The sequence below is a fragment of the Eptesicus fuscus genome, chromosome 3 (genome assembly GCF_027574615.1).
Source record: "Eptesicus fuscus isolate TK198812 chromosome 3, DD_ASM_mEF_20220401, whole genome shotgun sequence".
Taxonomy (NCBI): Eukaryota; Metazoa; Chordata; class Mammalia; order Chiroptera; family Vespertilionidae; genus Eptesicus; species Eptesicus fuscus.
The window spans coordinates 97000999-97073087 of record NC_072475.1 but is presented as its reverse complement, the minus strand read 5'-3'; the positions used below and the strand labels follow the sequence as shown (position 1 = coordinate 97073087).

At 39.5% G+C, this 72089-nt stretch overlaps 1 pseudogene; it reads left to right on the top strand.

The window, feature by feature from the left end:
- The first annotated feature begins 36866 nt into the window (after positions 1 to 36866).
- Positions 36867 to 37453, top strand: LOC103295814 (NEDD8-conjugating enzyme UBE2F-like; annotated as a pseudogene).
- Positions 37454 to 72089: the final 34636 nt, after the last annotated feature.

Below are 72089 nucleotides of genomic sequence, written 5' to 3'. Positions count from 1 at the left end.
ATCCCTACATCAGTGGTTCTCAACCTTTCTAATGCTGTGACCCTTCAATACAGTTCCTCATGTTGTGGTGACCCCCAACCATTATTTTTGTTGCTACTTCATAACTGTAATTTTGCTTCTGTTATGAATCTTAATGTAAATATCTGTGTTTTCTGATGGTCTTAGGCGACCCTGCTAGTGGTTCTTAACCTGTGTGTTGTTACCATCGGAAAACACAGATATTTACATTATGATTCATAACAGTAGCAAAATTACAGTTATGAAGTAGCAACGAAAATAATTTTATGGTTGGGGGTCACCACAACATGAGGAACTGTATTAAAGGGTCACGGCATTAGAAAGGTTGAGAACCACTGCTCTACAGCCTTGACTACCAGCAGGCAGAACCAGTCTTCCCACTTAGTCTGACTGCCACTTTCAATCTTAACATCTTAAGTTGCTATTTCTGACAGGGCTACAGTTGGGGAGGTTGCTGTATGGATTTCTGGGTCTGAACAGCCTCTCTTCACGCCACTCCCTGCAGGCTCTCAGGGACTATTCAGATATTTGTTTCCTTTATAGCACTCAGGGTGCAGTCTTGGTGTGGTTGTATTGGTTACCTACAGATGTCTTGATATCTATCAAATGAAAATAGATATCTGTATTAGAGACTGCAGGGAGGGGCTATCTCTTCAGGGAAAAATGGCTGCTTAGGTCCAGCATGTCAGGTATGTCTAAGTGCCAGACTCCTGGTTACCTCTTCCGACCTGCTCTTCTCCCCAGGCTCTCCCCAGACTCCACAAGTCTGCACCTCAGCCATGGGTGAGTGTTTGTATTTGAAAGTTCCTATGAACTGGGTTTAGCAGATAAAAGCAAAGACCAAAGAAGGGAAAGAGCAGTGCCATTGTGAACCCCTCTTTCCCTGGCATGGCTTGGCCAGTTGTTCAGGCTGCCCACTTTGGGCTCAGTCTCTCATGGCTGTGGGCTTAGGTCTAGAATCCCTGTCGGCAGCAACCCTGTGGACTTCCTTTCCACAGTCAGATGTTACGCCTATCCCATGGAACACAATCTTGATGCCATGTGGGTTCCTTCTGACCCTCTGGGCTTGCAGGTCTCCTAATTCTCTCCAGCTCAGATCCCTGATTTTACTATTCTCCAGGCGTCCTCTGCCCTTCCTGGCTGCAAATTGTCTCACCAGCTGTGTCTACTTTGCCAATTCAGGGTGGATGCTATTTGACTTAGTTGTTCCTTCTATCTGCTCCAGGATAAGGCTCAGGACATGTCTGCCTATTCTGCCACCATTTTGTCTCTCCCTAGTAACTTTACATTTAAATTTTTAGAAATCACTATAGCATTTGCCAATGTGGTAATACCATTTTACACTCTTACCAACTAGGCCCAGGACTCCATTTTCTCCACAGTCTCACGCCAACACTTGTTATTTTCTGTTTCTGATTTTGTTACTTTATAAAATAGCCATATTAATAGGTGTTAAGTGTTATTTTCATTTGATAGATATCAAGACATCTGTATTATATAATATTTTACTCTGAAATTGGAATAAGAAGTAATTATAGCCTACTTTAATTTCTGAGTTTAAGAATATTTGTGATAGCCACTCTTTTTAAAGTTTATTGTAAGTACTGTACTGATTACTTATGAATGATAAATGATGCTTGTTTTATATGTTATAAATTATAAGCTTAAAAATGTCCAATTATAATCTGCTTTTAAATTGCAGATCAGAAAATAATGGAATACATTTTTTTCTTAGTGTTTTATATCATAATCAAGAGCTATTAACTTGCTGATAGGATGAACAATTGATAATTATTGATGATTAACTATAATCTGTGTCTATATTTAATTGATCTTTGGGCAAAATACATGTTCATGGAAATTAAACATGTATTCAATAATTATTGTGTGGGATCCCTTGTCACGTCCTGCGTGATTCAGGGTTCCGTTCAGGTCCGGTTTCTGGAGAAGGCCGCAATCAAAATGAAAAGAAGCTAGAAAAGAATCAATTTGGGAAAATGGGGCCCAGGCAGGAGTCCACCTCTAGGGGGAGGACTGCTCACTGGTCTGGCCTTTGCCATCCCTTTTATTGGGGTTCTGAGATACACCCATATCCTTTAGGCAGGAAATTCCAATAATAGACAATCAGCAAAAATTTACATATGTTTAACAGGTGAGAGTTGATTTAACTACCAATGTCTCAACTAAACAATGAGTGACTAGCTCTGACCATTCAGAGCGATTAAGGTTAACCAAAGCATTCCGGATTCCCTTTTCACATTTAACTTCCAATGTCTCAACTAAACTATGAGTGAATGGCTCTGACCATTCAGAGCTATTAAGGTTGACCAGCCTTCTGGATTCCCTTTTCACATTTAACTACAAAGTGTCAATGTTCGGTTTCCGGCATTATTGGTAAAGTATTCATAGTTTTAATTTGACATTTCATAATACTTCGCTTAAAGCATGGAAGAAGATACCACAAATATTGGTATTTAAATCTACCAATTCTGTTTTCTTTAAAGATGTTATATACTTTAAGATCAAGAAACTTGATGAAAAAAATTAATTTCTTAAGGGCATAAAGAAGAGCCTTATTTTTAAAATAATAACATTTAGTTTTACTTAATAGCTAATACCTAAAAATATAAATCTGCTTTGGTTTACTCTTAATAAAAATATAATATATTAAAAATAATTAATGTCAATTTACATTTCAATGAAATATTTTCCTTTGCTAATTCAATTATTTCCTAAAGAATGTGATAACAGCCCACAGTTTCTAGTAGAGTGAATTAGAATTTATTTCTCTGCCTCTTATTAAAATTGGTAAATTCTATCTACTCCTGGTAATTTTCAGTGGATTGATTATCATAACTTGTATATCTGCATCCCAATAACAATTATTTTCAAGTGTATGACCAATTTTCCTAGTTTCATTACCTTATCTGTTTTTACTTCCCTAATATTCAACTTTGCTTTCCCATACCCTCAGTTCACCAAACATTCTAAATTATTAATACTAGAAAATATCAATTTTTTCTTGTTTTCTTCCGCCTCTGATCAGCAAATTTTAAAAGAGCATCCCCTTATCTATTTCAACTTCTGACATATTTAAATGCTTTACTAATTTGAGGGTAATTTGCATTGCTTTAGAAAATTTTAATTAAAATCCTCTTTTTAAGAGAAACTTTACTTTTATATTTACTTTTATTCTATGTCCAGTGTGCTTTTAGAGACAGAGTTCCTCTGGGAGAAGACAAATGAAATTAAAGTGATTAAGATTGTGTTCAGGCTGGTGATATATTAGGAATGTAGTAGCGATGTTATTTTGAAATATGGTTGGTACTGTAAAGCTTCACTTTTACCTGAAATGACTATTAGAAAAGCCATTGTATTGCAGTGCAGAACAGTTTTGGCTCTACCACTTTTATATCTGTGATTTCTACAAGTCCTTTAACATATGTAGCCTTCAATTTCTTTTCAGTTTTTAAAAAAGATTATGTAAAGGATTTTTAAAAATCAGTAAGGAAAAAATAGTTAATTGTGAAAAATAGGGAAAATTCTTGAATAGGCACTTCTTATATGAGCATATCCAAAAGCTCAATAAGTATATGAAAATGTATTTAACCTTTTGCACTCAGATGTCAAGATTAAAATTACTCTTTGAATGTATCAATAATTTGAAATTATAAAAAAATCCAAATAAATAAGTTTGTATGAAAAGAAACTTCAGTTTTTTATTCTACTGCTGCGCTTTGTAAAATCTGGGGTATTTAAAAAATTAAGTCCTGAGTAGAATAAAGGAATCAAGAAAAAAGCAAGCGAGTGCAAAGGGTTAATGTTATTGTAATCAGAAAATAAAAATGAAAAATTAATCAAATGAGATACGAAAACAATTGTGACCCAGGAGAGGGACAAGCCGCCTGCCCCACGGTCCCGGGTGCCTGTGGCTGTGGCCCCGGTGAAGCTGCCCACCCACAGTTCCCTGCAGTTGCTTCTGGCCCGGACGAAGCCAGCCTGGGTCCTGGGTGCCTGCAGCTGACCAGAGGGAGGGAAGCCTGGGTCCTGGATGCCTGCGACCAGCTGAAGGAATGAATCCTGGGTCCTGGGTGTGGGGCAAGGCAGAGTCATTTAGGGGTGATCAGGCCAGTAGGGGAGCAGATAGGGGTGATCAGACAGGCAGGCAGAGGTGGTTAGGGATGATCAGGTAGGCAGGCAGAGGGGTTAGGGATGATCAGGCAGGCAGGCAAGTGAGTGGCTAGGAGGCAGCAGTCCCAGATTGCGAGAGGCAGTTGGACACCCCCCAAAGGGTCCCACATTGCAGAGGGTGCTGGCCAGGCTGAAGAACATCCCCCCATGCACAAATTTCATGCACTGGGCCTCTAGTTCAATGATAAAAGGAACAAAGTCAGCATCATAAAGCACCATGATAAACCTCAAAGATATTAGTGAATAAAGCAAAATTATAAAATTTGAAAACTGGTTAATTAATATAAGGTGATAATATTCAGAACAGGGGTTACATTTAGGGAAAGTTAGTAACTAATGGGGAACAGAAAGGATTTTGGTATGTTTGTGATGTTCATATTTTGATCCTAGTGACACAATTACACAGTTGTATCTACACTAATAAAAGAGAAAGATGCAAATTGACCATACCTCCACTATGCCCACCAGCCAGTCAGAAGTGAGTATGCAAATTAACCTGAAAAGATGGCGGCAGCCCCTCCCCCAGCCACTCCAAGCCTGTGGGAGTCTGAGAAGTCAGGCGTCAGTGCCTGAGGCTGGCTGCAGCCAGGGAGACCAAGAAGCCACCTGCCCCATGATCCAGGCCGCAGAAGCTGCCCGCCCCATGTCCGCCCACCCCATGTCCTAGGGGAGACAGAGAAACTGGGCCCCAGTGCCTGAGGCTGGGTGCAGCCCAGGAGGAGAAGAAGCTGCCTGCCCTGTGATCCCAGGCTACAGCCAGCTGTAGAAGCCGCCCACCCCATGTCCGCCCACCCAATGTCCTGGGGGAGATGGAGAAACTGGGCCACAGCACTTAAGGCTGGCTGCAGCCTGGGAGACTAAGAAGCCACCTGCCCTGTGATCCCAGGCTGCAGCCAGCTGGAGAAGCTGCCCGCCCCACGTCCGCCCACCTCACATCCTGTGGGAGACGGAGAAACCTGGTGCCAACGCCTGAGGCTGGCTGCAGCCCAGGAGATGAAGAAGCCTCCTGCCCTGTGATCCCAGGCCACAACCAGCTGGAGAAGTCGCCCACACTGCATCCTAGGGAAGACGGAGAACCTGCCCACCTGTGGTCCAGGCGCCAGCACCTGCAGCTGTCTACAGCCTGGTAGACAGAGAAGCCACCCACCCCGCAGTCCTGGGCACCAGCACTTGCAGCTGTAGCCCAGGCGAAGCCACCTGCCCACCATCCCCTGTGGCTGCAGCCAGTCTGGGCACCTATGGCTGACCAGAGGGAGGGAAGCCCAGATCCCGGGTGCCTGTGGTCGGCTGGAGGAGGGAACCCTGGATCCTGGGTGCAGGGCTGAGGCAGAGGTGGTTGGGGCAATCAAGCCAGCAGGGGAGCAGTTAGGGACAATCAGGCTGGCAGGCAGAAGCAGTTAGGGGCAATCAGGCAGGCAGGCGAGTGGTTAGGAGCCAGCAGTTCTGGATTGTGAGAGGGATGTCTGACTGCCGGTTATCCTCCAAGGGGTCCCAGATTGGAGAGGGTGCAGGCCGGGCTTTTTTTTTAATAAATTATGCACGAATTTTGTGCACTGGGCCTCTAGTATATTTATAAAAGTTTATCAAATTGTATCCTGAAGATATGTTACTTTTAGTAGATTATATGTCAATTAATGGGTTAATAATAATAGTAATACAAAAAAATTTTCTATGAGCTCTCTCAGATCTAAAATCATTTGCTTCTTTGAAATGCCTAATCAGTCTCCTTTTAAATTTCCTTGTCTGTGTCTACATTCTGTCCTTTCTTTATCTCCTTCTCTCGGTCAATATAAATTATTCTCATAACTGGCAATTTCTTAAAAACTCAAATGAATAATTTAGCTCACAGTTATGGCTTTAAAAGTTCCACTGCCCCATTTTCAACTTTATCTTAACTATCTCTTTTTCTCCCAATTAACCTTTATATTTTGTATTAAACAAACCAAGGTAGCAATGTCATGCATCAATTGTAAGTTGCCTTTCTACATTGGATTGGGATAAAGCTTTAGAAGATAGTGATATGTTAACAGGCAAACTTTTATTTTTAAAAAAATATTTTTATTGATTTCAGAGAGGAAGGGATAGGGAGAGAGAGATAGAAACATCAATGATGAAAGAGAATCATTAATTGGCTGCCTCCTGCATGCCCCCACTGGGGATCCTCCTGCAACCCAGGGGAATTGAACCATGACTTCCTGGTTCATAGGTTGATACTCAACCACTGAGCACACTGGTGGGGCAGTAGGTACACTTTTAAATGACTGTCACATTTATTGACTCCAACCCAATTTTTATAATGTTCTATTATTGAAGTTTCAACATTAACATCTGTCAAAACTATTATTGGAGAATCGTTTTTTTTCTCTAAATTGCAATTCATTAAAATAAAAAGAATTAAATTCATATATTTTATTTATTAATAAATCAATATTCTTTACATATTTTACTTTCACATTGTATTATTTAAATAATGTTCTTAGAAATCATTCATTTGTTATTGGTAAATAATAAAATTAGAATGAAATAGAAGCCTTACAATATAGAAAATTCTACATCTCTCATGGTAAAATAGAACAGCAATTTTCCTTTTTTTTTTTAGGAGTTTGTCATAATACTCATCTCAGATCAATCCTCACACACAAATGTGTGTTTTGAATCCCCTGTTATTTGAAGAGAGCAACTTCCCCATAACAATGTGATAGCACATCTAAATTCTAAGGGATTTTATACCTCAGTAAACATCAATACAATGCAAATGATGATTTACTGGTTTTCTTTTATCTATGATCTTTTATTCATTGCCTCATGTAGAGAAAATGTGAAATGTAGTCTTTGTTCTTCAAATGCAGAGAATGCAGAATCTTTGGATCAGCAGCTATCTTTTTCTTTCTTTTTTTCTTTTTTTTTAATGACAAGGCAAGCACTCAACACTTTTGCATTTTATTTTTGGGTGAGTTTTTTTCTAGCATTTAAGAAAGTTCTAATGGCAATTATTTGTCCTTAAGAAAATGAATTTGGTTTTGGTATTTAAGTATTATATTGACATGTTTTCTTACTCAAAAAATATTTTGACTAAATAAAAATTAAAAGTTCAATTTTATGACCTTCATATATGCAGTGTTGACTTTCACATACCTGCTTTAAATTCTCTTCACTTGAGCTCCGATTGCATAATGAGTCGTGGAGTAGCAGAGTATAAATACAAGAAAATAAGCACTAGTGGTTTATATTAAATCATATGACCCTTAAAGAGTAATCCTGTTCAATTTTTAAGTCCCAAATATGAAAAGTGATAGGTCCGACATAAGCACAGAGTTAAAGAGCACATTGATTATCATCAAAACAAAAAGTTTTCTAATGAACCAAACTCCTTTATAAGTTTCTTCAAGCAACCCTCAGATATCTAAGTGTTTGGCAACAGCTGCCCATTCTACTACTGCATAGCCCTTTGTTATTTTGCTCTTTCTGGTTGTTATTGATTTTTGTTTGTTTGTTTTCATGTTAAGACATACTGCCTACCTGCTACTTCGGCTCATTAATAAGTCCTGCCTTCTGAGTATACAGAATGGACATGTAATTATGTGACAGCACAGGAATGAATACACATACTTCTCATGACCTTTTACAATTGGTTCTTCCAGGCTAATCATCTTCATCCTTACAACTTTAACTATTTTTCTCTTTCAACACTCCTCCTCTCTCTTTCTCACTGTCCTTTCATTTATTCTTCATTCCCTCTTTTCATATTTTCACTAAGCAATTAATTAGGATCTACTATATACCAAACATTGTACTTGCTACTGTTGTTATAAAGGCACATATAATAAATTGTCTTCAAAGAACTTTAGCAAACTTTCTAATCTCAACTAAACAAATTAGTGTAATCTTGTAAAACAACTAACATAATGAAAAATAAACATGTGGATTCTTACTATACTCAATCATTATAATAATACTCTATAGATAAGTATCATGATATTTATTTTATAAATTATAGGGGTAATATATGCCCATTTAAAAATACACACATGTAATGATAATAAAAATAAATAGTATTATTAGTATGCTGAATGTTTATTACTCATTTGCTTTATGTCAAGACAATGTACTAAGCAGTTTGCATTTATTACCTAATTTAAATTCCACAATAAAACTTTGCTGTATGTGCTATTATTATCATAATTTTCACGTGTGAAAAGGTGAGGCAAAGACACATTAGATGACTTGCCTGTTTTACACTTAGAAATTGGTAATTCTTTGTTAGAGCTAACATCATTTGATTTCTAAGCCTGCACTTTCACAGTGTTTGAAATGACATGAATATCACCCAAATTGCATTTTGACATGTTCTACTTTTGGCCTCCCCACATTCATTTTCCCTTTTCTTTGGCCACAGCACCTTGGCTTTTCATTCAGGTATTCACCCTGAGAGGTGGGACTGGTTTCATTACTCACAGCTCTGGTTATGGGCCTAAAAGCAATCAGCAGCACCATTTTGCTATGCATGTGTGAGTGGCTTATAGATTACCTTGACACCAAAAGCAGCCAAGGAGATATTGAATGAAGACTTCTGAGTAAGAAAAAATTCCTTATGCTTCTGCAAAAGTTACCTAAAATTATCCTAAAAATAAATGAGAAAGAATACAGCCTTTTGATGCTATTTTGAAGTTATTTTGATGTTATTTTGTTTCTTGTATAAATTTTGAAGCTGTTGGAAGCCACCTTGTCATCATGGAGAGAATCTAGGTTATGTATCTTAGAAGCAAAATATAAACACTTTTTGGTAAACTGAACTACAGAATTATTCCTTACTTGAGCTATTCAGAAATCTATGCCAAAACCTTTTACTACTTCAACCTATTTGGATTGGGTTTCTATTGTTTGGTTTGGGTTCCTATTGTTGGAAAGCAAAAATTTCCAATCTGATACAGTTCAATAAACAAAATATGCTTTATTAACCTCGCATTACAGGCAACTACAGATTATAGATAAAACTACTTTTCTTATTGATCCCTCCAAATCTTCTCCACCACTGTCTTATTTACTCATTTAACCTTGACATATAACTCTGCCATTTCTCTCCCACAAGTAATATTGATATTTAATCTTGTGTTATTAAAATATAACAGCAAAGGAATATTCCTTAAAAGACTCATGTTATGAACCATGCAGGAAAGTTTAAAGATTAGGATGAGATTGGTTATACCATTTACATATCCTCTCTCTATATAAAACCCTAATATGCAAATGGACCGGACAGCGGAACAACCAAACAACCGAACAACGGGTCACTATGACATGCGCTGACTACCAGGAGGTGCGCCTAGAACATGGTGGGCATTGACAGTAGGTGGCAGAGTGTGGAACATGGTGGGCTACAGCCGCAGCAGGATGGTGGAGCAGGTGAGCAGGGGCGCCAGACCAAGCCAGGGTGCTGGTGCGAGCCTCTGGTGGTTACTGAAAATTCTTTGCTTCTGCATGCCACAGTCCCACCGGGCACTCGCAGCTAATGCTGGAGCCAGCCCCACTCGCACCCGCTGCTGGCGCCCGGTGCCAGCCCTGATCGCTTGGCGCCATCAGTGGGTGCAAGTGGCAGCTGCCAGCCCTGATCATCACTGAGGACTTCTCCACCTCCCCCTGCTCTTAAGGGGCTATCAGGGCAGCAGCCACTGCTCACACCTGCTGATGGCACTGGCCACAATTGCTCCACGCTGTCAGCGGGTGCAAGTGAAGCCAGCACTGTAAATGTGTGGAAGCAGTGGCGGCGGGAGTGGGGCTGCCGGCACACAGGGGACCAGGGGCTGCAGCGGGAGGGGCTGGGCAGAGGCAGGGAGGATGGGCCAAGACCTACCCCTGTGCCCACTGCAGCCTCACGGCCCACAGTTTCTTTCAAGGTGCACGAATTCATGCACTGGGCCCCTAGTCTATACATATAAAGAAGTGATATGCTAATTTGTCCGTTATGGTGTCCCAGTCACGACCAGTCTATGGGCAGGGACGGGGGTGGGTACTTACACCCCCAGGGCTAATGTCACACTGCCTGTGTGCGTTCCTGCCCAGAGCTGAGGTGAAGCTTCCTGCCTGCATCCCTAGCTAGGAACGTGACACTGCCTGTGTGCATCCCCATTCAGTGCTGAATGCGGGGGGGGGAGGGCTGGGCTTGATGGGGGAACTCAGGCTGCACCCCATGCCCCAGCACCAGGCTGAGGGACCTCAGGCTGTGTCCCCTGCCTGGCAGGGATTGAAAAGGGAACCTTAGGCCACATCCCCTGCCCCAGTGCCAGGCTGGTGGACCTGAGGCTGCACCCCCTGTCCAGCGGGGCTTGATGGGGGACCTGAGACTGCCCACCCAAAGCTGGGCCAGGGGACCTGAGGCTGTGCGCCCTGCCCAGCGCAGGGCTAGGGCACCTGAGGCTGTGCCCCCGCCTGGAGGGACTTGACAGGGGTGGGGACAGCCAGGTCTGGGTCTCACCCAATAGCGGTATGGCCAGTCGGGTCTGGGTATCCTGCATTTTCAAAGTACATGCGGGTGATGGGTGGGGACTTAACTCTAGGTCCCGTGGTGCGCTGCAGACTCTGACAGGAGGGAGATTTTATATACATTTTACTAATTTTCTTTCATCTCTGACACTTCTATTATAGAGAAAGGGCAAATAGCAATATTAAAATATTTCTTCTAATTAATTCCCTTTTAATGTGCACGAATTTCGTGCACTGGGCCACTAGTATATAATAAAAGGCTAATAGACAAATCGACCAAATGGTAGAATGACCAGTTGCTATTATGCCCACTGACCACCAGATGGCAGACACTCAATGCAGTAGCTGCCCCCTGGTGGTCAGTGTGCTCCCACAGGACGCTCAGCTAGAACCTGGGCTCATGGCTGGCGAGCACAGGTGCCACAGTGGGAGACTCTCCAGACTCCCTGGCAGCAGGTGCAGTGCCCACCCCGATTTGGGCTCCTCCCTAGACACCTGCCACTTGGTGGACTGCTACATCCCCCAAAGGGTCCCAGACTGCAAGAGGCATGTCCTATTGCTGGCTCCGGACATCCCCTGAGGGGTCCTGGATTGAGAGAAGGTGCAGGCCGGGCCGAGGGACCCCCCCCCCCAGTGCATGAATTTCATGCACCAGGCCTCTAGTTTATTTAATAATATTCACTGAGCATCTACTGTGTGTCTGCCCATGGGATGAAAATATGAACACATAAACAAACCCCCTGTGTTCACTGAGTTTAAAGAGTCTAATTTTCTTCCAACATATACATAGTCTTTAATGACACTAAATGCAGATAGAATAATAAAGTAATTTAGAAATTAGTAGGAAATAAATGTAAAAACATATAATATTCATTTTTCTAGTAGCACAGTCAAATTAGAATCGCAAAAATGAATTGAATGTTCATATTTAACAAGTGCCCTTCAACTACATAGACATGAAATGATTGATAATTAGAAAAATGTCACAATGGTTCCATGTTGTTCCTATAGGAACCTTTGCTACACAGAAGAGGTGACATACATTCCACTGTTTTGACATGATTAAGTGTTAAGGGAGTGACATTTATGAGGTAATGCAGGTTGAATTATACTGGCTAAAAATACAGGTTCCTATTACCTGAGCTTGAAGGAGTATTGTATAGCATTTGTAGTTGCAAATCTTACCTTATAATAGACAAATATGCAAATTGACCGCACCTTCGCTACGCCCAAGCCACGCCCACCAACCAAGCCACGCCCATCAACCACGCCCACCAGGAAACCGTTGCAGGGAAGCACCTGCTCCCATCACAGGAGCCAGCCTAACCGGCTCCTGCGATCGGGTCGCAGGGACGCTGGGGTGCGGGCGGAGCCCAAGGCCCGGGAAGCCGCCTGGGGCTTTCCGGGCCTGGGCCCCAGCTGGGTGCGTGCTCCGATTGCAGGAGCGAGCCGACCTGGGGGGTCGGCTCGCTCCTGCGATCGGGTCACAGGGACGCTAGGGTGCAGTTTTCACCTGCACCAGTTTTCTGCAGGCACCGGGACCCTGAAAGAAGGTAGAAGGCGGTGGCCACAGCCAAGGCCTGGGTCCCCGGTGCCGGCAGAAAACTGGTGCAGGCAGCCAGGTGAATGAAGGTCTATTGCACGAATCTTCGTGCAAACGGGCTACTAGTGATTAATAATTTAACAGAATTTGATAATTTTAATAGGAAGAGAAATGACTACTAAATTAGAAAACAAAGTCCATTTCAAAGAGCTGTAATATTGTGTTGGAAATATATTATAATCCATTTTCATTTTAGTATTATTATGTATGTATTTCGCTAAAAATAAATGTTGTTTTTTTTTTATACTGAATCAATGCTAAATAGATAATCATGAGTCAGGCATTTCCAATTAGCTTTGCCTTAGTCAATATTTTTGGTTAACTATTATTGGTTAAACATGATTGGCTATCTATTCTGTTTGTTTAAATTTTAGATATATTTCAAAATAAAATAATCAAAATATTTCTTTCTATTAAAATTATTTAGGAGAAAAATATTTTATAAACTTTACTCTGTAGAAAGCATGATTTATAAAGAATGCATTTCCCCATTATCATAATTTAATAGAACAGATTATTGTAGGGTTGAAAATCTACAATTTACAAAAGAACAATTATCTGAATTTTTTAGCTTATATTTATATTAAGAAATGAGATCCTTTCTCATTTTTTCCCCCATAGAATATTGTGAAGTTATTTATTTAGGCAAGAAGTTATTTATTTGCCATTGATTGATTTTTTAAAAGCTATTTTGATTTTTTAAAAAATATCATCTAGAATAATAAAAGCATGATATGCTAATTAGACCAGACAGCCAAACGACTTTCTGGACATCCTTCCATATGAAGCCACAGTGGCGGGGGCTGAGGCAGAGGTGGTTAGGGGCTATCAGGCAGGTAGGCAAGCAGTTAGGGGCAATCAGGCAGGCAGGCGAGGAGTTAAGAACCTGTGGTCCCAGATTGTGAGAGGGTGCAGGCCTGGCTGAGGGACCTCCCCTCTCATGCACGAATTTCATGCACTGGACCTCTAGTGTTTAATATAATACTTCTCAATTGTTGTTTGGAAGGAAATTCCTTAAATTACTAAGAATGATAATATGGGGTAAATAATTCTTTGATAGGAGGTGCATTAGTTGGTTGTATCAAAATCATGGGTATTTGCAGCCTAAGGAAAAACATTGAAAGGTGCTATGGACTGAATTGTGTTCTCCCCATCTCCGAATTCATAATTTGAATCCCTTCCCCCAAAGTGACTGCATTTGGAGATTGGGTCTATAAGAAAGTAATTACAGATACTAGAATTCTCCTCTCTCCCCATGTGAGAACACAGCCAGAAATAACCATACTGGGATTCTGATCTCAGATCTCCAACCTCCAGAACTATGAGAAAATAAAGTTTTGGTGTTTAAGCCACTCAGTTTATGGTAATTTGTTATGACTGTCTGAGCTGACAAACAAAAAAATGAGATTTAAAATGAACAACTAAGACCGCAGAAGACAAAATTAATACTACTCCAACTACTACTAATAATAATGAGGGTAGCTACAAAAGTCATTAATCTTTATTCATGAATTCCTTTATTAATCAAATATTGATTCCATTTCTACTATGTGCCAGATAGTGAAATAAAAGCATAAATAAGACTATTCCTGGCTCAGCAGAGTGTGTTTTTTAGTGTATTATTATTTTTTAATATGTTTTTATTGATTTCAGAGAGAGGGAAAGGAAGAGGGAGAGAGAGTTAGAAATATCAATGAGAGAGCAACATCGATTGACTGTCCCTGGGGGATGGAGCCTGCAACCCAGGCATGTGCCCTGACCAGAATCAAACCAGTGACCTCCTGGTGCACGGGTCAACACTCAACCACTGAGCCACACCAGCTGGGCTTAATGTATTCTTTAATAGAAGCAGTGTATGGCATTGAGTATAACAAGACTGCTCTTTTAGACATAATGGAATAGCAGTCACAGAAACCTTAAAGAAATGGGAGTGAATGTTGTAAGAGAAGCATACAAATTGAAGAAAAGCATTCTGGAAAAATGCAAAAAGCAAATGCAAAAGTCTTGAGACAAAAAAAAAAAAAAAAGCATACCTGGTGTATCTGTGTAGCCATCAAGGGGTTGTTATGGATAAGTGTGTATGTAGTGTAGGTGTAGTGGGAGGGTAAATAAGGATTGGAAAGCAGGGACATCATGTTGGCCCATGATAAAGACTTGGGAATTCATTCCAAAAGGTGTGGTATATTAGTTTAATTTGAACATACACTTTAATTCAAAACACTAGAGAATTGGCAAAGAAAACTAGAGAACCTGAAATTGATTAAAAGATCCTGATTTTTATTAACAATGAAGAAATTCAGAGAGACAAAGAAAAAAATCGTCCACAAAATTTTCTCCTTGGGATGTAACCATACATTTGCATGTGCTAAATGAGGCTTCTTATTATCTGATCTAAAACAGCCTCTCCCACATAACCTGCTTAACTTTTCTTCGTTGCATTTACTGTTACCCAACAAAAGGGCATCTTGGAATCCATACATTTATTTCTTCATTATTTAGTTTATCTGTTTTATCATTATAATGTAAGCTTCATAAGAAAAGGAATTTTCTCTTTCTTCCTCTACATTGTATTCTAAATGGCTAGACTAGTGCTCATTAAATGTTGAATGGCTGAATTAATAAAATTCATCAGTTGAAATCAGATTTGATATGATGATGAGAGGAATGTTATAGTAAAAAGGAGGCTCTAGTTTAGTAGACTATTTGTTCATTTTTACAATAAGATTACAAATTCTGAAGGATGGACTGGTTTATGTCTATCTGATTTATGTAAAATTACCTAGTACAGCACTTCAAAAACAAAGTCACCTGCTACAGATAATCTAAAGAAAAATTAGTACAAAAATGCCACAAATCAATTTGAAATAGTTTTAATTCGTTTCAAAAATAATACTGCTTTAAGGAAAAACAAAATTGAAAAAAAAATAGGCTGAAAAAATAAGTTGAAGTATACACATTGGAAAATTAAATGATAGATGTCAAAAAAGCAATAAGAATATCAAATACAGAGTCAAAGAAATTGGATAATTGGGAAAATTTACTTTAACTTGGCATTATAAAAAGAGCGTATCAAATTAACTTTGAAGTTATTTTTACTAATATATTTATCAATAATAAATTAAACTGAATATGACTTCTCTTACGCTCAAGTCTACTTTGAAAGAATACTGACAAAATAAATTTATAGTAACATTTCCTTAATTACGGTCATAACTATCACTATAATTTAATATTTTTCAACTATTTTGCATATTTATTATAGTAGGTCCCCTAGCACATTTTAATATTGTTTGATTTTGAGGAAGTTAAAAGTAAATATTTAAAATGTATCTAAATATTAGCAGCATATAAATTTCAACCAGAGTAAAATCTCTATTATTAATTTCAAGAATAACATTTTTCCTTGTGATTATTTTAGCCAGACAAGGTTTCAGTATCGCTGGGGAATTAATGCAGGGATGATCTTGGGATTTGCATAGTAATCAGTTTGACACATATGCCATACTGTACAGGACTATGGACACAGATGGTAATGAATAAACTAGCCATGGTCCCTAAGATCAGTATAAAAATGTGATGAAAATTTTTTTTTTAATTTTTTGAGGCTTATAAGTAACCATGGTGGCTAATGAGCTAATTTAGATAAGCTTCAAACAAGAGTTTAATCACATTAATGATAATTAGTAGAAAGCAGTATAAAATGAAGCTTTTTAGTTCCCATTCCAAGTTTTAATTAGCAATTAAAAGAAAGTTACTTGATCTAAGATTAAGTTTCATTGTGTTCTTATAACCGATATATATATACATATATATGTACATATATATATACATATATATATACATATATATATATACATATATATGTATATATATATGTATATATATATATATGTATATATATATATGTATATATATATGTATATATATATGTATATATATATATGTATACATATATATATACATATATATATACATATATATATACATATATATGTATATATATATGTATATATATATGTATATATATATGTATATATATATGTATATATATACATATATATATATATGTATATATATATATATATATACATACACACACACACACACATACTAGAGGCCCGTTACACAAAATTCGTACACTTGGGGGGGGGTGTCCCTCAGCCCATCCTGCACACTCTCAAACTGGGACCCCTAGGGAGATGTTCCTGTGGATAGGGCCTAAACCAGCAGTTGGACATCCCTCTCACAATCTGGGACTGCTGGCTCCCAACTGCTCACCTGCCTGCCTGCCTGCCTGATTGCTCTTAACCACTTCTGCCTGCCAGCCTGATCACCCTCTAACCACTCCCCTGCTGGTCCGATCTCCCCCAACTGCCCTCCCCTGCAGGCCTGGTACCCCCCAACTTCCCTCTCCTGCAGGCCTGGTTGCCCCCAACCTCCCTCCCTTGCAGGCCTGGTCACTCCCAACTGCCCTCCCCTACCAGCCTGGTCACCCCTAACTGCCCTCTCCTGCTGGCCTGTTTGCCCCTAACTGGCCTTCCTTGCCGGCCATCTTGTGGCAGCCATCTTGTGACCACATGGGAGTGGCCATCTTATGACCACAGGGGGGTGGCCATCTTGTGCAAGGGTGTGATGTTCAATTTGCATATTACCTCTTTATTATCCTACCTAATAATAGACAAATATGCAAATTGACCGTACCTTCGCTATGCCCACGATTGGCCAGGAGGCGTGTGGGGGCAGGACTCGGGGTGGACAGGGTGGCCGATTGGGTGGCAGGATGCTGAGCTCGTGTCGCCAGCGGCGGCTGGAGCTCAGCGTCTGCGCCATGGCTGTGCTGCGGCACAGAAGGGGCCTCTGGGGCAGTGAGCTCACGTCCCACCGCGGACCATCAAAAGCGGGGGAGCTGGGTGCCTGTCCACTCAGGCACCAGGCCTTTCAGAAGCCTCCGCCATGCTGGAGGCTTCTGAAAGGCCTGGTACACCAGTGGACAGGCACCCAACTCCCCTGTGATCGAAAGCAAAAGCGTGTAGGGGACCCTACACGTGCATGATTGAATCATTGAATGGGCCTCTAGTATAGGATAAAAGTCTAATATGATAAGTATCCCTCTGCCCATCCAACCAGTCACTATGACATGCACTGACCACCAGAGAGCAGATGCTAAAAGCAGAAGCTGCTGAGATGCCGTGACTTGGAAGCGATGGTTCTCAGGTGACACACCCCGAAACCAGAGAAGAGGGAGCCCAATTCCTCTCAGGGCTGTGTGATACCACCTTCAGCTGTGGGTTATGTTGTTGCTGGGGCACTGTTGGCCCTGCATCTGGTTTACTGCATACTTGTATTTGCATTCCACACCCTCTCACACTCTGGGACCCCTCTGGAATGTCAGAGAGCCAGTTTTGACCCAATCTCCACAGGCTAGGCCAAGGGACCCCACCTGCCGGAGGAACCCCGCTCACTCCATAGACTCCTTTTGAGCCACGGCACCACCCCAGGTGTGCCAGCCAGGGAGGGACCATAGGAGGTTTGCTCTTGCCCAGTCCCGCCCCGCCAGCCACCTTCTAATTAATTTCCTTTCAATGTGCACAAATCTGTATACTGGATCACTAGTTTTTATATAAATACTAGAGTCCTGGTTCATGAAATTCATGCACTTGTTGTGGGGGGGATCCCTCAGCTGGCCTATGCCCTCTCACAATCCGGGAACTCCGTGATTGAATCAATCACCCCAAAGAGGTAGGCCCTGCCCACCCGGACAAAGCTCTGCAATGAATTGCCCCCACAGAGAGACGCCCTGCCCACCTGCTGTAGCCCACCAGTCAGTGGCCTGGGCCCTCCCTCTTTGGAACGATCATGGAGCCCCCTGATTGATCTGTTGCCCCACCTGCTGGTAGCCTGGGCCTCCCTCTGCAGGGCAATCATGTGATTGATCATTCCCCACAGAGGGAGGTCCCGCCCACCTGCCGCAGCCTCCTGGTTGGTGGCCTGGGTCTTCCTCTTTGGGGCGATTATGGAGTCCCCCCATTGATCAATCTCCCTGCTGGCCAGTGGCCTGGGCCTCCCTCTACAGGGTGATCATGGGGCGATGGCCAGTCCCCTGACCAATTGTATCACACCCATCTTGGCTGGCCTGGAGCCAGTGGGTGTCATAGCATAGTTATCCAGAAGGTCGTCCAGACGGTCGTTCTGCTGTTCAGTTGTTCGGTCGATTTGCATATTATGCTTTTATTATTATAGATGTAGTTGTAAAATAGTTTTAGAGATGCTATTTCACATAAAAATATCTTGCAAGAAAATACTACCACATATCCTTTTAGTAATGAGTATTACTGAAAATGTATATATTTAAGCTAAATAGTGGATGTGGTACAGTTATGACTATTTTTATATATAAATTAAACTCTAATAAATGGAAACAGAAAAAGTTCTATGAAAACATCAGCTAAATTAGTGCTGATTCTTAAAGTTTTATATTATTTCTGAATCACATATTTTGCTTTTACAATTGGGAAACATCTATTTTGTGTCATATTTATTGTCATCTGTTAATATGTAAAATTTTTAGTATAGATAAAATAAATTAACAAATGCAAAATATTAAAATACTTTCTTTAAACAACCTTGTTATTTGGCATTTCAACCATAAAATTTACATAATATTTAAATTCAAATAATATTTGAACATTCATATCATTATTCATATAATAATGAGGTAATATGCAAATTGACCATCACTCCAACATACAAGATGGCCATCCCCATGTGGACACAAGATGGCCACCACAAGATGGCCGGCAGGGGAGGACAGTTGGGAGGGACCAGGCCTGCAAGGGAGGGCAGTTGGGAGGGACCAGGCCTGCTGGGGAGGGCAGTTGGGGGGACCAGGCCTACAGGGGAGGAGAGCTGGGGGGAACCAGGCCTGCAGGGGAGGGCAGTTAGGGGCAATCGGGCTAGCGGGGGAGTAGTTAGGCATTGATCAGGTTGGCAGGGGAGTGGTTAGGGGGTGATCAGGCTGGCAGGCAGAAGCAGTTAGGGGCAATCAGGCAGGCAGACAGGCAAGTAGTTGGGAGCCAACAGTCCTGTATTGTGAGAGGGACGTCCGACTGCCTGTTTAGGTCCAATCCCGGTGGGATGGGGCCTAAAAGGGCAGTCAGACATCTGTCAAGGGGTCACAGATTAGAGAGGGTGCAGGCTGGGCTAAGGGACAACCTCCCCGCCCCCCGCTTGCACGAATTTCATGCACAGGGCCTCTAGTACAAAATATTTAAAAAGAACATGCAATATTTCAGCTTTATGGGTATATAGTAGATTTTAATGTTATTTTTGGTAACTCTCAATAGGACAGTATGGCAAAATCCACAAGAGGAAAAGAATAGTCAATTGAGAAATGTAGAAGCACTTACTACTCTAAAGATGATCTAATATCTGTTCAATAAGTTAATTCATCATCAAAACATTTTTATGTAGCATGGCAGCATAATAATTTACTTTTCTTTTTTGCCTATGGATTATTTGAATCCTTTCTGCAATTTATTTTATTATATTGTTGCCTTTTAAAAGTAAGTGCATTTCTTTTGTTTACTATTTAAATATAGTGCATATTATGTGCCAGTTTAAAGGCTTTACAAATGAAAACTCATTAAATCCTCATTTTTATTTTAAATATGTGTTTCCTTGTTTGCACCTTTCCTACCACAACTCCAGGGATTCAAGATTTATTCGGGTAAGACAAAATTTGTGATTTATTAATCTTTAAAATGTATTCTTTTTAGTCCCTGGACCAAATGTTTGCTAAATGCAAGAGCAAATCCAGCTCTATCTGCTGTTATCTATAAAGGGAACCTTTTAAGATAATAACTAGGGGTATTAATATTTTTAAAAAGTCTGATATGTTAGTAATTCCTCTAGTAATTTTCCAAATTACACAGACATTGCAAATATCCTTCAAAATACCATTTACCACAAAATTTCACCAAATACTCTTTCAAGTGTTTTTAAACATGGAGGCTTAATAATATATAATCTTAACTTTACATAATACTAGAAAATATTTATATCTCATGGCATCAGGTTAAGCAATAAAACACTAGCTTTAGGAAAAATAGTACAACTTGCACTCAATGCTCTCTTGTTTTATTAACAGAGAAAACAATATAATTTAAAGCTTTCTTTATGACTTGGAATCATTATTATGTACCTTAATTATGTTAAATTCTATACTATTACAGATATAATGTGACCACAGATAATGATGTTGTGAATCCTGTTATCACATTTTAATAGTCTCATGTAATTAAGTGCCAGATACATCACAAATCAGCAATAATTTTTCCCCATGTTTTAGTCACTTTCTTTAATTGTTGTTATGATTTGCTAAGTCTCTGCAAATAGCTAAGGAAAAAGCTTAAGGTGAGAGCTTGAGTAATTTGATTGAAACACAAGATATTTGGAGGTGTGAGAGAAGGAGGTAAGAAAATAAGACATGCAGTGAGCTATATTATATATATATATATATATATATATATATATATATATATATATATATATATACCTCCTATGTAAAAATTCTCCATAAGCATGGTTGCTTGGTTTAATATTTTCCCTCATACTTACAATGACTTCTAAAACAGTAGAAATTTCCCAAAACATTAGCACTTGCACATGGTGCCAGATGTTTTATTTAACAGTTTTGAAACTAAAAATCTGTTTAGTTGTCATTCATTGCTCTTTTTAGGATTTAACAATAAAATGAGTCAATGAAATGGAGAAGAGGGATACAGAAAATAATCTCTATTTTACATTATATGCAATAAATTTTTTTGGTAACATCAATTCATAATTATAATAGGATTATTTTATATTGATAAATAGTCAATTGGTAGACATACATATTCACAAGCTCAAAGCAAGTCTACTTATTCATGGATATATATATATATATATATATATATATATATATATATACACTAGAGGCCCGGTGCATGAAATTCATGCACGGAGAGGGGGTGTCCCTCAGCCCAGCCTGAACCCTCTCCAATCTGGGACCCCTCGAGGGATGTCCGACTACCCGGGCAGTCGGACATCCCTCTCACAATCCAGTACTGCTGGCTCCCAACTGCTCACCTGCCTGCCTTCCTGATTGCCCCTAACCACTTCTGCTTGCCAGCCTGATCACTCCCTAAACACTCTGCTGCCAGCCTGATTGATGCCTAACTGCTCCCCTGCCAGCCTGTTTGCTCCCAACTTCCCTCCTCTGCCGACCTGGTCACCCCTAACTGTCCTCCCATGCAGGGTTGATCGCCTCCAACTGCCCTCCCTTGCAGGCCTGGTCCCTCTCAACTGCCCTTCCTTGCAGGCCTGGTGCCTCTCAACTGTCCTCCCCTGCTGGCCATCTTGTGGTGGCCATCTTGTGTCCACATGGGGGCAGGATCTTTGACCACAAGGGGGCAGCCATATTGTGTGTTGGAGTGATGGTCAATCTGCATATTACTCTTTTATTAGATAGGATAGAGGCCTGGTGCATGGGTGGGGGCCAGCTGGTTTGTCCTGAAGGGTGTCCTGGATCAGGGTGGAGGTTCCCTTGGGCCATGGGGCGGCCTGAGCGAAGGGCCTGTGGGGGTTTGCAGGCCAGCCACGACCCCTGGTGACCCAAGCAGAGGCCTTGGTATCTGGAATTTATTTTCCTTCTACAATTGAAACTTTGTAGCCTTGAGCAGAGCCAAGCCTTCTGCTCGCTCAGCGGATGCAGCCATTTCTGTTGGGACTTATGTATCTAATATAATTGAAACTTTGTAGCCTTAAGAGGCCTGGGCTGACCAGGGCTGCAGAAGCTTAGCTTCCTCCATTACCAGGGGCAACCCTTGCCTCCCGCTCTTTCCAGCTCAGTGGCTGCCGCCATTTCTGTTTGGATTTGTTTCCCTTCTATAGTTGAAACTTTCTAGCCTTGAGTGAAGGCCTAGGCCTGCAAGGCAGGCGGAAAGCTTGTCTTCCTCTGTTGCCGTGGAAACCCAAGCCTCCCTCCTGCTCTCTGTGGCTGCAGCCATCTTGGTTGGGTTTATTTGCATATTTTCTCCTGATTGGCTGGTGGGCGTGGCTGGTGGGCGTGGCTTATGGGTGTAGCAAAGGTACTGTCAACTTGCACATTACTCTTTATTAGGTAGGATTATATAGGATATATATATACATATATATATTACTATAAAATTCTGTATAATAAAAATGATATATTCATATGTTCCTTAAAAGGGCTATCAAATGTGTGTTTAATGTAGTTAATGTGCATCTTTGGAGTTATTTAGTTTATTTCTTTTAAATTTAAATTTTGGAGATGGCACAACATTTACAAATTGGGGAGAATACCTCATGTTTTGCAGCAACTTTTCTTATTTTCATATTAGTCATGGTCAAGCATAAATTGTTTAAGGTAACCAAGGTATCTAACTTTGCAGGTTGCCTATTATTTTTTCCCATCACTAATGGAGAGAACTGATCTAATTATTTTATAGGATTACTTGTTGTTGCATTTATATCAATACCATATTATTCCTTCTATATCATTCTCATGTAGTAAATAACTCCATGTGGCTTTTTACTCACATCCTGCTTCCTTATGAAAGTGCATCCTGGAACCTTTCAGTACAACAAAGGGCCAGGAAGGTTAAGATGTACTGTCATATATGCAGAATGTCATGGTTAGAGGGTTCCCCAAGGAGAATACTAATCCTCCTTCTTGCTGTGGTGCTGTGGTCATGCATCTCAGTGATATCTTACTCTGCTCTTAGGTTTTGTCAAATGAGAGGAAATATGATGTTTGATAAGTGAGAGAGAAATATTTATAAACTATTTTTTTATTTTTAAAGTCTTTCTTCAAAAACATATACCTTCAGTTCTTAATTACTCATTTATTATTTATTTCTTCATCTGAGTTTTATTTCTTTTTCTTTTCTTTTTTTTCATGTTGGAATCCAGAATTCAGTGCACTTTACTGATAAGGTTATGGCTTATATGGGTGCTTGGAAAGAAGCCCTGGGCTTCTGCAAGCTATTTTTATTATCTATTAAAGCTTTCTAGCATATTTTTTTTCTCAACATCATAGTTAATAAATTATTTTAATTATTTTTCTCATAGTTTGTTGTGACAAAGATAAAACACCACCCCCACCCCAACCCCCCCAAAAAAAGAAAAATTAACCAGCAATCTAGTATATAGGTATGCTGGCCTGCCCTGCCACTGACTTGAGTAGACCACCTAAAGTCTTGGACTTTCAATTTAATCTGCCAAGTTCCAAGTGTAGGAATTTTTAATTCCTAGGAGAGACCATGAAATGCTATATCTGCTTTTCTCAAACATACATTGTGTTTTTTTAGCTTCAGGTGTTTACTCATGTTCTTTATTTTTGAAATTTATTTACTTCACATTTTTTGGGGGGAGCCTACAACTACTCTTCCTTTGAGACTTAAGAAGGAAGTACTTTTATAATCCTGTAATTAATCCATTTCTCCTGCTCCACCAGCTCCATCACCAAACCATACTACATATGGCTGTTCTCTTGGTTTATTTGTCATGATGGCAGGATTTCATCCACCGACTGCATTGCTGTGTCCTGCATTGCTCATTATTCATTCTTTAATCATTGTGTATATTCTATGTTTTTAACTTTCTTCCCAAATATAATATACTAAATATATATGCATCTTACTTTATTCTTCAAATATTACATAAATGTATCTTTAACTGAGTTTATTCTATCACTTGATTTTTCAGTTACATTAAAGATTTCAAGACCTTGCAACAGGAACATAAAACTGTACAATTTCAGAGAAGCCCTAGTGTTTTTCCTAGTCTTTAGCTCCTATAATCAATTATATTTAAGCTGAAAATTGTTCCTGACAGAGGTAAATTGTTAAACATAAACACAGTGAAATAAGATTTTTATAAGCTAAATCCATTCTAACAAGAATAATTAATATTATTTTCTCCTTGAATTTATATATTAGTACTAAAGGCCTGGTGCATGAAATTCATGCACTGGGGGGGTGTCCATCAGCCCTGCCTGCACCGTCTCCAATCTGGGACCCCTTGAGGGATGTCTGACTGCTGGTTTGGACCCGATCCCTGTGGTACTGCTGGCTCCTAACCACTCACCTGCCTGCCTGCCCGATTGCCCCTAACCACTCTGCCTGCCAGCCTGATAGCTCCCTAACCACTCCACTGCCAGCCTGATTGACACCTAACCGCTCCCCTGCTGGCATGATTGACACCTAACTGCTCCCCTGATGGCCCAATCACCCCCAACTGCCCTTCCCTGCCGGCCATCTTGTGACAACATGGGGGCAGCCATCTTGTGATGATGTGGGGGCGGCCATCTTGTGACAGCCATCTTGTGATGACATGGGGGTGGCCATCTTGTGATGACGTGGGGGTGGCCATCTTGTGACGTGAGGGCGTGAGGATCAATTTGCATATTACCTCTTTATTATATAGGATTGTTCTTTCTTTCTTTTATTTTTTGAGAAAAAGTAATTAATGGAGGAAAAAGATGATAGTTTACCAATGCTGTTTATTTGGAAAAATAAAATAAAATTGATAAATAAGATAGCCGTCATCTTTGGGTGCTTCCCATTTCTGGTGCTGTTGCTATTGAAATACCACTGGCCTCTGAGATTTGTCCTCTGAAAAAAGCTTTTCTAGAACAGGTACTAAATATTATTCCTGGAGATGAATCTCTGTGGATTCAATCACAGACAATATATTTAAAATGTGTATTCAGTTACTACTTGCAGTGATAAATACTTGGCAGTGACTAGGGAATAATGCTTTTCAAGTAGTTTTGGGCTGTTTAGACTTGTAATATGAATCTTGTTTTTAAAGAAAAGAGCAGTATCTTTTTAGTTCTGTATGAGTAATTCATGGCCTTGAGCCTCATGTGAGGTAAGCTCGTATTCCAGCACTGCTCACTGAGGTCTCAGATGTCTACCAGGAGCCTTCATAACATTTGCTTTAAACATGCTTATGCCTCGCAGCCACTCAAGAGCTCAGTGAAAGAAATGACGCATTGCTTATATGTTGGAGGAATAATGAAGTCATGTAAAGGAAGGAAAAATTCTGCATAGATCATAATAGCAAATGAAAATAAAACCCCTTTACAATATTAGCAAATTCAAGCCCTATAGCACTAGCAGTCAGGTTGTACCACTAACCATTTGCAATTAAATATTTTTATTCTTACTGATTCAAGATTTCTTTAATTATTATTCAATACAAAGAATTCCTCTATTTTATATGTACAAGAGGACAATATGTTGATTTAAATAGTTTGAAATAAAGTTGTAGCATATTTTTGAACCAACCATACTATGTTTGAAAATTTATATATTCATTTTAAATCATTGTGTATCTTTTAAGCTTTTATATTTTCTTCTCAAATATAATGTACTGAGTAATATAACAAATGCATCTGAATTATATTCTTCAAACATTATAAAATAGTTATATTTTATATAGTATATTGTTATATATAGTGAATTATTTCAATTGACTTAAAAGATACCTCATACATATGAAATCACTGCTATCACTTTAATGGTTTAAGTTGAAGAGGTAAAACTTGGAAGAAAATTATTATAAATTAATATATAGTAAAATTTTTAAAGCATTCTGAAGCCAAAGGATAGTTAAGGCAATGCATTTAATGTATATAAACTAGAGTTACAGGTTTAAGTCAACTGCTTTTCTTAATCAGGTATTAAACAATGCTCAAAATGTTTTGTTTTATTTTATTTTAAAATGTATCTTTATTGTTGAAAGTATTACAGATGTCCCCTTTGTTTGGTTGTTTTTTTTCCTATTGACCCCCTCCATCATGCACGTGCCCCTCCCAAGCCTTCACCACTCTATTGTCTGTGTTCGTTGGTTATGCATATATGCATATAAATTCCCAGATTAATCACTCCTCAACCCCAACCCCTGCCTTCCCTCTGAAATTTGTCAATCTAAAAAATGTATGTTTCATACCCCTAAAAATAAATATTGGTTAACAGATCATGAAATGATCCTAAAAGCCTGAAATATCATTACTTAGTACCATTGTCATTATACATAATATCATAACCAACTTGATTCAAATCTTGATTTTATTTATAACTTCAATAAGTAATCCTGGGACATACTCTTTACTCTGGCAGTGGGCATTTATTCAAGTCTCCCTAAGCTTGAGTGCTCACAGTCCTACTATTTTGTGCTTTCATCACCCCCAATCAAAGAGATTATTATAGCATTGCTTCTTCAATTTCCTGTTTCTGAGCTTCCTGCTACCACTTTCTTTTGGCCAAAAGCGAAGTGGAGAACAGAAAAAGCACTTGAGATAGATTTCCATCCTATGAGAATAATTTTCTCTTATCAAAAACAGGTCCCTTTTCCTAGTTTCTACCTCTGTCTAAGAATCTTAATTCCACTGGCAGCAAGTTATTTAACAAAATTAGTTTTTTCTCCAATTTCTTTGGGCTCACCAGGGCAACCCACAATTTATTTCAAGATTATTTTAAGTTAACTCTGCCTGGTGCTTTGCTAGATATAAAGTCCTTTGTCAGTCTCCTCAAGGAGCTAACAGTCTAGGAAAAGTAGAATATAAACATGAATTTTAGTAAAAGACATTCAAACATAATTTCATAAGGATAGAAAAGTAAAAAGTAATTAAGCACAGACTTAATTTTTTTAAATTAAAGTTAATTAAGGAGATTTTGTCCACAGACACTAAATAATGTATTTCATTCCTAATGTTGTAAGATATTTTTGATCTAGTGTACTTTTTTCCGTTTTAATGAAACATTATTCTGATGAAAGTGTTCTTTAATCAGAGTTGATGTTTCATGTTATACAAGGGGTATCAGTAGCAATGCAATCTAGGAATGGAATAGAGAAGCCTCAGTATGGTGCCCTTGCACAGACCTTAATTTGAGTCTTGACTGGGATATTTATTACAAACAGTCAATGCAAATTAATTCCAAAATTGGTTAGTCCCTCTTTTCTTACAGAGGTGTGGTCTTGGTTTAATAACTAAGGTAGGGCAAAGGAAAATGTAAATTAAAAAAGAGAGAGAACTCATGGACATGGACAGTGTGGTGATTGTGGAGTGAAGGGGAGTGGGTGGAGGTGGTAGAAGGCATAGAAGGATAAACGGTGATGGAAAAAATTAAATTAAATTTTCAAAAAGGCAATTAATGGTTTCCCCTAGATGTTGAAAGGCAGATATTTGTTTAAACAAAACAAAACCTATAAGAATGCAAACTTAAAGTTTTAGTGAACATGAATAATCAGCAAACTCTTTTTTATATTCTGTTAACCCTAAAAACCAGATCTTTTGTTTGTATTTTTTAAATATTTTTCCTTGGAAAAATTAACTTTTAGTCACTCTATCCATTGAATCACTCATTCTATCACTCATTCAACAAAATACTTGAGCCATATTGGTACCTAGCCTGAAGTAGCTTTACATCATAGTTAGGGAAACTAGACTTACATGTAGATGCATTAACGATAAACTCAAAATGCGTGGCTGGCATGGGTAAGTGGTTGAGTGCTGACCAATGAACCAAGAGGTCATGGTTGGATTCCCAATCAGGGCACATGCCTGGGTTTTGGGTTCCATCCCAGTTTGGGGCATGCAGGAGGCAGCCAATTAATGATTCTCTCTCATTATTGATGTTTCTATCTCTCTCTTCCACTCCCTCCCTCTCTGAAATCAATAAAAATATAGTTTAAAAAAAGAACAAACTCAAAATGGATAAATGACTTAAATGTAAGTCATGAAACCATAAAATCTTAGACCAAACCATAGGCAGCAAAATTTCAGACATCTCTCGTAGCAGTATGTTTATAGATACATCTTCTAAGGCAAAGGAAACTAAGGAGAAAATAAACAAATGGGACTACATCAAAATAAAAAGGTTTTGCACAGCAAAAGAAACAATCAACAAGATGAAAAGGGAGCTCACTGTATGGGGGAACATATTTGGCAATGATATATTTGATAAAGGGTTAATATCCAAAATATATAAGGAACTCATACAACTTTACAAAAGGAAGACAAACAATCCAATTAAAAAATGGGCAAAGCCCATCAGCAGATGAATGGATTAAAAAACTGTGGTCCATCTATATTCTGGAATACTAAGCTGCTGTATAAAAGAAAGAACTCTTACCATTTGCAACAGCACGGATGGACCTGGAGAGCATTATGCTAAGTGAAATAAGCCAGTCAGAGAAAGATAAATATCACATGATCTCACTCATTTGTGGAATATAATGAACAAAATGAACTGATGAACAAAAATAGATCCAGAGACATAGAAGCATGGAACATACCATCAAACCCCAGAGGGAAGGCAGGAGAGTGTGCGTGTGTGTGTGTGTGTGGGGGGGGGATGGAGGTGGGGGGGGGTAAGAGATCAACCAAAGGACTTGTATGCATGAATATAAGCATAACTAATGGGCACAGACAGTAGTGGGGTGAGGGCATGTGCTGGGGGTGGGAGTGGCCAGGGAGAGGTGAATGGGAGAAAAAGGAGACATATGTAGTACTTTAAACAATAAAGATTTTTTTTAAATGGGCAAATGACCTAAATAGACACTTGTCCAAAGTGAACATACAGAAGGCCAAGAGACATTTGAAAAAATGCTCAAAGTCACTACTGATCCGAGAGATGCAAATTAAAACAATGAGATATTACCTCACACCTGTCAGGATGGCTATCATCAACAAATTAACAAATGACAAATGCTGGCTGCTGGTGGGGATGTGGAGAAAAGGGAACCCTAGTACACTGCTGGTGGGAATGCAGACTGGTGCAGCCACTGTGGGAAAAGGTATGGAGCTCCCCCAAAAAATTAAAAATGGAATTCCCATTGGACCCAGTGATCCCACTTCTAAGAATATATCCTAAAAAACCTGAAACACCAATTAGAAAGAATATATGCACCCCTGTGTTCATAGCAGCACAATTTACAATAGCTAAGATCTGGAAACAACCTAATTGCCCATCAGCAGATGAGTAGATAAAAAAGCTGTGGTACATTTACACAATGGAATACTACGTGGCTGTAAAAAAGAAGGGAGCCTTACCATTCGCAATAGCATGGATGGACCTGAAGAGTCTTATGCTAAGTGAAATAAGCCAGTCAGAGAAAGACAAGTATCACATGATCTCACTCATATGTGGGATTTAAAGAACTAAATAAATTGATGAACAAAGTAGATCCATAGATATAGAAGCATGGGACAGACTGTGGAATCTCAGAGTGAAAACAGGGGAGGGTGGGTGGGTGGGAAGATATCAACCAAAAAACTTGTATGCATATATGTATAACCCATGGACACAAACAATAGGGTAGTGAAGGCCTGGGCTGGGGACAGGCTAGAAGAGGTCAATAGAGGAAAAAACAGGACAGATGTAATACTTTCATCAATAAAGATTTTTAAAAAAGAGTGTTTTAGGAATTATATGCTAATAAAATGCTTGTTATAGGAATACCACTTACTTATTAAAATAATTCTTAGAACTCCTCACAAACTCATTAAAACAGATATTAATGGAATTACTTTTGTTAAAGCTTAGGTGAGGACCCTGGAATCACATCCCTCTCCCTTTATATTTTCACTAGAGGCCCAGTGCACAAAATTCATGCACATAGGGAGGGGTGTTTCCCTCAGCCCAACATGCACCCTTTCCAATTGGGGAGTCCTTGGGGGATGTCCCACTGCCAGTGGGATCGGGCCTAAACTGGCAGCCAGACATCCCTCTCACAATCTGGGACCGCTGGCTCTTAACTGCTCACCTGCCTGCCTGCCTGAAAGCCCCTAACTGCCTCTGCCTCCCTGCCTGATTGCCCCCAACTGCCCTTCCCTCCCATCCTGATCTCACCCCCAACTGCCCTCCCCTGCCAGCCTAATCTCACCCCCAACTGCCCTCCCCTGCAGGTCTGATCTCGTCCCCAACTGCCCTCCTCTGCTGGCCCATTTGGTTCTGTTTGGTCAGTTTCTATGCCAGTCAGCATCAAAAACTCCACCTCCTAAGCATCCATTGGCTCCCCATGGCACAGAGATTTGGTTCTGATTGGTCATTGTCTATGCCAGTCATCGTCAGAAGCTCCACCTCCTAGGCAGCCATTGGTTCTTCATAGCACACAGATTTGGTTCTTATTGGCCAGTTGCTATGCCAATTAATGTCAAAAGCTCCTCCTCCTAGGAAGCCATTGGTTCCTCACACTTCACCCACATTTGGTTCTGATTGGTCGGTTCCTGTGCCAGTCAGCATCTCTGGTTCTATCAACAGGGCCTGATCAGAAAGGTGGAGGCCTAGAGAGAAATGGAGGCGTGACTGCTGGCCAGACTGGGAGAGAAAGAGAGAGGCAAGTGCTGATCAAAAGCTGCCACAGAGGCAACGGATCAGTCCCTGCTTCTTTCTTCAGGCCTCTCTCTGGCCCTGATTCACAGCCCCCTAAGCAGTCAGTGCTGGGGCACCATGACTGCAGGACTGACTTCCAGTTGGTCGAGCCTCTGTCATTACTGGTCGTTACGACCCAGGGTTTTTATATATTAGGATTTAGCTTCTGGCACAGCCTTTGGGTCATTTGAGGAAAATTTGTTAAAAAGAACTGTTTACAAAAGGATGGGCATGTGGTAGGGAAAACAGAAAAATAAGAAATTGTCCTGTGGCTGTCCCATTCCAGGCGGGATGTTGTCATGGAGGAAGCACCTACTATCTATTGGATCCCAAAATGGGCAGATATGGATAGGGCCTTGGGTGGAGGGTTATAGAAGCCCCAAATGATGCTGTGTTAGGGATGCTTGGGAATAGATACGACATTTATTGTTTTATTCTTAAAGGCAAATAATGGGTTTCTGGATCTCTAGAATATTTGGCATTGTGGTTGCTGAGACTCATTCTTGCCTTCTTTATTTTCTTTTTATCCTTAAAATAACACCTTTTTTTAGCCTGCACACTTGTTCATTCTTTGAGAGTGGAAAAAGTTGACAACTATGGTTTTTAAGGAGTCTAACTTTTCTGACAAATAATAAACCTAGTCATAAAGAAAGATGAGGTGAGAATGTGAATACCAAGGGGGAAGGAGCAGTGTTTCATAGCCAGTAAACATTTGGGACGTTGATTAATAACTTACATGGTCTGGGGTTCTTCACTGGTCTGCTTGTCATGCATTCTCTTTCTCCCCTCCTCAGACTAAGTATACAGAAAGAGAACCCAAGTAGCTGCATTAACTCTTCCTACACTCTGCCCTAAATCGCAGTATTCAGACTCCGGCCGGAAGTCAGTTCTTGATGGTCCTCAGTATCTATCTTGCTGCCTCAGGCAGAGGAAGCCTTACAGTGGTTCACTTGATCTGTAGCCTCTAGCTTCTTTGTGTTTTCCTTTTATTGCTTAGTGTTATCTTCCTACATCTTTGTTTTTCATTTTTTCTTTGTTTTATTTTAATACTACTTTACCTACTTATCCTCATGTCAGAGTTATAATTCAAATACTTCAACCTCAACATATTTATTGCTTAAAAACTATCAAAAAATGTTTCAGCATTCTGTATTTCCATGTGTGTTAAATTGTAAGCATCCCCCAGTGAACTGTGAGGGGGTGAGAGGAGGAAGGAGGATGAGATTAATCAGTAAACTTGTATGCATATATGCATAGCCTATGGCAACAGATAATAGAGTGGTGAAGGCTTGGGAGGAGTGAGTGCAGGTTGGAAGGGGTCAAAAAAGAGGGGGCATCTGTAATACTTTCAAAAATAAAGATAAGTTTAAAAAATATTTCCTTATTTTATAAAAGTGAGGGAAATATAGTCTAGCGATCAGGAAAAATTCATTCAGTGGAGCAAATATTTAAGCTGCCACTTGTAAGATCTTCCATGAGTCACATGTTATTAGCTATAACAGTAAAATAACTAGACTTATGATTACACAGGCCTGATCTTCATATCTATCAAACCCTAAAGTTAATCCTATGGCATCAGTGTGGTGTCAGTTTAGTTAACTACTAAGCAGCAAAATTTGTTCAAGGCAAAAACCATGAAATAGAGAATTTCAGAATGCTGCCATCTTTCTCCTTCTTTTCTCCCTGAGTTTGTTCTTCCCTGAGTAAACTCTGAAGACCCCATTTTCTTTTCCATATCAAAGATGCATTGTTAGCTCTGAGCTATGGAATCTCTCTGTTAAGTGAGATTAAGTGAAACTGACTGTTTTGTTTGTGTCCATGTATAAAGCAGGAAAAAGAAATCTTTCCACTTGCTCCATCTCCATTATATTCATAGATATGCTATACCTATCTACCTGTGTGTCTGCCTATCTATCTATCTATCTATCTATCTATCTATCTATCTACCTATCATCTGTCTGTCATCTACCAACTCATCTCTACTTATTTACTAGTACCTAGCTACCTATTGAGGGGGTGAGTAGAGTAGTGCAAAGGTGGTAGATGGACTCAATAAGAAAGGAAGGTGATAAGACAAGTCAATGGGCCATGTATTGCTGAAATGTGGAGCCTTGCCTCTCTTGTTTCTCACAGATATGCAGATATATCTGGTCTTTTTACCATACTATCTTATTATATGTGTTTTTTTCTAAGATTACATAATATATTTTTTATTGTCTACTATATTGCTTACCAAGGCAAGGCAGTGTTAGAGTTTGGATAAGACTCTAAATAAATGTAAATGATTGACCTTTTGATTCATTTCATTTTGATTCTCAGAAAACAGACCCCTATATATTCAACAATTTTATAAATAATCTATGTTAATCAATAACTCAATCCTCTTTTTGAATGAAATGAAGTGGCAGTGTTGGTAGAACTAACACTATCTATGGAATCAATGTTAAAAGATCATGCTAAGGTAAGCTAGGTGAAGGTAAACCAGGTTTAAGATAGGAGACATGATTGCAGCACTGTCCCACATACCAAACCATTCAGCCTTGTAAGCTCTTGGCTGTTTCAAACACATTGTTTCAGACAGACATAAGATTTTTGTCATTTGAAAATACCAATAATATTCTTCAGTAAAACTGTGTTCATTTTTGTATGATCAGCAGTATTCATCACTAATCCATATATCCTGTGGCTCAATAAATTATTGATTTTATTATTATAGCAGTCATTTTGTACTAATCTTTGCCATCACTATTATTTCTTTGTATTTTAGGTGGTTGACAGTTTTGTTGGTACCTCTTCAGCAATAGGGAATTTTTATCGCAAGCACTTTATACATTGATAAAACTTCCTAAAAATAGTTGTTATCCATCATACGAGCAAAACCCTTAGGAAGTAGAGAAGATGGACTTTCTATAGTGCAGTAGTCATTTGAAATGTAGTAAGATAATAAATACTTTTTCTTAAACACTTACACCATTTTACCACAAGAATTTAAATTTTATATAATAAGATAAAAAATTATCCTCTAAATCATTTATAAAAGATATCCTATGTAAATACAGCCTTTGAATGTATATGTGCTATGGAAAGTAATGTATTATCCATTCTTCTTGCAATTCTCCTATATAGAAACAAAGATTATGTTAGAGAAGATAAAAAAGAACAAATATGAAGAAAGGAGTAAAAACAAACTAAGTTTGACAATGCTGCTATATGAGCTTTGGATTCATGCATTTCTTTCATTTTATATCATCAATATTATGTGGACTCAACAGATAAACTTTAGCTCATCTTTACTGTGAGTGATGTTAAATTTAATTAACTTATCAAGAAATAACTGCTGTTATTTCTTGTTTTATAATTTGTGTTTATATTGAGCTTGGTTAGAGGAAAAGACAGATGGATTACATAAAGAGAGTGGTGTTAAAAAATAAGTGGAAAGAACAAAAAAGGAGAGAAAGAAAGAGAGAGATAAAAGGAAGAATTACAGAAAGAAAGAAATACAGAAAGCAAGAAAGAAATTGGAAGGAAGGAAGGAAGGAAGAAAGGAAGGAAGGAAGGAAGGGAGGTAGGGAGGGAGGGAGGGAGGAAGGAAGCCATCTGAACCATACTCTCAGATATTTAAAATATTGTCAATTACTCTAAGGATGGACTAGGCAAGTGTTGAGCCATACAATTAAATGGGTGTTGAAGCTCTACAATGCTCTACAGTCTTGACCAAAGTGAGTGATTAACAGCCCAGCTGAGAAAGTACCTAGGGACCCAGAGCTAGGCCCTCTTCTATGGGGGTAGAGTTACACCAGAAGTTAAGAGTTTACCTACCAGGATATTAACATGTTAGGCAATTATCTGATGAATAAAATTTATATATCTGATGTTCTAGTCTTGATGAGTCATCCAGGATACTAGAAAAAAAATTAAAAGTTGATATTTATCAAATTTTAGAACATATGTATGGATGATATTGCTTTGGGAATCCAGAAAAAAAAAGTTATTTCTATTTTCTTTTTGTAGTATCATGGAGTATTGGGTTATAAATTAGTTGTTATTAGAAATTTAATGTTTGGATTAGTAGACACATTAACAAAAATATTTGAATACTATTTTAAAAGCCTTTTCAAATGCCTTCAGAATGAATAGTAGGAAAAAACTAAAATTTGAAGAGATACAAATATAGATTCAAATATTAAATGTCACCTAATTTGGGGATTCATTAATTAGATTAATCTCTTTAATCTTTATTTTTTCTCATCAGCAAAATTTAAGTCATATTTTCTTCTTAGGATTGCTTTGTGAATTGAATAGGTAGTGTTTATACCACTTGTGAAAAACAGTGCAGGGCTTGAAGCATAGTAGGTAGTAAAGAATGGTGATTGATTGTTGCTGCTGCTGCTGATGATGATCAATGACAATGAAGAAGAAAAAGATAAAAATAAAAATGAAAAAAAAAACTGGCACTGAAGATATTGAATAAATACTAGTGTGCTTTCTTTAGAAAATATCATATTTGACTTAATGCAAGGTTATAAAGTGTTACGAGTAGGACTATGCAGAAGTGGTCCATTCAGAAGTGTATAAAGTAGATTTTAAATTCACACAATTAAATAATATTGTGGGAGAGAAATTATATAGTAATCTTTCAATTTTATTGGAAATAAATTCCATCCAAGTTGTGGTGTCATGGATAGGGAAGAAAGAAGAGACTCAGATGGGTAAATGGGAAAAATAATGTAAATAAAATAGGCAACAATATAAAGAACAGTTGATAAGTTGACTTAACTAATTCTCCTAGACAATGTTTTACTTTTCACCTAGTATCTTTCTAATGAACCAGAAATTTGTCCTGTGGAACCTTAAAATCTCAATAATCACATGATTATATAGAATAGAAAATACAGAAATTTATAATGATAATTTGGTAATATATAATTAAACTGTCTTTGAACAATCTTGGTGACATTTAATGATTTTCAAGATATACTAAAACCACTTGACATAAATACTCAATAATACCTTCAAAAGAAGATCTTCATTTTCTCTCATCTTTTAATCTTTATAAGTCTTTGAAGAAATGTTAGCTCTAATGCATAAAGTTATCCACAAGCCAGGTTTGTTGTACTGTAAGAATAAGCTTCCCTGAGGAAACACTACAGATCATATGCCTTGATATTGAATAGCTTACTTTCCGAAAGGCTGACAAGAATGTAAAAGAAATTAGTGCCTCCCTTTTAAGTAACTTAGAAGGCATTTTTTCCTAATGTATAATGTAGGAAATAAGTCAGATCTTTTTCAGACTTTGAAAATAAGACAGAAAGGCTACTTTCATTATTTTCATTTTGTTATTTTTAGTAGATTTTTTTTGTAAATATGTAGGATTCTTACATTACTGAAACATCTCAAATATCCTGAACTCAAGGGACTTCAGAAGGTGGGAGGTTTGTAAAAGTACCCCGTAGTACTATGTTATAGTTGCAATTATAAAGAAAAGACATTCTTCACTTTACATTTTAGTAATGTGAAAACTAGTTATATGGCATCTACACCCTTTTTTCCCCTCATAAACACACATCAATCATCTGTGTACATATGATACTACACTATATTGGTATAAATATTATACAACTACATTAACTTATATGTGTGCACGGGTTTGTATTTTTTCTTCTCTCTGGAATAATCAATTAAATTGCATTTCTTTCTTTTGATAAGATTATTCAATAGTTCTGTTACAAAAATAATAAATTATTATAAAATCATTTATATGGTATCCAAAGGATATTGTTTTAGATTTGAGATAATAAAACTTAATCTTGATGATATTTTTAAAATGTTATTGAATTCCTTCTAAAAAACTTTTGGATAATAATTTGATACTACAGATTGGAAAATAACATCTTTTATTATTAAGATAATTACCAAAAGGACTCAAAAGTTATTTATATTTGAAAACCTGAAAAATAACCTAAGGTCAAATGTACAGATTTTTTCAAGATGCATTTTCTTGCCTTCCCGTCCCGCCGCACGGAGACCGTATGGCTGTGAGGGGCCACTTCTGGCCGCCCCTGGCCGGCCGGCATGGCGCTGGGCGCGGCCGCCTCGCCTGCCTCAAGGCGCCCGGGGTAAAGGTGGCAGCAATGCTGATGTTGGCGAGCAAACTAAAGCGGGATGAGGGTCTCAAAGGGTCCTGGACGTCAGCCACCTCTCTGACTCCGCTCTGAGGGTGTCTGTGAGGCACAGACTGCTCCTTAAAGAGGTTGCAGAACTTGAAGCTAACGTACCTTGTGCATGCAAAGTGCGTTTTCCTAACCCCAACAAGCTTCATTGCTTTCAGCTAACTGCAACCCCAGATGCGGATTACTACCAAGGGGCGGGGGGAGGGGGGCAATTTCCGTTTGAAACGGAAGTTCCTGATGCATACAACCTGGTGCCGCCCAAAGTGAGAAGACCAGGATCTGGCACCCCAGCATCACAGAGACTGGCGGGCTATGTCTGAGTGTTCTGAGAGAGCATGCCATCGATGGCACTGGCTGGCCTCCCACAAGGTTGGGGATTAAACTCTTGGTTTACTGATCTTCTGAACTTCAATGACCCACTGAATATCGAGGCCGCAGAGCATCACCTGAGGGACAAGGAGGACTTCTGGGACAAAGTGGAAGGCTACAATAAGTGGTACCCGGATGATGGGAGGGGCGCCTGCAGCGCGGACTGTGCTAGAGGGTAGTCTCCAGCTCTCGGGAGGCTTCCACCCCAGTCCTCGCTTCCCGCAGACCCACTGGCTCTGCTGGGTCCTGTGACATGTCCTGCGGAGGAACCTCGTCACGACTGCCCATTGCAGACAGAGTTCCACATACTAGTAAATACAGCAAGAAGATGCGTTTGGGCTCAAAAGAATTGTCTGCTTACCTTAACATGTTTACGTTGTGAACCTGTACTCTCTAGGCTGAGGAAATGCTTGAGAAGTTGTAATGACCTCAGAATAGCAGCTTGCTTCTTACCTTCCCCCAAATCAGTTCCCTGCACAGCAATGCCAATGACATACCCTGCCCGGCAGGTGGGCGTCCCGAGCCCCCTGCAAACTGTGATTGGACGCGCAGTCTCTTATTTCCTCCCAGGAATGCAGGCTGTGCCTCAGTGCCTGAGGTTTCCCAGGATGCAGTCATTCACTGTAGATCTCTTACTGAAATATGTATTTTATTTAATGTAAGTATATTTTGGAACACATTTGTAATTTGTACAATTTAATGCTTTAATTATTTTTTTCTATTCTCAAAAAAAGATACATTTTCTTCAATAAACATTTGGTATACCATATTTTCCGGTGTATAAGATGACTGGGCGTATAAGACGACCCCCAACTTTTCCAGTTAAAATATAGAGTTTGGGATATACTCGCCGTATAAGACTACCCCTCTTCCAACGCACACCAAATAAAAATTAAAAAAAAACATCAGATTTGATTTCAATATGGTAATTTTAATTCAAATGCTTATGACATGCAGGTACTTAGCAGGAAAACTGTCACTTATAAACATAAGGCTGTTTGTCATCAAACATGTAAACATAAAACAGTGCAAGTGGATTAAACTTTTCCTAATTCACTCTAAAGCTGAAAGGAAGGATAAGACAATAAACCCATGGGAGCTGCCATGCTGTTTGTTTTCTAAGCTGTCAACCAAACTGGAACTGATGATGATAGGAGGAAGATAACAAACAATAGCGAGAGAGCAAGTGCCAGGCAAGTCCCTGGCGAGTTAGCAATGCCGCTTCACTGCAGTCCTCAGGCGCGAGATCTGAGAGGTAGAGAAGGAGGTACGGTAATAAGATACAAGGGCGGGCCAGACGGGTGAAAGAGGCGTGTTTTTCTGGGCACAGATCTATCTCTTTTCTCCATACCCCGGGGAGTCCCGGACCCTGCAGCTTGCTCCGCCCTTCACTTACACCTTCCCGGTGAGGCGCCCCCTCACCTTGTCATTGGGACCACGTTAAGTCACTTCTTTCCACGAATCCTGGTGAGTGGATTTTCTTCTACTGTACTTGTACAGCGCCGCCCTTGCTGCTTTCATACGGTCACTGCATACGGTGGGGGTGGGGAGCTAAAAAATGGCCGCATCCCCGCCGTATGCGGCGAGCACCCGGCCGCACTCCATTCATTTCAATGGAGCTGGACGGAGACCATATGTGGTACAACAAAGAGCCGACCAGAGACACTTGCGGTCTCCGTCTGGCTCCATTGAAATGAATGGAGTGCAGCTGTTTTTGAGCTCCCCCCACCGTATGCGGTGACTGCAGATTCTCCAGTCCAGCTCGGAAGTTTCAGCACCTGCCCTATAAGACGACACCTGGCATATAAGACAACCCCTGACTTTTGAGAAGATTTTCCTGGGTTAAAAAGTCATCTTATATGCCGGAAAATACAGTACTTAACACATTTGAAAATTATTTATGAATATTGAATGATGCAACTTGTTGGAGTGAACTTACTCTTTAGTTTTTACCTTTATTAAATTTATTGGTATGACAATGGTTAATAAAATTATATAGTTTCAGATGCATAATTCTATAAGACATCATCTGTATATTGCATTGTGTGTTCACCATCCAAAGTTAAGTCTCCTTTCATCACCATCTTTGACCCTCTTTACCCCTCTCCCCTACATCCTTTCCATATGGTAACCACTATACATTATCTGTGTCTATAAGCTTTTGTTTGTTGCTTTCAGTTTTATATTCTGCATGTGGTCCATGTGGCTTATTTAGCTTAGCATATCTTCAAGATCCATCTATGTTGTCACAAATGGTAATATTTAATCTTGTCTTATGGCTGAATAGTTTTATATATACTGTATGTACCACATCTTCTTTATTCAATCATCTATAGGAGAACACATTGATTGTTTCCATGTCTTGGTCACCATGCACAATGTGAGGCCAGTGATTGTACATAGGAGTGCATATATCTTTACAAATAAACATTTAAATATTTTTGGGGTAGATTCCAAGAAGAAGGGTTGCTTGGTCATATGGCAACTCTATTATTAATTTTTTGAGGAATGTCAATACTATTTTCCATAGTGGCTATGCCAATTTATATTTCCAACAGCATATATTTAGGTCTTGATCCATTTGGAGTTACTTATTGTATATGATGACAAATAGCAGTCTAGTTTCATTCTTTTGCATGTGGCTTTCTAATTTTCCCAGCACCATTTATTGAAAAGGCTTTCTTTTCACAATTGTATTTCTTGGCTCCTTTGTCAAAAACTATTTGCCCCTGTAAATGTAGGTTTAATTCTGGGCTTCCAATTCTGTTCTATTGCTCTGTGTGTCTGTTTTTATGCCAATACCATGATGTTTTGTCTTTCACTTTGTAGTATAATTTGATACTTCTGACTTTGTTCTCTTTTCTCAGAATTGTTTTGTCTATTAGTATATTTTGTGATTCCATACAAATCTGATTATTTTTTGTTCTAGTTATTTAAAAATTATTTAGGTTTTTAATGTCTGAGTTTCATCTTATGAATATATTTTTGCTGCAATTCAATTTAGTTTCTTTATTATTTTTTTGATATAATGCTACTATCAGAATATATATGTAGAATTTTTATTAATGTTATTAATACTATTTGAGGGTCCATTGTGTACAAGGTATTTTCCTAGAAATAAAAAGAATGAAACAAATACAAGGTTTTAGATATTAAAAGGTGTATGGATAAAAGACATATTTAAATGGATAAATTTCAATAGAACATTGTAAGATGTAATAAACTAAATGTTGTCCTATGGGAATTCAGAAACTGTAATTAATATTTTCTCAACATTTTGTTATATATTCTCCTTTATAATCTGAGACCATTTTGCTTTTCACTATTTCTATAATATTCAATACTAATTTCACAAAGAATCTCACTTTTTGATGGCTCTTTATAATGTTAGTAGTGAGTGTTGGATTAATATAAAAGCAATTAAAGAACTTGCAGCAATATATAACACTTGCACAGCATATACTTATATTAAGGGAAATATTTTTATGAATGTGTTTGTATCAATTTATTTTAAAATTACAGAATTAAATCTTTCAACAAAAATGTTGCTATTTTGATAACAATGGAATTCATTTTAAGTGAGAACATTACAACAATGGGTGGAAATTAAAACACTGTATAATCTAGGGAATAAATTATTATTTCAAAAATTTTATTTAACAATATAAATGTCAATGTCTGACACAATGTTTTAATTCTACTTTTAGTGTCTTTTTGGCATTTCTATAAAGTATATACAAGTTTTATTCAGCAAGCACAAATTTATTGCTTGCAATTATGCAAAGTATCATGTTAGCCGTCGCGTAATATGATGATAAATAAAAACTTGTCATTAAGGAATTCAAAAGATAGTCTGAGAGCCTAGCAAGCATGGCTCTGTGGTTGAGCATGGACCTATGAACTAATAGGTCATAGTTAGATTCCTAGTCAGGGCACATGCCCGGATTGTGGGCTTGATCCCCCGTGGTATGAGGCATGTAGGAGGCAGCCAATCAATGATTCTCTGTCATCATTGTTTCTATCTCTCTCTCCTTCTCCCTTCCTCTTTGAAATCAATAAAAATATATTTTAAAAAAAGATAGTATGAAAGACTGTCAACCAGCAGGCTATAATACTAAATTATGCAATATAAAACATACAATGGAGGAATTTTGGAAGAGACAAATCCATCCTCAGTAGAGGTCTGAGAAAGAGAACATTTTTCAAGTGAAGGAGGAATCTAAGATGAGTACTTCATGGGGATATATAAGGTGAAAGAACAGTGTTGGGAAGAAGAGACAAGGTGATGAGGGAAGTAACATGCTTGCAGATCCAGAGTAAAGAGAAAGGGATCATTGAAAGAACACCGGAATTGGAATTATGTTAAAAGTAAGTGAATATTGGGATCACTTGAGATCTTGCTCCCTGGTATATGTCATCAGTTTAGCTCAAGTAAATTTTGAGAATTTTGTTAAAATTCTCAAAAAAAGTGAATGTTAAGTAAGGGTCATTTAATAACATCCTTGGAAGTCTGTCTTGAAAACAATGTAGAACCTCTGAAAGATTGCAAGAAGAAAGTAAGGACCAGATTTCTGTCTTGGAAAAGTCACTGGTATTAAACAGTGAGCATTCATATACGTCATGACTGTTAACAGTATTTAGATTCATTGTTGGAAGTACATGTTGCATGTTGGATGTTTTGGAAAAAAATATATTGCCTTGAATTGTAGTGTTTTCTATACCCTAGTAAAATATATAAACTTACTGAGGATAGAGGCCATAATTTGATTCCACACAGAGTATTTTACATAATAAGATAGGAAGGACCAGACTTTGATTCCACACGGAGTATTTTACATAATAAGATATGAAGGACCAGACTTTGAACTGAGAGCTTCAACCTTGTTTGGGGATGTTAGGATGCCTGCCAGATTATGTGGAATGCAATCTTAATAGGAAATTATCTCCATGTGCACGTTGCTGCTCTTTCCCTTCAACAACACTCAGTTTCACTGACTTCTGTTTTAACCTTTAAAAAAAAACTAGACTAAACAAATATTAATTATAGTCATCTCAGTAAGATAAGAAGATGAATTTAGTTTTTTGCTTCTACAAAACAGTATCTCAGTGGTAAGGTATTTTTCTCCTGGTCTCTTGTAAAGGAGATTATTTTGTAGAAGTCCAATGCTACCAAGAAATTGGTAGTGTTTATTGCTTGTCTCTAATGGAAATTACATTTTATGGGGAATTGAGATTGATTACCCTTATCTTGACAAGTGGAGATTGAGGGCATATACTATGGAATGGTGAACAGTCTCAAAAGCAAAGGGGAAATATTTAACACCTTAGTTACTAGGTTTTTAAGACTAGGATTATAGAGAGGGTGTATTTGATAAAAACACTTCTAATTTTAAAAATAACCTTATTTAAGACCTATAAAGTGAGTTATTATACTTTTATCGGTGTGTTTTCCTAAAGCAAAAAAAAAAAAAAAGGTCCCACTTTATTGATTGAAACAAAATCTGGTTTGGACTCAAAAAAGGAAAGACTTATGAACACAGACAACAGTATAGTGATTGCCAGAGGGAAGGGGGGGGACTAGAAGAGGGTAAAGAGGGCATAAATGGTGATGGAAGGAGACCTATCTTGGGGTGGTAAACACACAATACAATATACAGATGACATATTATACAATTGTATGCTTGAAATCTGCAGTATCTTATTAACCAATGTCACCCAATAAATTCAATTAAAAATAAATTAAATAAAAAGGAAAGAATTAGGACAAATATGGGTTGAAATTAAATTGTAGTTATTATGAGAAACTTAACCATATATGTTTCTGACTCAGATATAGGAAAGTACTAAGGAATTTAAAATGATACTAGTCTCTGTAAAACATATTTCTCAACTCTCACCCTTACCCTATGCTCCTAAAAATTAAAAAGAATACATTTTAATAATATAAAATATTATTTTAACAATATAATTTGTATGAAATATAAATTTAGTCGTATCTATAAAACCATCAGTGCACATATTGAACTACATGTGTCCTCTGTATTATGTTCATTGGCTTAATGCCAGTGACTTAAAAAAAAGGTTAAAAATAATCAAGACTCAGTCATAAGATAAATAAGTTCTGAGTATGTAATGTACAGCATGGTGATTATAACTAACAATACTATACTGTATATTTGAAAGTTTATAAGAGATCATATCTTAAAAGTTCTCATCAAAAGAAAAAAACTGCATATGGTGATAGATGTTAACTAAACTTATTGAAGTAATATTAATAATTTCACAATCTTATATAATAAAAGCCTAATGTGTAAACTGTCTCCTCAACTGGGAGTTCGACAGGGAGTTTGACTGCTCACTATGACGTGCACTGACAGCCAGGGGGCGGAGCGGAACATGGCGGGTGTTGGTGATGCAGCACTGGCAGTGGGTGGCAGTGGAGGTGCTGGCGGTCCTGATGGGCCCCAATAGGCCCCAATGGGCCCCGATGAGAGCGGGACTGCGGTGGGATGGTGGAGCAGGTGAGCAGATGGCGCCAGGCCAAGGCAGGTGCGAGCAGGAGCCCGATCACCCAGCTGATTGCCCTGCAGATGATGACCAGCAGTGGTGGCTCGGGGGTGGGAGCCCCGGCCCCAATCGATCGCCCTGCAGGAGGGAGCGGTTAGGAGGCGGCGCCAGGCCACCCCACAGGCTACCCCTAGGGACCACACCTGTGTATGAATTCATGCACTGGGCCTCTAGTAGATGCATATATAAAATCATTATGTTGTACTCACTAAACCAGTGATGGGCAACCTTTTGAGCTTGGTGTGTCAAACTTCGCCAAAAAACTGAGCATTACTCGGGTAGTGTGTCACTTTGAGGAAAAAACATTATTTCACAAATGTTTCATCCTCGGCATGCGGCCGCCTCAGCGGCCGCGTGTCATCAGAAATGGCTACGTGTGTCAGTGCTGACACGCGTGTCATAGGTTCACCATCACTGCACTAAACTAATATAATATTATATGTCAATTATATCTCAATTTAAAATAAATAAGACCTGAGCATTTTTATTTCTTAGATGCCAAATTTTAAAAGTTTATGAGATTATATAAATACATATTTATAGTACAGCTGTTGAATCTCATTATATTGTTTAATTGTTTCAATATCAAGACACCTAGGGATTAAGTTTAATACTGAATTTTGGGGAATATGAATTGAGATAATTTTGAATGGACTGGTTATAGATCTTATGATCAGGAGGCACAGGTAAAAGCTCACCTTTCAGAAGATATTTTCATACTGTTACTTGAAATTTCACTATTCAGGAAACATTTCTTGCATTCTAAAAAGTGTTTGCACCTAGACCATAAATATCCTCAGAGGAGGAAACTTATCATTTTATAATCATTAATAATTTTACTGTTATTTGGCTATCAACTTGCATTCCAGCTGAGGACTAGTATCTAGTGCATGGCACATTATGACTGTAATCTGGAAGCATGAAACATTGACCAAAGAGCGTTGCCCTGGGTAGGCACTATGCATATGAATGTAACAAGGAAGATTCACCCACCCAGGCGGGATTAAAACAAGGGTCATGAGGTGGGTCAGAAGAGCTGGAGCAGCATAGAAGAGGACAGTGATTACCTGGGCTTATTTCATGATTTGCCTAAGGCAGGATTCGACCTCAAGTAGCAATAAGTATGTTCCCATCTTTGTTGTACTAGAAGTAATCTATAACAGCCAGTTAATTTGCTTTACCTGCTAAATAAGACTGGTTCCTTACTTATCATTGTAAATACAGTACTTGAATGTATAAAACATAGGGTCATAGAGAAAACTGAACCTGTGGGAAATCGTTTAGCTTAATAGCATTTTATCTGGAAGATCAATGTACAAATCTCTTTGAATTTAAATTATTGACCATCTTTATGTTATTAAATATTTATACATTGTCTGAAGGGGAAGATTTACTGACTATTTATACAATTCAAACTAAAGATAATTTCATTATACAATATGATGTGCATTTGATCCTAAAACAACTTTGAAATAGAAGAAAATATATATTTTTACTATTTTACTATGCAATGGCAGTTTGAAATTCACTTTATTCAAAAGTGTATTATTGAATAATATATTAACTAATATAATTTTTTTATATTGAAAATGAATATAAAATGTATGCTATCCTTCACAAAACTTCAGAGAAAACTTATCACAATGCTATTTTTTCATTGCAGTTTAAAAACAACCTTAAGTTTTAATGTCGATGACATAGTTTTAATAGATCAACATACTTTGTGGGTATTGTATTTGTACACTGTGGTCAGAAATAGCAAAACTAGATTTTGAAAGCATTACATAGTACTTTTTAAGTTAATTTAGTACAAATGTTATTTTAAATTTCACATTCCATAGAATGTACTCAATATTTATTGAATGAAAGTATACATACATGATTGCTAACTAAAATATTTTCAGATGAAATATCAAAACTAAGTAATAGCATTGAAGCACTAAAATTAGCATTATGGAACAGAAAGGCAGTATGTGATTTCACCATGATTGTCAGATTTTATGGGATTAGATATTTAATCTTTTATTTGAGTTACCAGCTCAGAGCCTGATTATTCCTTACTTTCATTTATGAATTTGAATAAGTGTAGTGCTGACCCTGTAGCTACTGCATATTGGACTTTATTCATCACCACTGCTTATGATTTGAGGCTTTGAGGATTAACTATATCCCCTTCAGTATGCCCTTTCCTTTCCTTTGCGAATGCAGCAGCCCCTTTGACCTTCTCTTACTGATCAGGGGACACAGTTGTAAGTTGCAGATTGAGAGCAATTTTCTATTTCTTTGATGTTTCAAAACGATTGAATAATTTCATGCTGAGCATAAAGTAACTGGAGGTAAAGAATAGTTTAAGATATGTGAACTAAAAGGTGTGAAGTGGATAACAAATATTGTTTCTTGATAAAAATGTATCTTGTCACCCCTATTTACGGCAATACTATCCTAAGAAATTTTGTCAGCTAAAAGATTCTTGGAGTTTTAAATAGAAACCCCAAATGAGACTTGTAATGAAAATTACATGTTATATTATGAATCACTACACATCAATGTTATCAATATGATGTTATCAATATTATGTAGAAATGTACATTAAAATTAAACAAGCAATGGCAGTGTACAAATGGAATTTGCAGCAAGAGAGAGATTCCAGGTCTGTTTCTTGGGGTTAGTTTGGAAGGTTATTTAATCTTCAAACTTCAGTGTCTTCTGCACCATGATTTCAATCATATCAACCTCACAAGTTGTTAAAAAGGGTGAATTTCACAGTATACATAAAGTACTGCATAGTGCCTGGCACATAGTAGGTGCTCATTGAATGACTACTCTCTCACTCTTCCCTTTTTAAATCTGTATCCAGTGACCCAAAAATTTTCAGTATTATAAATCTATCTTTAGATGTGTCATTTTATAATGTTTTTCCTTCTTTAATTGGTAGAGAGCACATTTACACTAAAATTTAAGTGAATATAAATGGTTTTTTGACCATGGTTTCCAAGGACTCTCCAAACAAGGACTGGAACATCTGCTGTAATAGATTCAAGAGCTATTATTTTAAGAGGGCTGTGAGATACTGATCTACAAAGCTCAAACTCTACAGTTCTTGCTTCCCTTTATTTTTGCATCCTTTCCCAAAGCATGGGAACTATATTTATTTACTGCTGCAATCTTCTAAGAAACCTTATCTAAATTCACTCCATGCAGCTGCTTTCTCTGAATAAATTTTACTGAATAAGTGCTCCTTTTAGCTGCATTGCATTAGTAATTATGTTAACACTTTAAAATAAAATATCATATATTTGAACTCAAAAATTTGAGTTTTGCTAATTTTGATAAAGGTTAGAATGATGTTTACTTTATTTTATATATTAAGAAAGAGTTTGTTAAATAAATTAAGAGTTGGAGTAAGATTATTTTGTGATGGTGATATTTGAATCATAAAAGACAATATGTTTCAAATACCTTTAAATGTTATAGAATCAGTTTGAAAATGAATGCATGCTAATTAGACACAATATTTGTTCATAAATGCAATTTAATCAAATTTATTAGACAATTTTATGTGTTTAACTAATAGCCTGGAATATAAGTAACTGGAAAAAAACATGGCTGTGTTCTTTACAACAATCTTTTATTTAAACATTTCATTAATATTGAGAACGTGTATTAAAATTGTTTCCTATTGGTATATTTCAGTGTATTAGTTTCTACTCATTTGGAAATTTTTTGTTTAATTGTACATTTTTTTTCCTTGTAAATATTTTAGTATTTTAAAAAGTATGTATTACATACCTTTAAAAAAATCCTGGAAACTTGTTTAAGTAGAAAACTTTTTTCCTCCTCTGACATACCATTTCTGTTCTAGTCTCAAGGTTTCAGTACATAGTCTCAAATATTGCTAAAAATGCAATATAGAAAAGCATTTCCAAATATTTTTACACATGTATTAGCAGTTAAATTAAATAAAAATTATCTCAATGCTTTTCCACATTTTCTAACAATGCTTTCAAGTGGATTTGTCCATATAGATAGTGGTATTATCTTTGGAAAAGTGAGGACAATTCCATGGAAAATGGTTAGAAATTGCTAAAAATTTTAAAGGAAAGAGACTTCCTAATCATTTTGTTACCATACTTTACATGCCAGGTTCTTGAGTCTCAATATCATAGAAATGAACACTGAACCGAGTGTAAGATTAAACAGATAGAGTTTCTTTAAAGAGCTTGTACACCAGCTAGTCAACCAGAAAAGAGAAGTCGAGCTTCCTGAGGGGTCTTGTAAATGACTTATACAGGGGCCTTGGGGTGGGTGTAGGGCTTGGGAAGAAGGATGAGGTCAGTTGTTCCACCATGGTCATCTGACTGCAGTTGATCCCTGGGTAGTCACGGATATTTCAATAGTCAGTGAACCCCTCAAAAAACCTGTGAAGTAATAGTTGTACAGGTATTCTAGTTACTATTTAATTGACAAAACAATTTTTTTGCCAAACATGATTTTAAAAAGGATGTTATCATTATACAGTCTTTCCTTTAAAGATGTAGTTAGGTTAATTCTAAATATGAAATTTTACTGAAAGCAAGAAGTTTTAGTAAGGCCTCTAAGATGAAGTTCTTTTGATCAAGATGGAGTTCAAATGTTACCCCTATACTGTCTCAATTTCAAGTAAATAAGATTTTTTAGTGGTACTTCAAATTATTTCTTATTGTGCTGAGAATTTGAATTATGTTAAAATGACAAAGATTCACATATTGAGGCTAGATGAATGCTAATTCTTTCATGGGAATTAAAAACATATCACTTTGCTCTTTTCATTAAATTATGCATGTAGAAATAAAATCTAATGTGCCTTCTAAAAATAAAGTTTGACCCTTAATTTCAAGATCAAAATCTCTTTCCCTCCTTCACTCTGCCTATACTCTTTCTGTTCTTAAGTGTGAACTTATTTTTTATTATTAATAATTTTTATTTTATTGTCATATGTACTCACTCAATTCCTTAAAAGTAGTCAAGTTTGACTAGATTTTATTCTCTAGTCACAAATTAAGCCATATCTTTTTCTTTCTTTTTTAAAAAATATGTTTTTATTGATTTTTAGGGTGATAGGAATGGAGAGGGAGAAAGAGGGAAAAGAACACCACATTGATGTAACATCCATCAGTTGCTTTCCTTACTCACCCTGACCAGGGAAATAATCCACAACCTTAGCATGTGCCCTGACCAGGAATCGATCCGTCAGCCTTTCTGCACATGAGATGATACACAACAAACTGAACCACATCTGCCAGGACTAAGTCATATTTCTTTTTAGAACTTTGGTAAGTTTTTTGTTTAAAGCCCATTCAGTTTATAAAAAGTTATGCCAATTTATTCTCAAAATCTGTTTCACATATACATATATCTTTTGTACTGTATGCAAGCATTTAATTAATTAATTAAAATTTTATTGTTCCTGTTATACAAGTCAGAAAGATAATTTGCTTCATTTGTTTATTGCTAGTTCACAGACTGACAGAGTTGAAAAAAAAATAATAGTTTCCAAAATAAGAGGTAGTTCTATAATTAAATATTTTTTACTATAATTTTTGTTTGGTTTTTGTTTTCATTTGAATGCTTGATGTCTTGGTCAAAAACTAAATCTTAAAATTAAAGAAAATAGTCTGCTTTTCTTTTCTTTTTATTTATTTATTTATTGTCTAAAGTTTTACATATGTCTCCTTTTTCCCCAATTGACCCCGCGCGCCCCTGCCCAGTCATTCCCACCCCAGGCAAGCCCCTACTGCTCCAGTGTCTGTGTCCATTGGTTATCCTATCTAATAATAGACAAATATGCAAATTGACCATACATCTGACACACCCACAAGCCACGCCCACAAGCCATGCCCACCATCCAATCAGAGTGAGTATGCAAATTAACCCAAACCAAGATGGCTACAACCACAGAGAGCAAGATTTCCTAGGTAACAGAGGAAGCCAAGCTTTCCACCTGCCCTTGCCAGGCCTAAGCTTCCACTCAAGCTACAAAGTTTCAATTACAGAAGGTAAACAAATTCAAACAAATGGCGGCAGAATGGAGCTTGAGAGAGCAGGCCAGGGTTGCCGCCGGCAACAGGGGAAGCAAAGCTTTCTGCACACCCTGGCTGTGCCCACCCACTTAAGGCAACAAAGTTTCAATTATAACCCCAACACAAATGGCTGCCTGCTTCGGAGGGAGCCCCAGGCTTGGCTCTGCTCCAGGCTACAAAGTTTCAATTGTAGAAGGAAAATAAATCCCAGATACTAGGGCCTTGCTTGGGTTGCCAGGGGGCGTGGCCGGCCTGCAAACCACCACAGGCCCCTCGCTCAGGCCACCCCACACCCCAAGGGAACCCCCACCTGATCCGGGACGCCCTTCAGGGCAAACCAGCTGGCCCCCACCCCTGTACCAGGCCTCTATCCTATCTAATAAAAGAGTAATATGCAGATTGATCATCACTGCAACACACAATATAGCTGCCCCCATGTGGTCAAAGATCCTGCCCCCATGTGGACACAAGATGGCCACCACAAGATGGCCAGGAGGAGAGGGCAGTTGGGAGGCACCCGGCCTGCAAGGGAGGGCAGTTGAGAGGGACCAGGCCTGCAAGGGAGGGCAGTTGAGAGGTTCCAAGCCTGCAAGGGAGGGCAGTTGGAGGTGATCAACCCTGCAGGAGAGGGCAGTTAGGGGTGACCAGGCCAGCAGAGGAGGGAAGTTGGGGGCAAACAGGCTGGCAGCAGAGTGGTTAGGGGGTGATAGGCTGGCAGGAAGAAGCGGTTAGGGGCAATCAGGAAGGCAGGCAGGCAAGCAGTTGGGAGCCAGCAGTCCTGGATTGTGAGAGGGATGTCCCATATTGGAGAGGGTACAGGCTGGGCTGAGGGACAACCCCCTCCATGCACGAATTTCGTGCACCGGGCCTCTAGTGTTAATATGCATGTATACAAGTCCTTTGGTTGCTCTCTAACCCCCCACCTCCCCTGCCATTTGTTTCTGGATCTATTCTTGTTAATCAAATTATGTTGATCATTATATCCCACATGAGTGAGTTCATGTGATATTTACCTTTTTCCAACTGGCTTATTTCGCTTAGCATAATGCTCTCCAGTTTCATTCATGCTGTTGGAAATGGTAAAAGTTCCTTCTTTTTTTATAGTGGTGTAGTATTCCATTTTGGAGATGTACCACAGTTTTTTAATCCACTCATCTGCTGATGGGCACTTAGGTTGTTTCCAAATCTTAGCTATGGTAAATTGTGCTGCTATGAACATAGGGGTGCATATATCCTTTCTGATGGGTGTTTCTAATTTCTTGGGATATATTCCTAGAAGTGGGATCTCTGGGTCAGATGGGAGTTCCATTTTTATTTTTTTGATGAAACTCCATACTGTTCTCCACAGTGGCTGCACCAGTCTGCATTCCCTCCAGCAGTGCATGAGGGCTCCTTTTTCTCCACATCATTGCCAGCACTTGTCATTTTTTTATTTGTTGATGATAGCCATTCTGACATGTATGATATGATATCTTATTTGCATCTCTGGGATGATTAATGACTTTGAGCATGTTTTCATATGTCTCTAGGCCTTCTGTATGTCCTCTTTAGAAAAGTGTCTATTTAGGTCCTTTGCACATTTTTTGATTGGATCATTTATCTTCCTTTTGATAAGTTGTATGAGTTCTCTGTAAATTTTGGAGATTAAACCCTTTCTGAAATAGCATTGACAAATATGTTCTCCCATGCAGTGGGCTTTCTTGTTGTTTTGCTGATGGTTTCTTTTGTTGTGCAGAAGCTTTTTATTTTGATGTAATCCCATTTGTTTATTTTCTCCTTAGTCTCCATTGCTCTAGGAGCTTTGTCAGTAAAGATATTGTTACAACATACATCTGCTATTTTGCTGCCAATGGAGTCTTGTAGGATTTTTATGGTTTCTCATCTTACATTTAAGTCCTTTATCCATTTTGAGTTTGTTTTTGTGTATGGTGTAAGTTGGTGATCTAGTTTCATTTTTTTGCATGTAGCTGACCAAATTTCCCAGCACCATTTATTGAAGAGACTGTCTTGACTCCACTGTATGCTCTTGCCTCCTTTGTCAAATATTAATTGAGCATAATGGCTTGGATATTTCTGGGTTCTCTGTTCTGTTCCATTTGTCTATATATCTGTTCTTGTGCCAGTACCAGGCATTTTTGAGAACCATGGATTTGTAATATAGCTTGATATCTGGTATTATGATCCCTCCAACTTTCTTTTTCTTTCTCAGGATAGGTGTCGCTATACGAGGCCTTTTGTTTTTATTCCATATGAATTTTGGAGACTTTGTTCTAGATCTTTGAAATATGCCGTTGGTATTTTAATGGTGATTGCATTGAATCTGTAGATTGCTTTGGGTAGTATGGACATTTTAATGATGTTGATCCTACCAATCCATGAACATGGCATGTTCTTCCCATTTGTTTATGTCTCCCTATATCTCTTTTTTCAATGTCCTGTAGTTTTCTGAGAACAAGTCTTTTACCTCCTTAGTTAAGATTATTCGTAAATATCTTAATTTTTTGGTGCAATAGTACATGGGATTGTTTTTTTAGTTTCTCTTTCTGTGAGTTCATTATTGGTATATAAAAGAGCCATAGATTTCTGGGTGTTAATTTTGTATCCTGCTACATTGCTAAATTCATTTATTAGGTCTAGTTGTTTTTTGATGTGGTCTTTGGGGTTGTCTATGTATAGTATCATATCATCTGCGAATAAGGACAGTTTTACTTTTTTTCCAATTTGGATGCCTTTTATTTTTTCTTCTTGTCTAATCGCTATGGCTAGCACTTCCAGTACTATATAGAAAAGGAGTGGTGAAAGTGGGCATACCTGTCTTATCCCTGTTCTTAGGGAAAATGAGTTTATTTTTTGCCCATTGAGTATGATGTTGACTGTAGATTTGTCATGTAAGGCTTTTATTATATTAAGGTATGATCCCTCTATTCCCACTTTGCTGAAAGTTTTTATCAAGAAAGGGTGTTGGATTTTGTCAAATGCTTTTTCTGCATTTGATTGATATGACTATGTGATTTTTGTCTCTCAATTTATTTATGTGATGTATCATATTTATTGATTTGCAGATATTATACCATATTTGCATCTCCTGAATAAATCCTACCAGGTCATGGTGTATGAACTTTCTAATGTAATGCTGAATCTGATTTGCTAGAATTTTATTGAGGACTAGAGGCCCGGTGCATGAAATTCATGCACAGGGGGGTGTCCCTCAGCCCAGCCTGCACCCTCTCCAATAGGGGACCCCTCGAGGGATTTCCGACTGCCCGTTTAGGCCCGATTCCGGTAGAATCGGGCCTAAACGGGCAGTCAGAATCGGGCCTAAATGGGCAGTCGGACATCCCTCTCACAATCCAGGACTGCTGGCTCCCAACTGCTCACCTGCCTGCCTTCCTGATTTCCCCTAACCGCTTCTGCCTGCCAGCCTGATACCCCCTAATCACGCCCCTGCCAGCCTGATTGATGCCTAACTGCTCCCCTGCCAGCCTGTTTGCCCCTAACTGCTATCCCCTGCAGGCCTGGTCACCCCTAACTGCCCTCTCCTGTAGGCCTGGTCCCCTCCAACTGCTCTCCCCTGCAGGCCTGGGTGCCCCCCGAACTGCCCTTCCCTGCAGACCTTGTCGCCCCCAACTTCCCTCCTCTGCTGGCCTGGTCACCCCTAACTGCCCTCCCCTGCAGGCTTGATTGCCCCCAACTGCCCTCCCTTGCAGGCCTGGTTCCTCCCAACTGCCTTCCCCTGCTGGCCATCTTGTGGTGACCATCTTGTGTCCACATGGGGGCAGCCATCTTTGTGTTGGAGTGATGGCCAATTTGCATATTACTCTTTTATTAGATAGGATTTTATCATCTATGTTCATCAAGGATATTGATTTGCAGTTCTCTTTCTTTGTGGTGTCTTTATCTGGTTTTAGAATTAGGGTAATTCTGGCTTCATAGAAAAAGTTTGTAAGTGTTCCATCCTCCTGAGTTTTTTGGAATAGTCTGAGGAGGAGAGGTTTTAGTTCTTCTTTGAATGCTTGATAGAACTCCCCTGTAAAACTGTCCAGACCAAGGCTTTTGTTTGCTGGAAGACTTTTGATCACTACCTCAATTTCTTTGGTAGATATCAGCCTATTCTAGTTTTTTGATGCATCCTGATAGAGTTTTGGGAGCTTGTATTTTTATAAGAATATGTCCATTTTGTCCAGGTTGTCCATTTTGTTGGAATAGAGTTGTTCTTAGTATTTTTTCATAATCCTTTGTATTTCTGTGGGATCAGTTGTTACTTCACCTCTTTCATTTCTGATTTTGTTTATTTGGGCCCTCTCTCTTTGCTTCTAAGAGAGCCTGGCTAGAGGTTCATCAATCTTATTTATCCTTTCAAAGAACCAGCTCTTGGTTTTGTTGATCTTTGGTATTGTTTTTTTGTTGTTTTTTTGTTTTTTGATTTTTGTGTTTTTGGTTTCTTGTCGTTTATTTCCGCTCCGATCTTTGTTATTTCCTTCCTTCTGCTTATGCTAGGCTTTTCTTGTTGCTCTCTTTCTAACTTTTTGATTTGTAAGGTTAGATAATTTATTACCACTTTTTCTTAGTTCCTGAGGTAGGCCTGTAGAGTTATGAACTTCCTTCTCAAGACTATTTTCACTGTGTCCCATAGATTTTGTATTGTTGTGTTTTCATTGTCATTTGTTGCCATGATGCTTTTTATTTCTTCTTTGATCTCTTTTGTAACCCAATCATTGTTTAATACCATGCTATTTAGCTTCCAGGTGTTTGATTTTTTTCCATTGTTTTTATTGTAGTTGATTTCTAATTTTTTGCCATTGTGATATGAGAGGATGCTTGATTTGATTTCTATCTTCTTGAATTTGTAGAGACTTTGCCTGTGTCCCAATATGTGGTCTATCTTTGAAAATGACCCATGTGCACTGGAAACGAATGTATATTCTGAGGCTTTGTGGTGAAATGTTCTGAAGATGTCAATTAATTCCACCTGATCTAGTGAGTCATTTAGGATTGCTGTTTCTTTGCTGATTTTTTGTTTATAGGAATTGTCCTCGTGTTAGTCAGGTATTAATGTCCCCTACTATGACTGTATTGCTGTCAATATATCCCTTGATATCCTCCAGAAGTTTTTTTTTTATGTATTTGGGTGTTCCTGTATTGGGTGCATATACAATTTTCAGAGTTATAGCTTCTTGTCGAATTGCTTCCTTTAGTATTATGATGTGGCCTCCCTTATCTCATGTTATGGCCTTCACTTTGAGTTCTATTTTGTCAGATGTAAGTATTGCTACCCCGACCTTTTTTTTTTTTTTTTTTTTCATTTCCATCCGCTTGAAAAACCCTTTTCCATCTATTCACCATCAGTTTGTGTGATTCCTTTGTTTTGAGGTGGGTCTCCTGTAGACAGCAAATATATGGGTCATGTTTTCTTATTCATTCAGCTACCCTATGTCTTTAGATTTTGGCATTTAATCCATTTAAATTTAAAGTCATTATTGATAGGTACTTGTTTGTCACCATTTTTATTCTTTATGCCTGTTCCTTCTTCCCTTCCTATTTCTTCCTTTTACAGCAGATGCTTTAGCATTTCTTGCATTGCTGGTTTGGTGGTAATAAACTCCTTTAGTCCTTTTTATTGTCTATGAAGTTCCTGATTTCACCCTCAACTTTGATTGATAGCCTTGCTGGGTACAGTATTCTTGGATTAATACCCTTGCTTTGCATGACTTTGTATATTTCATTCCATTCCTTCTGGCCTGATGTGTTTCTGTGAGAAATCAGTTGATAGTCTGATGAGAGATCCCTTGTAGATAACTTTCTTTCTCTCTCTGTCAGCCTTTAAGATTCTCTCTTTGTCCTGAATGTTTACCATCGTAATTACGACATGTCTTGGTGTGGGTCTTTTCGGGTTCATCTTGTTTGAGACTCTCTGTGCTTGTGTGACTTTTTTCTTCCCCAAATCAGGTAAGTTTTCTGACATTATTTCTTCAAATAGTTTTTCTAACCCTGGTTCCTCTTCCTGTCATTCTGGCTCCCCTATTATTCATATGTTGCTTCATCTCATGTTGTCCCAAAGCTCCCATAGGATCTCCTCTTGTCTTTTCATTTATTTTCTCCAATTGCATTTCAGTTTGGGTGTGTTTTTCTTCCATGTTCTAATTTGCTAATTCTGTCCTCCCCTTCTCCTAGTCTACTGTTGAAAGTTTCCATAGTGTTTTTTATTGCACCTATATCACTCTTTATCTCTTCTTGATTCTTACATAAATTGTTGATTTTTTCATCCATCTGGTTTATCAACTGTATGACACTTATTCTGAATTCTTTTTCTGACATATTGCATGCCTCCATTACACTTAGCTGCTTTTCTGGTGATTCCTCCTTTTCTTTCCTTGTGGGTTTCTTTGTCTCCCCATTTTTGCTTGACTGTGTGGAGTTGTGTAGGGGCTGCTCCTTGGGTGGCAGCAGCACCTCGGGGCAGCAGCTGCTCCTCAGATGGTTGCGTCAGTGGCTGCTCCTCAGTTGGCAGTAACTCCTCTGGTAGACACTGCTCTCATGGCTGCTCACAGCAGTGATGGCTCCTTGGCTGGCAGGGGAAGGCTGCTCACGCAGTTTGTTGCTCCTTGGATGGGAGTAGGCTGCTTGCACAGCTGCTGTTCCTCAGAAGGTAGTGGGCTGCATGGGGCTGCCACTCCTTGGACGTTTGTGGGCCACTTGTGGGGCTACTGATCCTCGGACGCAGGCAGGCTGCTTGTGTGGCTCCTGCTCCTTGGACAGGGGCGGACTGCTCACAAGGCTGCTGCTCCTCAGATGGGGTGAGGCTGCTTGCAAGGCTGCTGCTCCTCTGGTGGGGGCAGACTGCTCCTGGGGCTACTGTTCCTCAGAAGGTGGTGGGCTGCTCATGTGGTTGTTGCTCCTTGGATGGGAGCAGGCTGCATTTGGCTGCTGCTCCTTGGATGAGGGCTGGCTGCTTGTGCTGCTGCTGCTCCTTGGGCGGGGGTGGGGTTATGTTTTCCTATCCATTTAGTCACTTGATATCTTTTGATTGGAGCATTTATTCCATTTATGTTTAAAGTTATTATTGATAGGTACTTGTTTGTAGCCAGTTTTTGTGCCTGTGTTCCTTCTTTCCTTTTTTTTCCTTCTTTTTGCAACAGTCCCTTTAGCATTTCTTGCGTTGCTGGCTTGGTAGTGATAAACTCCTTTAGGCTTCTTTTGTCTGTGAAGCTCCTGATTTCCCTTTCAATTTTGAATGATAGCCTTGTTGGTTAGAATATTCTTGGATTCAGTCCCTTGCTTTGTATCACTTTGTAAACTTCCTTCCATTACTTTCTGTCCTGATGTGTTTCTGTTGAGAAATCATTTGATAATCTAATGGGAGCTCCCTTGTCGGTAACTTTCTGTCTCTGTCTTGCAGCCTTTAAATGCTCTGTTTGTTGTTAACATTTGCCCATTGTAATTACGATGTGTCTTTGTGTTGGTCTTTGGGGTTCATCTTATTTGGAACTCTATGTGCTTGTGTGACTTTTTTCTTCCCCAAATCAGGAAAGTTTTCTGACATTATTTCTTCAAATAGTTCCTCTTCTTGTTCCTCTTCTTATCATTCTAGCACCCCTATTATACATATGTTGCTTTGTTTCATGTTTTTCCAAAGCTCCCTCAGGCTCTCCTTCTGTCTTGATTTTTTTCTCCAATTGAATTTCAGATTGGGTATGTTTTGTTTCCCTGTCTCCTAATTTGCTAAATCGGTCCTCTGCTTCTCCTAGTCGACTGTTCAATTTGTTTTTTTATTGTAGTTATATCACTCTTTATTTCCTCCTGATTCTTATATAGGTTGTTGATCTTCTCATTTTACAAACTGTATGACCCTTATTCTGAATTTGAGGGTTGTTCTTCTGTATCTCCATTTTTGCTCTCACCAAAGGATCTAGGTGTCAAGTCGCACAGGGCCTGTGGCTGCAGCATTGGGCTTGGTGGCGGGTTGCATGGTCGCGTTGCATGGCGGCTGCTCCTCAGGCAGTCGTGGGCGGCTTCTGCTCCTTGGGTGGTCGCTGGTGGTGGCTGCTCGCAGGGTGGCTGCTCCTTGCGCAGTCATGGGGTGGCTGCTCCTCACGCAGTCATGCATACCAGCTGCTCCTTGAGGGGTCATGGGGCGGCTGCTTCTCACATGGTCACGGGCAGCGGCTGCTCCTCGGGTGGTCATGGGTGGTGGCTACTTGTGGAGCAGTTGCTCCTTGGGTGGTCACAGGTGGTGGCTGCTCCTCAGGTGGTCATGGGGCAGCTGCTCCATGCAATTTCGTGGATGGTGGCTGCTCGTCGGGGGTGGTCATGAGTCAGCTGCTCCCTGTGGGTTTGTGGACAGTGGCTGCTCCTCCAGTGGTTGTGGATGGTGGCTGCTCTCAGGGCTACTAGAGTGGTCAGGGTAACTGGGGCTGCTATGTAAGGCTCAGGTGTTCTTGCATGGTTGCCAAGCCCGGGGCTGTCCCGTAAGTCTTAGCTGTTCATATGTATGGTAGCTGAGCCCAGGGCTGTTGTGTAAGGCTCAGCTGTTCATGTGCTAGTTATCCAAGTCCAGGGCTGCTTCGTAAGGCTCAGCTGTTCACACACGTGCAAGTGGTCATGGTGCCCGGGGCTAAGGCGTCTGGCTGTGGGGAGGGGAGTGCCCTCTGGAACTCACAAGAGCCCTCAGCTTTGGGGGGCTGGAGTCCCAGTGTCCATGGGGTCAGCAGCTGAGGCAGCAGGACCCTGGCTGGAGTGGATATAGGATCCTAAGTGGTGTCTAATAGGACCCTAGGTGGAGGTGAGGTTGGGCTCCCAGTCACAGCTGCTCTCCCCTTCAAGATGGCATGGCCTCTGCAGCAGAGCTGGCACTCCAAGAGAGATTAAAGCACTAGCATAGGTTTCCCAGCTGTGCGAGCCCAGTCTGCCAGCCCCTGAGGGTCCTGTGAGATCTAGCTGTCACACACACACACACACACACACACACACACACACACACACCCCACAGGTTCACACACTCCCCTTTCACTCCCGCCCTCACTCACACTCTCTACCTCACTTCCATCCTGCCATCTTGCAATCCCTTCTCATCTAAATTTTGGTCACTGGTGGCTACCTGACTTTTAACAAGATGTTGGCTTCTTTTACCCCATACTTATCCATGCACTTGGTGCAATGACTGATCCCTCTAGGGTTGGAGTACCTGGAGAGGGGAAAGGGGATATTCTCACCTAACTAAAACTACATTAAGGTAGCTCAGGCTCTTTGTACATGGCAGATATGTGAATAGTATTTTAATTTAAAGAAGGAATTGGAGGCACAGAAAAGTTAAATAACCTTACTTAAATTCACAAACATAACATATGGGAGACCTAGAATTCAACATTAGATGTATGACTCCTGAACCCCACTTCTTAACCACCCATATTAATTCCTTCTAAAGATTACCAAATGCTTATATTTCTCAAAATATTTCAGGTTGCTTTGAAAGTAATGTTGCAGTGGAGTTATTTTTGTGTAACAGATGATCTGGAAGTTCAGTGAAAGTGTATGAGAAAGTATTAATATACTGTCTTTTTTAGTTTAAAGAAAAACGGAGCCCCTTCTCACTGAATTAAATATCTTAGTAGATGAGAATAATTTATGCTCCACAATTTTCACTCTTTTAAACAAATTTTCCTTGGAGGCTGAAGCTGTAAGAGGGAAGAGCTTCCCAGAGAGAACATGAGAAATGACTCCTTCAGCACTGCAGCCCCACTTCTGAGTGAGTTTAAGGCATATGGGCAGATGTATACTCATCTCAATAGCAACATATTGCACCCACCCTTTTTCATAATGCAGAACTTTCTTTGGATAATGATATGAAGTAATTTCAAAATCCCCATTATAGGAAGTTAAACTTTTAAGTCAATGTGCTTTATCATTTAGAAGGATTCAGTGGTTGAATGTTATTTTCTCTTGTCACAGGGATAAAACATGTGATGTAACATGAGCCCCTCTTGCTCTCCTTACAGACAATTTGCAATTAAGGTCATATCATGTCATATACTGCACACAGCAATTGTTCAATGTTGTGCTCCAGTGATACACTGAGTACTATATCATTCATCCTAGATGACTCTCTTGAAAATTGCTTCTAAAAGTCTGTGCCAAAAATGCTCATGCGGTGAGCAATTTAATATCCTTTAGCTATTAAGATACTTACAAGTGTCACTTCAGGAAATTGGACACAGTACCCTGTAAAGCATGTTGTTCTAAAGCTTGGCTTCAAACATTACTACCTATCATCCATTAACTTGTGACTGTTGTGTTTAATTAGTTGTTAAATCTAATACTATAATAACATCCAGGTATCAGAAAAAGAGAAATACTGAAATCTCATACAGGTTTTTGTATCTGAACAAACTGAAGGTATTTGTATCTGTGCTATTTGCCTTATATGTTGTATTTATTTTATTTAGCTATTGAGTGAGTCAAGTTATTTCAGGGCACCTGAAGGTTTGCTCTACATTTTTAATCATGATTACTTTCACTGGTACTAGTAGGCACTATGTTGGCATCACATGCAGATAATATCAAGTATTGAGAACTAAGAATTTATTTCATACTTTCCCAGCAATATCAATTGTTGTTTATTGAATTTTATGACATAAACTCCTTTAATCTAAGGTGAGCCAAATCTGTTTACTTTTTGCCAATTTAAATTGCAAACATCTGCTTATAACAAGTAAAATATAGATTGCAATAGCAACAATTAAAAGGTTGGATAACAACTCAAATGCATACTCAAATTTCAAAGCTCAACTTAATGTCAGACTTTCAATTGTTGCTAGTTGTATGTAAACTTTACTTGTTTTTCATCCTACAGTGACTCCTGCCAGTTTCAAAATCACAGTACTTATCCCCTTACTGACAGGTAATCAAGTGCAGCCACTTTACATCTTTTGAAGTATGATATTGCCATTTAACATGTGTTGATATTTTATATTTTAAATCCCACAGTAATGAGCATAACAAATTTATAGTTTAAAAAATTCTGCCACTGAATGAGTAACTTAGTCTCTCTCACTGAGAGCTTTATCCCCTTTTTAAAGTAAGTTACAATTTACTTTAATAAAATGCATGAATATTGTGTTCAGTTCAATGAGTTTTGGAAATTTTATACATTTCTGAAACCATCACTCAAACTTTTCCATCACCCATGGATGCTCACTCATTCCTCTTTCCTGCCAATTCCTACCAGCATCCTCCTATCTGGGCCAACCATTCTATGATTTCTATTATGATAGATTGATTTTGCTTGACTTTGACTTCACATAATTGGATTCACTTAGAGTGAAAATTTTATGCTTGTCTTCTTTGGTTTAACTTAATATCCTTGAGATTCATCCATGATCTGTATGTGTCTCTAATTCATTTGTTGTTCCACTGTTATGAATAAAACACTTTTTTTTTTCATTTCCTGTTTGTTGACATTTGGATTATTTTAAAATGTTGGCCATTATGAATCTGTGTTTTAACTTATCTTGACCAAGTTAGTATATGCAAAAGGTCTTGAGTAAATCTTCTATGTTAGTATTTAGAACTATAGAAAAAATTGTATATTGTCTTTGTAATCTTACTAAATAAGCTTATCCTATATAATAAAGAGGTAATATGCAAATTGACCGTCACTCCAACACACAAGATGGCCACCCCCATGTGGACACAAGATGGCTGCCACAAGATGGCCAGCAGGGGAGGGCAGTTATGTGCAATCAGGCCAGCAGGGGAGGGCAGTTGGGGGGGACCAAGCCGGCACGGGGGGCAGTTAGGAGCAATCTGGCTGGCAGGTGAGCAGTTAGGCATTGATCAGGATGGCAGGGGAGTGGTTAGGGGGTGCTCAGGCTGGTAGGCAGAAGTGGTTAGGGGAAATCAGGCAGGCAGGCAGGTGAGCGATTGGGAGCCAACAGTCTTGGATTGTGAAAGGGATGTCTGACTCTCCAATTTAGGCCCAAACCGGGATCCCTTGAGGGGTCCCAGATTGGAGAGGGTGCAGGCTGGGACACTAGATTTCTTGGTAGATTCTTTAGACTTTTCTAAGTAGACAATCATTCCATCTGTGAATAAATGTTTAATTTTTTTCTTTCGAATATTTATGTAATTTATTTTAGTTCTTTCATTACTGCATTGGTTAGTACCTTTAGTGGCATTTTTAGTGAATTAGTGAGAGAAAATGTCCTTAGCTTATTGTAATATTGCACTATGAAGCATGATATTAGCTGTAGTAGAATGTACTTTTTGTAAATAATTTTTGATTAAGGAAGTTTTCTTTCTAATTTGTTTAGTTTTTATCATGGAAAGGTAATAAAGTTCACTTGATTTTAATTCATTTTTTTCTCTTTCTCTCCCTTTCCTCTCTATCTCTTAATAGCACATGTCTCTGTCTTCATTCTGTACTATCAGGGTTAGGCAGGATTTCAAAACATCCTTCTATATTTTTTGAAAATATTACATTTTATAACTTGTTGAATGCAGATAAAGGGGTTGCTAGATGGAGTTTATAGTATTTAAAGCTTATCCTATGCAATTAATTTTTTCAATGTTCAGGCACTTTATTTAGAAGTTAGATATCTAACTTCAAAAGATATATGAGCTCACTTACTAAGAAATTAGAGTCAATTACATTTATTTTATTTACTAGAAGCCCAATGCATGAAGATTCATGCTAGAATGGGCTTTCCTTTCCCTGGCTGCCGGCACCGCCTTTCCACTCCTGCTCAGCCCCTTTCCTATCAGGCCCCAGAGCCACCTCTTTCAGCTCCAGTACCACCTTCCCACACTGCCCAGAGGCCCTGAGAGACCAGGGGTGGGGAAGAACGCCTGTGTTGTTGCCATGGCAACGATGCAAGCGTCCTGCCCCCATCACTCGGTGCCTGTGTATGCAAATTAACCTGCCATATTTGTTGGGTTAATTTACATGTTTGTCTATTATTAGGTAAGATTATTTATTCATACATTTACCTATCAAGTTGATACTTTACAATATGAAAGTTGAGGCAGAAATATATATATTCTATAGAACCTGTTTTTTAGATACTTTTTTTTAAAATATATATTTTATTGATTTTTTACAGAGAGGAAGGGAGAGAGATAGAGAGTCAGAAACATCAATGAGAGAGAAACATCGATCAGCTGCCTCCTGCACACCCCCTACTGGGGATGTGCCCCGCAACCAAGGTATATGCCCTTGACCGGAATCGAACCTGGGACCTTCAGTCCACAGGCTGACGCTCTATCCACTAAGCCAAACCGGTTTTGGCTAGATACTTTTATCTGATTAGAGAGGATATAGAATATATAGTGTATATATATATATACATGTATATATACAGTATATATGTAGTATTGTATATTATAATATTACTAGAGACCTGGTGCAAGAAATTTGTGCACTCTGTGGGGGGGGGTCCCCTCAGCCTGGCCTGTACCCTCTTGCAGTCCAGGAGCCCTTGGGGGATGTCCGACTGACAGCTTAGACCCACTCCCTGAGAGGGCCTAAGCCGTCAGTCAGACATCCTTAGTCCTGCCACAGAGGTGGGAGAGGCTCCTGCCACCACCACTGTGCTCACCAGCCATGAGCCTGGCTTCTGGCTGAGCAGCGCTCCCCTGTCAGAGCACACTGACCACCAGGAGGCAGCTCCTGCATTGAGCATCTGCCCCCTGGTGGTCAGTGTGTGTCATAGCAACTGGTCGTTCTGCTGTTTGGTCAATTTGCATATTAACTTTTATTATATAGGATATATTATATTACTATAGGCCTGTTGCATGAAGAGATTTGTGCAATAGGCCTTCCTTCCCTTGGCTTCCAGCACCAGTTTTCCTCTGTCACCCGGGACCCAGGCCTTCGCTCCCGCCAGAGTCTGCCATCTTCGTCTTCGCTGCAGAGTCTGGAGTCTGCAGTCTTCATCTTCACTGCAGCCAGAGTGCTGCTCCTGTAGATCCCTTCACCCCCCGCCCTCCCTCTCATAGCAGGCATCCTGCCCCACCCTGCCACTCCATGCCTGAAGCAACTGGGTGGCTGCCATCTTTGTCCTTCTAATTTGCATATTCCCTCCTGATTGGCAGGTGGGTGTAGCGGAGTGATGGTCAATTTGCATGTTTCTCTTTTATTAGTGTAGATAATTATATTATAATTATATATATATTATTATATTATAATTATAATTATATTATATTTATTATATTATATTATATATATTATGTGACTATCTGAACAATATGTAATATTAGAGGCCCAGTGCATGAAATTTGTGCATAGGGGGGCAGGTGTGTGTCCCTCAGCCCAGCCTGCACCCTCTCCAATCTGGGACCCCTTGAGGGATGTCCAACTGCCTGTTTAGGCCCGATCCCAGTGTCCTCTCACAATCCTGGACTGCTGGCTCCCAACCGCTCACCTGCCTGCCTGCCTAATTGCCCCTAACCACTTCTGCCTGCTAGCCTGATCACTCCTTAACTGCCCTCCCCTGCTGGCCTGGTCGCCACCAACTGCCCTCCCCTGCAGGCCTGGTTGCCCCTAACAGCCCTCCTCTGCTATCATGATCACCCCTAACATCCCTCCCCTGACAGCCTGGTCTCCCCTAACTATCCTCCCCTGCAAGCCTGGTCACCCACAACTGCCCTCTGGCCTGGTCATCCCTAACAGCCCTCCCCTGCATGCCTGTTTGCCCTTAACTGTCCTACCCTGAAGGCCTGGTTGCCCCAACTGCCCTCCCCTGCAGGCCTGGTCACCCCAAAAATGCCCTCCCCTGCAGGCCTGATCACTCCTTAACCACTTCTGCCTACTAGCCTGATCACTCCTTAACCACTCCCCTGCCGGCCTGCTCACCCCCAACTGCCCTCCCTTGCCAGCCTGGTCATCCCTAACTGCCCTCCCTTGCCAGCCTGCTCACCCCCAACTGCCCTCCCTTGCCAGCCTGGTCATCCCTAACTGCCCTCCCTTGCCAGCCTGGTCACCCCCAACTGCCCTCTCCTGCTGGCCTAGTCACCCCTAACTTCCCTCCTTTGCCAGCCTGGTTGCCTCTGACTGCTCTCCCCTGCTGGCCTGATTGCCCCTAACTTCTCTCCCCTGCAGGCCTATGTCCCCCAACTGCCCTCCCCTGCTGACCCGATCACCCACAACTGCCCTCCCCTGCTGGCCACATCGGGGCGGCCATCTTTGACCATATGGGGGAGGCCATCTTGTGTGTTGGAGTAATGGTCAATTTGCATATTCCCTCTTTATTAGTTAGGATAATATATAACTATATGAGCAATATGTAATATATAACAATAATACAAGGAAGAAATAATACATATAGAAAACATTATTTAAGGTCAAAGCAGAGATGATTTGATCCATTTGGAAGAATTTATCATAATAACCTTCTCAAAATAATAGAAAATTTAAAAGGGTGTTTATTGAAATATATTATTTTATTTGGCATGTATAAAACATTTACAAAAATACAACATTACTTGTTATTACTTAAGGTTGTGAAAAAAAGGAACTTTTGTAGGGTAACATTAAATAGAAATGTACTCATAGTCATGGAATCTGGACAGAATTATATCAATTACTAGTAGCCCGTTGCACGAAATTCGTGCACATTGAAAGGGAATTAATTAGATGAAATATTTTAATATTGCTATTTGCCCTTTCTCTATAATAAAAGTGTGAGAGATAAAAGGAAATGAGTACAATGTATATGAAAATAATACATAAATTTATTAATAAGTAAACAATAACAAAATGATAAACTTACAGAAAAATACAGCATGAGACTTTCATTCTCTCACTAAGTTCTTCATATAACTGTAATTCCTCAGCCTCTAAAGAATGAAAAAGGAAAATAAAAGTGCCTTCTCTCATTCCAAGGCCTTTCTCAGTCAGGCAACCACAAAAAGAAAGAATGAGCCTACAATTCATGCCATGTTATCTCTATCAGGCATAATTCAAATCAAATCCCATCATGCAAAGTCTGGGATAATTAAAATGTATAAGAGAACAGTGGTGACCTGGGGGAGAATTTATGAAACCTTGTCTCCTGCTTTTGCTGACTATTCTTTTCGTTATGCTAGACTCCAAGTCCCTATCGTGGACCTGGTCAGATGGCTGTGGGTGCTAACCCACACCACCTGGATCCGTGATCGGGACCTGGGCAGCCTGCTGCAGGCATTAACCCACGCTGCCTGCCCTGGTCCATGATCTCTGATAGGGGCTTTGAGTCAGCTGCTGCTGGCGGGAGCTGACTCGAAGCCCTTATCCCGGACCTGGTCAGGTGGCTGCCGGCACTAACCCACGCCGCCTGCCCTGCTCTGAGATCGGTGATCACGGACCTGGGCAGCCGGCTGTGGGCTGCCACTGGCGATGGCTGACTTGAAGCTCTTATCCGGGACCTGGGAAGGCAGCTACGGGCTCTAACCCAAACCGCCTTCCCTGGTCCGTGATCCCTGATCGTGGACCTGGGCAGGCGGCCTTAACCCACACCGCCTGCCCTGGTCCGAGATTGGTGATGGCGGACCTGGGCAGGCAGCTGCGGGCTTTAACCCATGCCGCCTGCCCAGGTCCGAGATTGGTGATGGCGGACCTGGGCAGGCAGCTGCGGGCTTTAACCCATGCCGCCTGCCCTGGTCCATGATCCCTGATAGGGGCTTTGAGTCAGCTGCCACTGGCGATGGCTGACTTGAAGCCCTTATGTGGGACCTGGTCAGGCGCCTGTGGCCGCTAACCCACGCCACCTGCCCAGCTCCGCGATCGGTGATGGCGGACCTGGGCAAGCGGCTGCGGGCCTTAACCCACGCAGCCTGCCCAGCTCCGCGATCGGTGGTGGTGGACCTGGGCAAGCGGCTGCGGGCGCTAACCCACGCCGCCTGCCCTCGTCCGAGATCGGTGATGGCGGACCTGGGCAGGCAGCTACCAGCACTAACCCATGCCGCCTGCCCTGGTCCATGATCGGTGATGGTGGACCTGGTCAGCTGGCTGCCGGCGCTAACCACCTGCCCCAGTCCACCATCATGGCTTTGATCTCACTGGCATGGGTGCTGCCCTCTCCCCCGCCATCTTTGCTGGTTTAATGTGTATATTTGCTTCTGATTGGCTGGTGGGCGTGGGTGGTGGGCGTGGGTGGTGGGCGTGGCTGGTGGGCATGGCTGGTGGGTGTAGCGAAGGTGCGGTCAATTTGCATATTACTGTTTTATTAGGTAAGATAGAATCCAAGTGCTTCTCTGTCTTCAAGAAGGGGAAGGGCTAGTTAGAAGTATTGAAATTCTATGGCAAGGAGCCTCCACATAAAAAACAATTTCCATAGGTATCTCGCATTTCTGCATGACTTGCTAGCAGAGTCTTGATGGCCTTTCTTCTGGACGATTTTTTCAAGAATATCTGTAATGCCTACATTTGGAGCAAACACTAATATGTTTATTGTCCAGTGCAATAAAGATAATATCTTTTTCTAGGATATAGGCCAAGTAGACTTACAGTCCATTATAAAAAAATTTGTGTTTCCTAAGCTTGAGGCTATTCAGCACTGACACAAACCTACTCTGTGTATAGCATTCACTTGGGTCCCTCCACAATGGACCCCAAGACTTGGGGTTGAAGGGAATAAATACGGCATGAAGCTTTTTGTGTCATGGGTAATAAGGTCCTTTGTCTTTGATCCAGGAGTTTGGTGTCTTCTTCAGCATTCACAAACTGTAGCACATTAGGGAGGTAGAGTAACATCTCAGACACTTTACAAGGCAAGAATTGGAAAAGAGACTGAATAAGTTGGAGGATGGCAAGAATACTGAATTGACTTAAGTAGGAGAGACTTTACTTGCATTGAATTAGTGTGGCTATGTAGGCTGTCTAAGATTCCAAGATGCTGAGGAGTGGACAACTGGTAGAATTGAGTTTAAGCACTACCTCCAATCCCTTATCATGTGAGAGTTCTAAATGGGTTGAATACAAGGTTATGTAAAGGACTCTGCACATCCTTCAAAACCTGGTGTTGATGCTTGGTGGAGAAATTAGAAGCTTGCCTGTACCATTTTCTTACCTTCTACTAAGAATGGGCATATTTCTGTGTTAGTTTAAGGAGGAAAGTGGGCATTCTGATCTGGTCATATTAAACTACTAATTATACTGACTTGTGCGTAAAACAAATGGGGCAATGGAAATAAGTCAAAGTTCCTCTACCATAGAATATAAATTATTTAACATTTAGAAATATGGATTTTAACCAAAGACCTACCATTATAACACAAGTTCTACAGATGACTTACCACTGAAAATATCCTGATGAGATAGCTGATGGATTTGATAGGTAGTTAAATAGCTGTAGAAATTGAAGGCAGGCAACTGAGCAAAAGAGGGAAGCTGGTAAGATGGCCTAAGCAGTCTTAAATCTGACAGCCACCTCTTCACCCAAATTTCAAGTAATATGACAAATGATACAATCCTTTCTGGATAGTGGTAACTAGTATAATTGTGGAGAGTACATACCAGTGCTGAGAGAAGATGGATTTGAAATTTTATTAAGTGAAGTCGAATGTAAGAAGAAAGGAATGTTTTGGACACTGAGAAACACAAGGGTGATGTAAAATTTGAATGAACTTGACTTTGAAGTGGTAATGGGTTGGAATTCAAGACTTCATTACCCCTGTGTCAGACTGATTTATAATTTATTAGTTTTTCTATTGATATAAGTAATATTATAAAAAAAATAAGGTAAACCTATCTAAACATCAAAAGATGTAGAAAAAACTAGCACAGGAAACCAACTAGAACCCTTTTAAGATAGAAGAAATAGTCTCAGAAAGCAGGTCAGTCTGAAAAAGCCAATAAGGATTTGAAATTTAAAGCTTTATCATTGGGGTACACAGGGAAATTTTTATATCATTGGGGAAATTTTTCTCTAAGTGTTGGAAAAGAATAAAAGTCTAGGTATGGGAGTATAAGGAATAGAAAATGGTATTTCCTGCCCTCCCCCATCCCTGGTGAATATTGAGATCACACACAACTGCTCTTACTCAGTGATTTTATGGAAAACATTTTTTGATTCAGATAACCTAGGTGGTGGTACACTTGTACTTGTACTAGAGGCCCAGTGCACAAAAATTCATGTACTCCAGGGGTCCCTAAGCCCGGCCTGCCCCTTCTCACAGTCTGAGAGCCCTCAGGGGATGGCCTACTGATGGCTTAGGCCTGCTCCGGCTTAGGCCTGCTCCAGCTTAGGCGCCAGCCAGTAAGGCCCCGCCCCCCATCGCCATCCCCTCCCTCTGCCTGCTGGCATGTGCCTTGGCTGACCTGGCACCGCCTGCTCTCCAGCCCTTCCCCCCACCAACTGGTTGTTCCACAGTTTGGTTGATTTCATATTACACTGATATTATATAAGATACTTATGATAACCCTGAAATATACAGTAAAATTTATGATGCAGTCAAAAATAATGGTTACATATGTTACACTTTTACTTGTGTACTTATGATGACCTTGTGGTCAGCCTCAGGGAAACAACTGGAACTATTTTTCAGTTTTGATTTTGCTTCTTCACCTATTGCCTGAGGAGTATTTTTAGCCCTGCTTCCCTTGTATGTGTTTATGTATGGAATAGAAGCTAGGAAGACAAGAGAGGTGGATCTGGTTTGTTGCAGCTGACATGTATCTGAGTTTAGATGGCATTCACTTCATTGATTCCTAGCAAGCAGGTTGAGGAAGGAAGGAAAAGCAAAAGGAAGCTCCTGGGTGGGAGTAACTGCCCCAACTCCTCCAATCGGAGGGGGCTTCAGTGTGTGTTGGAGGAGTGGTACGCTATAGAGCGAAAGGCATAGTCGGAGATCCTCATTGGCTGTACCCCGAGGAAGGTGACACAGTAACAACAACGACTAGAATTCCCAGGTGTGGTGTTATGAACAGCAGGTAGAGATAAATCTTCCTTCTGATTTTGAGAATCCCAGGAAGGCATGCACTAAATACTCATTAAAATGCTGAACAATTTGTTAAGTGTAGTCAGAGAACGTTTTGTGGAGTAATAAATGTGGCACATGGCAGCTGTCTTCTACCAAGAGTAGCTGCCTAACAGCATCAGAATGTCTATTCACTATATATTTTATATGGTTTGAACTGAAATTCAAATGATAGTATGTTTCAATTTTTCCTGAAGTATTGATTGTCAACAATAAAGGTACTATATCCTAAAGAGTTTTGGAAATTTGTAGGGACTATTTTTTTGTTTTGTTTTGTTACAATGACTGAAGGGAGAAGTGCCAGGTACTAAAGGCTTTCAATGGCCAAGTCCAAGTGTGTTGTACATTCTGAAATTTAATTCTTACCTGATACAGCACATGCTTTGTAGTTAAAGCATATTTTTCAGAGTTTTAAATATCCTACCTAATAAAATAGTAATATGCAAATTGACCGCACCTTCGCTATGCCCAAACCACGCCCACCAGCCAAAGCCACACCCACCAGCCAATCAGGGCGAGTATGCAAATTACCCAACAAAGATGGCAGCTAATTTGCATATGCTGAGAGAGGGAGGAGTGAAGACTGAAGACAACTTAGAAGGAAGAGGGAGGAAAAGCGGAAAGCAAAGTGGCTGCCAGAGGGAAAGCCCGGGCGGGGAGGGGCGGAGCGGGGCAGGCGGCAGTGGCGAGCTGGTGCAGGCGCGGTGGCCGCAAAGGCGGCAGCAGCAGCGCACGCGGCCGCAACAGCCGCTTGCAGGATTTTCCTGCAAATGGGCTACTAGTGTAATATAATTTTCAGTGTTGAATACTATGATATAAGTTTAAACAAATAATATATTTTGCTTATTATTTTTTAGCACTACTAAGAATTAGTATTCATTTAAAGAAATTGTAACTTTGATGTCAACAATAATCATGGTACTTGAGTACACAGTACAACATTCCTGTGCCTATGCATTTATAGCTGGCTGGGTTCATGCTGACTGTGAATGTGTGTGTGTGTGTGTGTGTGTGTGTGTGTGTGTGTGTGTGTATGCGCACACACATCCATGCGTGTGCTTGTGTGTGTAGACATCATTCATTAGATCTTCTAGTATACTAGTAATTAAAACTATTTTGTTATAAATTACATTTTTTTTCTCCTTTACATTAAAGTGGTTATATTTTTTAATATGTGTGCAATAAGTGAAGTATTACAATATATTTGTTATTAAAAAGAGGGCTTTTGTTATGAGATACTTGATAACTATTTCCCTAGACCCATGGTCGGCAAACTGCAGCTCACGAGCCACATGCGGCTCTTTGGCCCCTTGAGTGTGGCTCTTCCACAAAATACCACGGCCTGGGTGAGTCTATTTTGAAGAAGTGGCATTCGAAGAAGTTTAAGTTTAAAAAATTTGGCTCTCAAAAGAAATTTCAATCGTTGTACTGTTGATATTTGGCTCTGTTGACTAATGAGTTGCCGACCACTGCCCTAGACTATGCATGTGTCTGGCAGAGTAATGCAATCCGATCCACTATGCTACCATCCTTAACGCTCTCCCCTGTCACTGTGCCACCCACAAAACAAAGCATGTTGCTAAGTGCCAGGCTTGCACTTTTAAGCCCCCTGTAGTAGCTGTGTCAAGGTCACTGACTTAGTAGGATGCTATGTTAACTCAGGCCATGCTGGTAATGAGCAGGATGTGTCTGTTTTTCTGAAGCATGAATATTGTCCCTTTCCTCAATGATTTTTCTATATCCTTTTCTTTGAACTTTCCAGTTATGTTTCTAGGTATTTTTTTATGAATATTGATAACCAACTAAATTTGTTTGTCTTTCACTGACAATTCATAATTACTTAGAAATTGATAAAATTGATATAAAGGCTCACATAAGTTAGAAATTAAATGAAGCAGGCTCTAGAATGGGTACAGTAATTTCTGATCATCATGTCTATTATTACATGAATTATTTATTTCAGTGTTTCTGTAGAAAGCTGTTTTTATTCCTGACTGATTCAGTAATATATTATGTCATGCAATAGGTTCTGTAGGACCATAGTTATGTTGGTCACTTTTCATCATTTTTAATAGAAGGCCATATAAAAAATGCTTTTAGACACATATTCTAAAGATAGGCTAGATCCAATAGCTTCCTTTTCATTTTTCTTTTTCCCTTTATTTCTCTTGATCTCTTGTTTTTTGTTAATTGGAAAGTCAGCTTATTTAAAGCAGTTGTGTTAATGCAACAGTGGTTTTGA